At 38.8% G+C, this 72089-nt stretch overlaps 1 protein-coding gene across 1 annotated transcript; it reads right to left on the reverse strand.

Moving 5' to 3' along the window:
- Window positions 1–974: 974 nt before the first annotated feature.
- On the reverse strand, window positions 975–36173 carry LOC121960479 (cadherin-10). The gene is made up of 12 exons (XM_088072031.1): window positions 35892–36173; window positions 28748–29089; window positions 18595–18889; window positions 16106–16225; window positions 12364–12531; window positions 12091–12272; window positions 10395–10648; window positions 9249–9385; window positions 8974–9095; window positions 8047–8155; window positions 6824–7075; window positions 975–2259 (listed from the first exon to the last, which is right to left on the reverse strand). Exons 2-12 carry the CDS (start codon window positions 28955–28957, stop codon window positions 1769–1771), a joined length of 2340 nt encoding a protein of 779 aa, XP_087928157.1. The 5' UTR covers window positions 28958–29089; window positions 35892–36173; the 3' UTR covers window positions 975–1768.
- Between the last annotated feature and the right edge of the window lie 35916 nt (window positions 36174–72089).

The raw sequence follows: 72089 nt of genomic DNA on the forward strand, positions 1-72089 counted from the left end.
AATCACCGATGTACCCCAAAATAACTCTTGCCTTTTCAAGAATCATTTGTGATGTTTAAATAGACATAGTTAACAAGAAATCCTTCTTTTGAAAGTCAGTTTTTTAAAGAGCAAAAAGAGAATCTCCAGTCAAAACTCACCCTGATGTCAAGCCTTACCCTAACCCCTCATCAAATACCCTTCAAGAACAAAGCTCTTTTTTTTTCTTGACTTCATTTAAAGTCAAAATGAGATGTTGGGGATGATGAACCATGTCTTGAGTCCTACAAATTGTTAGAAATATAGTTTAGATTAATCTGAAGCTGCATATAGCACAACTACCTAAAAGTATACCATAATAACCCGTAAATTACTGCATTCCCCCTCCTCCGTATGCAATATCCATCCGTCGACACCCAACTCTTGCATCTCTGCTGAATTCAGGCAGCTTGTCAAGTTCAGCTGAAGCAACATGGTTACACTAACAAGACAGCTAGATTTTGAAATTTATTTCCGAGGTTTTCAGAAGGGAAATTAGTTAGTGCGATGTTGAATATAAAATAGATAAATAAATGAAAAGAAAAGATGACTCACTTTTTAGCCTAGCGTTTTCTCTCTTTTTTTCCTGTGTCTATACATGGTCATTCTTTTGTGCTGCTTTATTCAGGTAAATAAATAAGTCATTGTAACAAAACTACCCAACGCTGAAAAAGAACCAACTAAAAATGTGATGTTGTCATGTACACTGACCTGAGCCTGATACTAATCTCAAAATGGTCTCTATTATCATACTGATTATAAAGACTTCTATGACTGTTTTAATGAAGCACAGCTCTATTCATATTTATAATAGGTGAAACAGTTTTTGCAAAATGCACACTGGGTGACATTTGAATACATTCTTGTCTTCAGGAAAAGTATGCTCTTAATTAACCCTTTCAGTGACCACAAAAGCAGGCAATGGACTGAAACTATAGCTGCCCTTTTTTTTTTTTACATCATTTTATTAAGAAAATAAGTATAAAAATATAAATATAAAACAATATGACTCAGCATTCAAACGGCATGAACTGTCAGTGTATGACACTTTTTCCTACAACATACACTTTCCATTACATATTACACCTATATGATGGAATGAATTCACAGTTTGACAAATCAACTGCACCAACCACTCACATGAACATTGCTTGTCAAACAAAGATAGCAAATAGTATATAGGATGTCCATCATTAAAAACACTTTGTACATATACAGTATTTAATGGAGGTGGCTGGAAAAACCACTCGACTCCTTCCCCTACACCCGCCCGAAACCCGGTCCAGTGCCATTAAACATTGATAGTATACAATACTACTATCGCTCAGGTCGATTACAAAACACATTGTCCACACCATTGTTCACAAAATATCCTAAAATTCAAAGGCATCTTTACTGATTATGACCAAAAACAGTAAGATAATTATACTGTATCTCCATTAATGAGAAAATTCAACTCAGTTCAAGTCTTAATATCCATTTCAGCATCCACGCGTGGACTGTGGGAATTTTCTTGTGTGTTTTTGTGCATGTGTGAATGTGTGTGTGTATGAGAATCAAAAAGACTACTAGTCAACTAGCGAGCTAGCTAGCAAACTAGACAGATAAACAGATAGATAGCTGGATAGATAGGCGACAGACAGTCAACTGGCTGGCTAGCTAACTAGACAAATAGCTGTCTGGCTAGCTAGCTAGATAAACAGACAGAAAAAAAATGGGATTGAAAAACGAGAGACCGTCAAAGCGCTGTCTAGGTCTCTCTATCGGGGCTCTTTCCTATGTACATCTCCGCCAACTTTTTAAATTGCGGCCCCCAGTTGCCGAGGTAATCGTAATCATGGTCCCCCTCAGTGGCCGCAGACTCCAGCGAGCTGAGGGATTCTGCCAGCGACCCGCTGCCTTCGTAAGCATACGTGGCCAGGGAGTCGTAAGGCGGCGCTGTCGGATCTGAATCGTTCTCCTGAAGCCTCCCGTTAATGAAGTCTCTGACATCCGTGTTATCCTTTATAGGTGATGTCCTCCGAAAGGGAAACAGCATTTCGGGTATGATGTCCCTGCGTAGCTTGTTAGCATCCATCACCTCTGGGTTGCGCAGCGTGCCGATATCAAAGGCCTGAGTGTCCTCCTCTCCACCCCCTTCATCGTTGTAGCTGACAACGTTGTCTCTGACATCCTCTTTGGAGATGATCAGAGGCTCCTTCTTCCTCTGTCTCCTCAGGGCAGCAAACAGCACCACGATCACTACACAAAAACAGTGGGAAACACAGAGACAGAAAGCTCAGCATAAGATGTGTGCCTCCTAACATGTGTCATGCATTAAAGAGCACAGGGGAGCAGAAGCGCAGAGGGGAGACACATTTGCTACCAGTGATAAATCCCCAACACTGCCTCAGGCATTCACCTCCTATTATTAAAGATTCAGTGAAAAAGCTTTTTCTTTCTTTTCTCCTTGAACGACACATTCACTGTATAAAATGCACGGTGGTTAGATTTTCTCTCCAGCGCACGGCCTCGTATCTATCATCTCCTTCATTCCTTTTCAGCGGTAAAAGACAATCGGAGATTGCAGAGTGAGCATGTTTCCAGAGAGCGGCACTGTGCGGTAGCAAGTTTTTAAATAAACCCATAATTCTTGAGAAAAAGAGGAGGCAATCTCTCATTTAGGACAAGCATCCTGCTTCACCTGTGCTCCTTTCCATCTCCTTCCTTTCCCTTTTTGTCCTACCAGCAGGTACTCTAGTTGTCTACTTGCCTCCCACCTGGGTGTTAATTACAACGCCTTCGATATGGGTCGTACGTGGGTGGAGGTGGCTGTTTATACGGTTCTTCACGAACATTTGTGACTGACTGGTGCCACAATTTTAGACGGTGCAGAGGGCTGCAAGAGAAGGACCAGATAGGGAGAGCGGTTCCAGCTCAGCGCCTGCCTGTCAGAGTCAAGCAGAGGTGAATGAGACAGTCTGTCAGGGGGGTTCAAGCGCGAAAAGCGTCAGATAATGAGCAGATGTCATGATATTTTGCTCAAGAGGAGAGCATGGAGTTTAACCTTCAGTACGCTCGATATGTGTGAGAAGATCTGCCCACTGCCAGACTCTGAATTTAAAATTTGGAGTAGAAACAAGCAGATGGAAGAGAAGCTGGTCAATTCTAATTTGCTTGTATCGCCGGTTTAGTCAGGGTGCAGATCAAATAGCGCACTCCAAAAAAAGAAATCATGACAGGAGGAAAGGGTGTCCAGATTTAACACATGGAAAAAAAGGTTACAGGCTCATATGCAGAGCAGCACACACACACACACACACACACACACACACACACACACGTGCATGCACACATTCGTGAGGGCAGTTTTGTTGAAACTGTTAATTGCCCTTAACAATGTGCAAGGAATTCTACCGTCACAATGTCTAGTGAGTCATAAACGCTCCTATCAAGCACTGTGCTTGGCCAAGCGAGGTAAAGTTCAATGACAGTTGAAACCCATTATTTATTGATACGCCCTTGACCATAAGCACTCCGCATTTCTGCTTTTTGCTGGGTAAAATGATAGGCACTGTTGCTGCTGTGCCCTGTATGCTGTTACATACTGCATTAGATCACGAGGAGGGCTGAAGTGGTGCTTTAGGATGTCAGGAAGTAGCATGCAACCAACCAGGGAAACACACCGACAGTTTTGTGAAGTGGATTTACTTGCTAATGAATGGAGCTTAGAACCACAGTGCTATTTTCTGAGGATGAACTGCTGTGTTTAACAAAATATGCAAAGTAACCTGTCTTTGATTAGACCTGCTTTAATTACTAATGATTGCCTACATGCTAAAAGGACCTTAACAAAACCTCCTGAAGCTCTTTGCAGCAGGTGACAGAAATTTTAAATATTACTGCAGTGTCCTTGCTACCAGCAGCATCGGTTGTTTGTTGGAATGCCTTTAATGGCTTATTTTAATGTTTTCTTGACAAGTAACCTCCTGTGGTCAAGTGAATAATGACTGTCCTCGCTCAGAAGCAGAGGTGGAGGTACTGTGGCATGACTTCTTGTAGAGCCCTGGGACAAAGCAGTACGTTCCAAAACCCATACTACCGTATTTGTTAGTATGCCAGAAAAAAGATTTAGTATACCAGGAATACTAGGATTTTTTTACTGCATTAGATCGTATTTTACAGTATGCCCCTTGGAGTAGACGTCACAATGTCTATGATCAGTCAATACATAACCACAGTGTATGCAGGTATGACTTAGAAGTTAAAAAGATACGCATTGGAAAGTAACAAGAGCCGAGTTGGCCTCTGGTAAACACAGTGAATGGCATTTTGTTGTATCGCATGAGGTGATAGCGGGAGCATTTCAAATCACATACCTTTTATTTCCAAGTTGGTGCTACGGACTGCAACAGATATACTGACGAGACGGTCAAAGTTCAATGCGCAATGATATAACAAATTGGTACATCCCCATTGTAAACATACTACATGCAAGAGAGGGCATGGACTTTGTAAGTGCAGCTGTAGTATGCACTGAAAGTAAAAAAATAATAGGATGCTATTCAGAACACAGCCATTTGCGTCTACCAAAAGTTAATGCAGTTTTCTTTTAAGGATGACGTAGATCTTTCTCTGAGCTTAACCAGGTATTTTGAGTGCTAAAACACCTTGTATTTTTTATTTCTACAATACCTGGTATTTTGAGTGCTAAAATACCTGGTTATGGTATTGTGAAGTAGTAACCAATATATCACAAAAATCACAAAAATCTTTTTACTTCTTAATTTAAATTTGGCGCCATTGACTGTGATGGATATACGGGCAAAACAGTCAAAGTTCAAGGCCCATTGATATGATGAATTGGTATGTCCCAGCTGGATGCATACTCCATGCAACAGAGCATACTTTGTAAAGGCACTTGTGGTACATATTGAAAGTAAAAATAGTATGCTATTAGAAATGCACTGTTTGGTGTAAAATGTTTGAAGATGGCAACTACCAAAAGTCAATGCAGTTTTCTTTTGATTAAGATCTTTCTCTAAGCTTAACCAGGTATTGTTGAATGTGAGTATGAGTCATATGTCGAACGGCCACATGGGTCTTTTTGGAAGGAACTGACGAATGACTTACTTTGCCATTTGGGTGTTGTGGGTCATTGTGAAGTAGACTGATTCATCCTATTGCATTATTTCTAATACTCTAATTTAGTACCGTTCAAGGGCTCCTTGTCTTTGAATCAACCATTGTTAGCAAGCATTTAATGTCACAAAAATGGTTTTAATACATTAAGATGCTAAGCTGGTGCTGGCCACAGTGCTGGCAGAAATGCATATTTTCCGTAACATTTTATTGATTGCAGTGAGTTGGGACAGCTTTCAATCGATGTCCTGTTTGTAATGATGGACCGTGTTATGGTAGAGATATTAACTATTTATTTTGCCTTCCATGTGGGCACAGGCTGAGCAAAGCAGCTCGCTCTGGGCTGTGTTATTGAATTTAGCATCTTGAAGTAGCAGCAGCATAGAGCAATGAAAGTAATGCCTGTCTGGACTGCTAATTATACATGCTTCCTTTTTCTCATGTGTTCACTCCATGGAAAACAAAAACCTCAACAGCATTAGAAAAAAGAGCATAAAAAAAACGGTGTTTGCTTTGGGAAAGTCATCATTATGATCCTTTGTTTAGGTCTTATCCTTCCAAGATATAGACATGTATGTGTGTGGGATGTACAGATGAATGTTTCTGCAGAGCTTAAGCGCTACATACATTGTTGTCACATCAAGGTCAGGTAGATCCCTGCTTGAAATAATGTTCTGTCACAACAAAAGTGACATGGTTGACATTGCAGTAAAAGTGTCAAAAGAACAGAGACTTTGGTGTCAAGTCAGCAAGTTAACAATTGCTGTAGGATTTTGTTAATATACTGTATGCAACATATTAATATGCTCCCCCACACACAAAATCTCATCTAAGTAATTTTAAGTATTGAGAATCATGGAATTTCACTGGTATTGATATTGACAACTAAATTTAACATACCTACATTACTGGAATTGGCAACATCATCCCGGACAGTAAATTTCCAATCAAGACAATCTAAATGAGACTTAGTACACTTATAATAAAGCTTAAATCTTACATCTTTTTAATAGTAATCTTTCAAACTGGGTTGCATGTTTATTTGTAATGGTGTTACAGTAAATGATTCATTCATATGATTCATTCTCATTAATGTGTCCTCTACATCGGCCATCGACTGGTAAGGATGCTTTCATTTTTTTATTGGCATTAAACATGTAGCTTTAGTTCCAGTCACTGATGGATGCTCGAGACCCTTTTACAGATTCCTTTTTTTTTTTAAAAACACTGAGCCGGAAACTTTAAAAAGTCCATTGGTCGTGGAGTTTTCAACTAAATCAATGTCATTAGAGCCAGCAAAATCAACAGTGGCTGGCTAGAAACGAGATGTCTGCTTTACACATTTCAAAATCTGCCACCGTTATTATTGTAAATTGCATATGTGTTATGCCAAAATGGAAAGCTTAACATGCATAGCAACAGGGTTTGCCAGGCGTCGGGTGTAGCAAAGAGTTATTTGAGAGTCTGAGGATAAAGTTGTTTGTTGTATAGATTTTAAAGCCTGTGAGGCCAATTTGTGATTTTGATTCTGGGCAATATCAATGAAATCGACTTGAATAAAAGAACTGAGTTTGCTGCTACAAGCAGCAGTTGCAGACACAGCGGAACAAAGCAACAAACATCACAAGGGTTCAAATCACACACATGCACACACACACACACATGCATACACGAGGGGACTTACTGAGGAGAATGATGACACACAGCAGTATGGCCACCAGAGCTCCAGTTGTGAGACCATCTGAGAAGGGCAGGACCTCGGGGTTACAGGACTGCATGTTTCCACGGCTGTCACAAGCACACACGCGCACTACCAGTGTGCTGGTGCTGCTTTGTATGGGGTAGTCGTTGTCTGAGATCACTACAGGCAGGAAGTACATGCTCATCTCACGCCGGCTGAAACCTCCCCTCCGTGTCAGGATATTGGCGGTGTTATCTGTGGAAAGATGCAAATGGGTTGTCAGGGATGCGATGTTTCGGTCGTAGAGGAAACAATTGCAATTTTTTTATTTCCTTTTTATCCTATGACAGACACCTCAGAATAACTTTGCAGGACCATTTAGAAATGCAGGTTGCATGAGTAAAGGCGTCTAAATAGTAATTAAAGTTTGCATATTGGTAGCAACCTGTGTTATTCAGCCTTTTTTTAAGAATATACAGTTTGTCAGCAAACATAGCTTAATTAGTAATCATACAGTAGTCTGCATTCTAACAGGACATAAGCGTAGTGTTATGCATGACCACACTTTCTTGCAAAACTAATTAAAGTCCAAAGTTTGTTTGTAAAAATCCACTTAGAGGGGAATTTCCAGTCACTTTGAGAATCTGATGCCATCTTTTCATTTTGCTCGAAATCTATTCTAAAACTATGATAGCCATATTGAAGCTAGATAGAAAGGAAATATACCAATCAAGCATCTGAAGATGCCCAATCTGTTACTGCAAGCTTGCTGATTGACCTCTACGTTTCACTCCCCCCAAGGAGCTCAGAGAGCATTACCGCTTTTTCTCATGAGCATATTGTTATTGTATGAATGAGAAACCAAAATCTGTCTGTAACACAATGCAGGATAAATACGGGATGACTGACTGAAGCCTAATTTCACAATGGCTCTTCAGTTAATCATATTTTGCTTAAGAACCCTGAGCATTAGAGGCTTTTCAGGGAAGGGCATTCGTTTGACAAAGCCAATCAAAAGGCTAGCATCACAAATCACAAATTTCAATTTTAGCATCCTAGTTTTTTAATAGAACTCTTCGTGTCCACTGATATTTTTGGACTATGATTGAGCATAGGAATTAAATATGTGAAAATTTTGAATTTTGTTCCCCTTTTAAAATTGTAACCTTTTGCCTGAACATACAATTGTTTGGTTTATTGGTAAAATGCAAAAATGTATATCTTACCTTCCCTGTCAACAATTGTGAAGTTCGGGTTGGTGGCGCTTATGCTAAAGACAAACTTGTGTCCAACAAGAGGTTCATCTGTGTCCACAGCACTTATTGTTTGAATCAGCTGCAAAGATGAGAAAAAAGAATATGAGAAAACACTTGAGCGCTTCTTCTTCTTAATATAAACTCATGTCATAGAGCAAAGCAATTATCTGTACTTTTTTTAAAAACATTTGAAACATATACATTTTCATGCATTAAACTTTATTGCCAAGACTGTTGTTAAATAACAGCATTCACTGAGCGTTAACGGTGGCCAGTCAGATATATTGTACACTAATCTGCAATTAGCATGGAGCGTTTGGATAATTTAGGGATTTGCTGTCTCTCAAAACTCAATATGTTTCCAGCTTGTAAGAAACCACAAAAAAATCTTGTTTTTATCTAGAAATTGCTAAATTTCTAGCTGGGATAGTGCCACAAAAAGTGGTTGATTTACCTAGAAATTAACATGTATCCAGCCAGAATAGTGCCATGAAAAGTTATTTTTTACCATGATACAACTGCGTTTTATCGACAAGAATATGCGAGGGGAACTTTTTTTCTTTTTTTTACCTGAATATCGACAGCTTCTCTATCTGGGGTTGTGACACCAAAACCGTGTTGTTTATACCCAAACACGATCTTTTCCTAACCACAACTAAATGGTTTTGGTATATCAGTGCATCCCCTTCAAAATAACATAAATTAAACAAATCGGTGGTTTCAGGAACATAGAGCCAATGTTTTGTCTGCAATTAAATTGGAGTAACAGTCTCAGTAGTTATGTATTTAAAAAAACATTGTGTTACTGTGACACAGCTTATAATAAATGTGAACCTTAACTAAAATGATAACATTAGTGAAACATATTTTTCTATCATAATCGTGAATTTTAAGCACCTGTCCTGCTTTGACATTCTCACAGACAAATGTGTCGTAGGACATTGCAAACTCAGGGGCGTTGTCATTGACATCCAACACCTTGATGAACACAGGCACTCGAGTTGTCTGACGTGGGTTATCTGAAAAATATAGATTCAAAATAAAAACCAGCATGTCTTTGTAGAAATGGGAATTAAAGATGGACTTTAGCTGAATTTTTTAAGGTCATATATAAGGAATTGCACCCAAAAAAATATATATATATATATTTTAGAAATCCAAACAGCAATTACTTATTTCAGTGGCCACCACAGAGATGTTGTGCCATTTGGACATTTCTCTGTCCAGAGCTTTCAGTGTTGTGATGGTGCCGTTCACAGAATCAATACTGAACAGCCTCTCGAGATCTGTATGCCGATCAATAGAGTATCTGAAAGAGAAACACACCAACATGTTATTGTTAAGACCAATACAAATAGCATCCATCACCTGTGAAGATAGCACATTGTTTGTCTCCACAGCATTTGAATACCTGTAATATTGCTCATAAAATGCAAGTGCAGTTATGATCTTTTTCTGTGCCTGAACAGATCTTTCTTCACCAAACACACCAAAGTCCCGCTTTACTTCATAAAAAAGGTGTTTTTACACAATACATCACTCGTTATTGCCAAAAGAAAATATATTCCCTGCTCTCCTTTGTCAAAAGATGATACATCCCTCCTCGTGCCTGCTCATTTGTCATAGTCAACTTTCATATTTCACTGAAAATTGAATAATGCAACACAATACACCATGTGGCATGGGCCGAGAATGGCATATCTCTTTGTCAGAGACGGGCAGGCGCCATATGTGTTCAATGGCAGTACTGAGCTGTGTGGAATCGATACAGCAAATTAGGCTCTTTCACTTTGACTTTGTGCGGTGCCACAGAGGGCTTACATAATTCTGGGAAATAAACAGTGTCTGTATTCACTTCACAAGGCCGCCGCCACCTTCCACTGGGAAATAACCAGGGGGGACCTGTGAATAATATCCTTTCCTCCCCCTCCTCTGCACTGACACATGGTTTAGCTGATGGATTAGATTTAGCCAAGTGGACATTTTCATCATCCTGCTAAAAAAAAATAATAATAAGAGGAGACTTTGCGTTTGCACCATGTGTTTGTTTTCTTATTGATTTTATACTAGTATAATTAAAGCTGGAACAATGCGTTTTGATCAAATTATCACAGCAAAGTGTCGAATCCACTTGCTTGTTTGGGGAAATCTTTGCTCTACAGCTCATTGATTCATTTTTTAGTTTACTAAATAGTGAGATCTTAATTCCCAAAGAGAATTAATTTGTTGTGAAAGGGTAGGGAAGGGATTTGGCATACGGTCTTACAGGCTGGCACTGCATTAGGTCTGAGCACTTTTCACTGTGTCGTAGCGCGTACTTGACTGGCTTGTTGTCAGCATCGGGGTCCCTGGCCGACACCACGCCAACGAAGCTGCCAGCAGCCGTGTCCTCATGCACCTCGATGATGTAAGGGTTCCTGGTGAAGACGGGCGGCTCATCCACATCCTCCACGGTTACCTTGACCGTGGCGTAGTCTTTGAATTGCAAACCGTGGATGAACCTTGCGTCTAAGTAGGTGTTTTTCACCTCCACTCTGAACTCATAGTCCCGCTTACTTTCGTAATCCAGCGCCTGGAGATGAAAGAGCATCAGAAGTCAAGCTGTGGACTTTTCCATACAAAACAGTCCGCCTCCAGGATTTTTGATGGGCAATTCATTGCATTTCATTTGTCTGCCTTTATCTTATTCATGCTCCAAATTCTAAGTTACAAATCCAAGTGTGGAATACTGATCTTTAAGATCTCAGGGGATAAACTAAAAAAGAGTTTTGAGCAAAAGACTGCTTTATATTATTCATTTCACAGGCTTAGGGTATCTGATTTTACACTACGGTTCAAAAATAAATTCTGCCATATGTCTCTCTTACATGAATAAATGCTATCACGGGGCTTTTTCTAATCAGAGACTGTCCCACTCTGTCCTTTCATTGAAGTTAAATGCACATACAGACGAGATAAAAAAGACAGCTCAAATTGGGTTCAAATTAAAACATATTCCAAAGCGTTAAGAGAAACTCCTAAAGGTTAATGAATTAAACTAAAGGAAGTAATGATAGCAGGTTTGGAAAACAGGGGCCTGGGCTGGTATTTCATTGAAAAAATAGCATATGTACTTAATTAAAAAGAGTATCTTAATTGTATAAGCATGCCAGTCACCAGAAGAAAATATTGGCATTGTACATTTCTGCAGACCACAGACCACTGCTTTTGTATGTTTCATTTATCAAATCAACATTTCCAAACTGAGCGAGTATATGAGCTGACTTTGTCATTGGCCAACCTGATCTCACTCTTAACTAATCAAATACCGACGCTTGGTCATTGACCCAATATTGTCAGACACCAACACACAGTATGGGACGCTCTGGGCGGCACGTCTTTATTTTTTTCCAGATACTTCCCTGAATTACCAGCTAGGATTGTGCCACCATAAGATGGTAATTTTAGCAAAAAAACATGAACTGTTCCTGAACATAACCAAGTGTGATTTGTGTCAAAACCTAATGGCACGTTAATCGTAGCATTGTTGAAACATAGAAATGATGTTTGAACGTTTGAGCTACATTATAGCGTACACATGTAACCTGTCTAAGATTTGCAGAAAAGAACAATGCCTGCACTTGTTCTGGAGATGGGGTTGTTATAATGGATTGACATCTGAATTGTCTGTATTTTGTCTCAAGTTTTAAAGTCTTTATTATTTTTATTTATTTTTTCACAAACGTGGCATTACATAACGTCTTAATTAAATGTGTTTCATTTCAACGCTTTCCTGGAAACTCTACAGCATTTCTTGAAGGCTATTCATTGCAGCTGTGGGAAAACATGTCACTTGTCAAAAGCGCTTTGTCTGATTGCACAGCAGTTATCGATCAAGCAATAGTTACGTGACTGTTCAGAGTGGCTGTGTTTGAGGCTGTTTGTGGACTTCAAAATCATGAAGCACTGAAGTGCATGAAAGAAGACTGTAAAGCACATGACAGGAAAGGGAAAATAGGGACAAAAATAAGTAACCTCTTTGATTGCGATGACTCCCTCTTGTGTGGTTTGGTCAGTGGTAATTTTGAATATGTCGTGACTCCCGACGATACTGTACTCCATCTCTGCATTGCGTCCAATATCTGGATCATCGGCCTTGATACGTCCAATGGCACCTCCGATCTCTGTAGACTCCACGGCAGTCACACGGAAGGAATCTATACATGACAGGGAATTAAATTTATTAGGCGCCTGTGCATGTTTAAGAAATGTATTTTCTTGGTGACTAAAACAAACAAGGCCTCTTACGGTTAGCAAAGCGTGGCGGACTGTCGTTCACATCCGAGAGTGTGATGCTGACTGTAGTTGTCCCTGAAAGTCCACCCATCTGTCCAGCCATGTCCTTGGCCTGGATCACAACCTGGTAGTTTTCTTTCACTTCTCTGTCCATGCCTGGCAGGGCTGTCTTGATAGTGCCTGGAGAGAGAAATAAAGAAACATTCTTTCCACCACCGTAGCCAATTTAAAGGAAAACTTCATTTTGGAAAATGTATTTGCTGCCTTACTGAAAATGAGCTCAGATTAAGATCAATTCCATCCCTGTGCTCAACCATGTCTCCGAGAAAATTGCATTTATATACTACTAATTTGGTTTGCCAATTACGTTTTGAGGGGAAAATGTAATTGCTGCCTAGATTATGTTCCCTGGCAACGCTTTTCTAGTGTCACAAGTGCTACATTTATGTTCTGCATGCCAGTCGTAGGAGGTGGTCGGGGTGGATGCGCCTACAAAGCACAGGACTTTGAACCCAACCACGCGCAGGACTCAGGGTGTCAAACCACAAAGGCATTTCATTTAAAGATGACTTCTGTGGTGCTGCAAATGGAGCCTGGCTGTTTTCTGGTCACTGCCTACGCTGTGTGTTAAACCACATTGTTCTTTCTCTTTTCTCCATGTTAGAGGAACACATCCAACTTGTAAATAAGACAGTTTGCAGTTCTTAGAATGGGCCTTTGACAGAGCAAGGCTATCTGTTTCCCTCAGCTTCCAGCTAACAATGTCACAGAGCTATGTGCTCTGTACCGAACGCCCCCAGATGACACAGATTATTTCTTGTACCTCTTGGTTGGATGGCAAATAAGGACACTTACTAAAATGTAATTTACTTAAATCTTATTTTCAGCATTCTGCAAATTAATAATGCAAATAATGACTTAAACCAGCTTTGCCTTTTAAGCTTTTATGAGTCACAGATGCAACACATGGTTCATTGATAAGATGTTTGTAATACAGGAAGTACAAAGAAAAAATTTCAATCATAATACCACAGTCTACTTGAAAAGCAATAATGTTGCTGGAGCAAGTTGCACCAGCTTTTTTTAGTTCAAACTTGGTCTTGCAATGACATAAAGGTTCACAAAGCTGAAATTTATTTTACATTTACATGGAATCAGGGAGACGGTTGACGGCAAACTGGATATTGTTTGTGGTTTTTTGTTGTCCTCCACAACAAAATTTACAGCCAGATGTCACGTAACTCCTTCACACATGGTGAAAACACGAGCAATCTGGACAATTATTGGGACAAATTTGTGAATCCTAGTACAGTCTCTTAAAGACGAGAACGTTGGCCAGCGATTAATCCAATTTTAGAAATTAACGTATTAATTACGGACCTTAATTGTCACGATTAATGTGTCAACGCTGACAGCCCTAGTTGTTACTTCATATTTAACCCAGCAACAACTAGATGTAACGACTGCGTAGTAACCAAACCAATTTATCTGCTGCAGTAAATTTTAAAAAATGCACATTCAAGTCTGCAATTCTAAATTAGCTGATGTAGCAACTTAATTTCACTGCTTTTGTGAACAAAATGTAGCAGAAATACAAACATACATAATAAACACACATCCTGCATAAAGCTGCAATAAATCAAACAGATACAGTTGAAGAATTTAGTCTTCATTTAATCAACATTTTCAATAGGCACAAAAATATGTTGCAATTTACTTTCACTGTTTAACACTTTAATGCTTTGGTTCCTCTTGTAGTTTTGTGTTTTCGAGGTTTTTCTCGAGCTCGTTTCTTTCTTTTCCAGCTGGTTATTTCAGAGTCTCCTCTTAACTTTGCTCTGCCTTATAAAGCCGGCACCTCAGGGTCTCAATGTCCTCCATTAAGGCTCCTCTCCTCACAGGATGTGTGACTGCCTGAGGAGCAGCTGATATTTGAGGTCTGTGGAGGTGCTCGTATAAGCCTGCTCACCCACGGAAGGATTATCTTGTGGGCTAGCAATTTGACTATTCATATGACTGGATTACAGACACGATGGCTGATTGACAGACTCGGAGACTGGCTGCAGGGCCGGGTTGCTGGCGGTTGGTTGGGTGAAGGTCTTTAGAGCATGATGACTGGTCTCTCAATCCCCTTACCGCACCAAAGTCGATACCTTTAACCGCAGGTGATATCTCTCCGATCATACTCAGGACCAGTGATGAATACGGGCCCAGCTCTAGTTTGGGACCACCTTTAGTTGTAAAGTGTTTTGATGTGGGGAAGTCATTCGTGGCCTGGCTTTTGGGCTCACTCCTTTTCTTCTCACCACTCGCACTTCCCTTACTTGAATCCTTTGATATTAATGGCTGCAGTTATCATTTGCCATTTCTCAGGCTTGCTTCTGCTGGCGAGTCTGTTATTGAACTTGGACCTGGAGTCGAGTAGATATATATTTTTCCTTCACAATACTTAATAATATCATGACTTCCAACGTGTGTTAATTTTTTTTCCTCTGATGCTTGCAGTTTTTCACCCTTAAATATCAGGGGCCGCCAGCCTTAATGTCACATTAGAGATCACAGCCACAGCATAGCTGCTGAAACCTATACCTCCAACAGTTAACATAACGGATGTGATTTATGCTTCTGTAAGTAACATGATTCTTTCAGTACAATTTTCAAATAAAAAATGTATCCAAATCAGTTAGGGCATTAACATTTTTTTCCCAAGAGGTGTCTATTATGTGGCAGTTTGCTACTTAAGTTGTAGTGGTCTCACTTCCAAAAACCACTTTCAACTATCTTTGAAAGCCAATTGCCAGGTTATACTTGTAAATGTTTGTCAGTTGAAAATGTTATTTGACATTATGATGGATATTTGCTCCAACATGATGATGCAATTGACAACCTTGTTAAGGTTATCAAATATTTTCTGATTGGACAACCCAATGGCAAGAAAATATTTTGGCATTGTATGTCTCTGCAAACCACAGATGCGTTATATTTTTATGTTATTAAGTTGTGGCTACATTGAAAATTTACATTTCAATGCTGTGGTTAACATGTTGATAGGGTTAGGCACCAAAATCACTTGGTTATATTTAGGAGAAGAGCACATTTGGGCTAAAATTTATGGCTTTGGTGGCACAATGCCATCCAAAAGTGTACTGATTTCCTTGTAAAAAACAACCGCTTTTTGTGGCGCTGTCCCCGCAGAATACATAGCCATGTCCTGGGCGAAAATGCTGGCGTGGTATGTTTCGTCTGGGGGTGACTGGGCTGAATTGGATGCTGCCATTTACGTAATTTAGCAGATGATTTAGAAATTAAGAAAACCTTTACAAGCAAAGACGTCACGTTTAACTTGTGCAACCTTATTAAAGACCTTGTTAGTTTGAAACTAGCTCATAGTTACAATGAACTTTGTGCAGAAACGTAGGAAGGATTGATAATCAGCTGGTGCAACCCATTTTAGATTTTCAAATTAAACTGAATAGTTGAAAGATTCAACACAAACACGTATTAGAAATGAACTATTTTTTTTCCAAATTTGACAGTTCAGTCAAAACTAGTCATGCTGTTGTTCCTAAAGAAAATTCACAAGTTAATTGTAGTAAAATCTTGAGTTTTTTAGGATCAGTAGCACTGAAGAGCAGCTGAATTTTTCTTCTGCTACTTTGTTTCTCAGAAACATTTCGCAGTGCGAAAAGATCTGTTTACAGACTTGCATAACATTAGAAACTGCATCCAAGAGCTCCTGCTGGGTTCGGCTTACCGTTCTCAGAATCCACAGAGAAGTACGGTTGTCCCTGTAGAATGCTATATACAAGCTTGGCACTGTTCCCGTATGTTTGATCGTCAGCATCGTTGGCAGTTACGGTGACAACAGATGTACCTGTGAAAAGAACATGCAAAGTCATTTTGAATGCCAAAGCGGTGATACTGCACGGTGTGATCAAGCAACTGTTTCAACATATGTTTTTTATGTTTTCTTTTAATTTTCATTTTAATTTTCATTTTCTTTCTATTTTTCTGGAGAGAATATGCTTCAATGACTACTTTTCAGCTAAGTTTTACTGACTAATCTCTAATTTCCTGTCAAATAACACTTTGGGGACTAAAAGGCGTTGATGTCTGAGTAAAATCAATCATGAACAGTGGTAGTAATTTCTTCCCTTCTTTAAGGGAAAAACAAGGTAGTTGCTCCAGCTGGCAAAAGTGTGGAACAAAAGTGATAGGCTTGCAGACTCTCGCTGGCTCTCTTCTGGCACCACAGTTAAAATTACTGCTCTGATTAAACCCTGATGTCCCAGTAGATGGGTTTCTTAAATGTCAGTGAGACTGAAAGGTTCTACGTCATCAAGACTTGGAAGTAAAGATGTCTCTCTCCTTAGTTGATATATATCACAGAGTCCGATAAATCAAACTTTTAGCTCAGCCTTCGGACAAATAATTACATGTTTCTTGCACCGTCTCCGGGCTAAAGATCTCTAGATGTGTCATTAATTAATGTAATGAAACACTTAGCTTTGCAAGGCCATATTACTGATGCATTTGTGTCTGACCTCGGTTGTCAGTGCCAAAGGTGTGGCGCCATGAGATAAATACTGACAAGCTTCTACTGAGGAGCTGGAATATATTTACTGTGCTCGGGGACACTATTTCTTATTTCCAGCTGGCATTACATCCAGCAACTGGTGTTGAAAGTGTTATTTGGCAATAAAACTGTATCACCTGCAGTATCATATCACTAAAATTCAACCACAGGGACCCTATACACACTTGAGCCTCCGCAACAAGTGATAGGCGCCAGAATATGAGTAAATTATGTGTTAAATAAGTAAACCTGATAGAATTAATACATATTTATGCTTAGAAAGAGCTCAGTTCCTCTCAGATATCTTGTCATTGAGTCACTTCCATATTAAGTCTGGCGTAATCCACCCAAGCGTTTCAATAACGCCACATTGCAAATACTGTCCTTGGCATTCAGGAGACCTCTGCCGTGTCCTCTCTGGGTCTGACTGTCTCCGTGCATACTAATGAACCCTTGAACATCTGTCCCACTTAGTCCCAGCACTGATAGCATAAAAGGGAGCTGCTGATTTTTCATGGCTGGCTGGCTTGATTAACCAGTGTGTTCGGTCTGAACATATAAGGCAGTTTATCAGTCCGCAGACGAGCGGTGGTGACCCTGACCCACCTTTTGTCGCTATCCATGCAGCCGAGAAATCTAAGAACGGTGCATGATGAATTCCAAACAGGGCATTGTTGTTTGTCATATTGGCAATTGGCTTTTGATTTGCCCTTGATTGCTCCTGTGTATTAATTTGTGGTCGCATAATTGAAGATTGATTTCAAGTTGCATGCATTATTTTCATAAGCTTTGTTTATATTCATGCCAATCGGTTTATTTATACGACTTGAATGGAATGAAGTGGAGCGCAATGGAGCAAATCCTTAATTTGAAAGACTGTGACAATCTAAACTTTCAATATTTCCATTGCCTATTAAAAATGGCAAATGGCATTACTTGTTATGAATGCCCAATGAGCCTGACCAAACAAATAAACACAAAACAAGTAAATAACTTTGAAGAACTGAGTACAGCGGCACAATAGGCCAGCCGAGCTGACTGATGAACAACACTGTTAGTGTTCTTTTTTGTGTGTTTGTTTGTTTTTTTCATTGCCTGAAAACACAACATTCAATTCATTATATGGTTCCGCACATTTAAGTAAACTAATGAAGTACGGCTGCAACCAATGATTATTTAACCTGAAGGTTTATCTGCTGGTTATTTTCTTGATTAATTACTTCATCCATTGAAATAACAAGAAAAAGACACAAAAAAAAAATGAATCTCCGATATGATATTTTTAGAGCCAAAGGTGACTTCTTCAAATTGCATATTACTAACATCGTGTACTCACTCTCAACTCAAACACAGCAGCTCGGTCTGTGGCCCTGCGCTTTAATGTATGATGCTCTAAACACCCCTCTGGTGTCAGTTTGGGACTCTCAAGGACAGTGTGTCAGTTTCCGCTCATTACATGCTACATTGTCTTTTCGAAATGAACATATGTGTTCATGGGGAAGGTTCATAGGTATTGTCACCGAAATTACTGTAGGTTTAGGCAACAAGAAAACTACTTGATAAGACATTAAACAGAAAGGCAATGAATCCTAACATTGAAGAAGCTATGGTCAGAAAATGATAGACATATCCATCCATCTCTAAAAGAAAAAAAAAACATAACTTACCCACTTCAGACATCTCAGGGACACTGGCGAAGTAGATTTCCTTTGCAAACTTTGGCTCGTTGTCGTTGATGTCGTGGATTTTTATATTGAACTCAGTGTCAGGCTCCAGCTCTGCGTTGGTGTTCCTGTCCAGGACCTTTGCGTTGAGTGTGTACATAGCTTTCTCTTCCCTGTCCAGCCTCTTGGTGGCATGAATATCCCCAGATTTCTCATCGATCAGGAACAGGGTGCCTGCCCCGTCTCCAGTCAGGATGTACTTCACGTTGCCGTCCCCTTTGTCCATGTTGGAGTGCAGCTGTAAATTAAAAAAACACATTTTATACATAAACAGCCAAATTTGTATAAGTATAGTAATGTTGAATTGGTTGCTTCTACAAATGAATGACAAAAAAATACACCATCAACATTTTGTGTAAACATTGGCAACAGCTCATAGCTGTTAAAAGTCAAATTCCACTGAGAAAAGAGAGTTTTTCAGGATATTCACAAGTCCTAATCAATGCCATTGAACACCTCTGCACATCATACCAAAAGAATTGTCCCCATTGTTGTTAACATCTTACAAGTCTTTTTGTGAAATAAGGTGACAGTTTATTTTATGTTTGCATGGTGACACATTCAGCCAGATAAAATAAAATAAATTTAAGTGTGATACAATGGATCTGAACATGTCAGAGTATACCCATGGATCATTGGTCTTTAGGGGTTACTGAGAGAAATGTGCTTTCTCTGCATATCTCCAATTTTAGCTTTATGCCCTGCTTGCCAGTTCTCTCTTTCTTTCTTTTCTTTTTTTTAAATTGAAAACTATGACAGGCACCAGTGAGAGGTAACTTTTGTGAACTTTTAACTTTTACTGTCGTCATTTGCCTCTAGCATTTTTCCACCAAAATTAGCACTGTTCTTTTTAAATGTGGGAAAACCAGCTAAAAATAGGTAAAGTCCTTTTCCATTGTAGTTAGATGAGTATGCCTTTTTTGTTTGTTTTTTGCTTGATTGTTTGTTTTCTGTTACTGGTGTGTCATGTTCGATGACAATAATGCGCCAGAAAATGGTGAATTATAGTAGATATCAGCATTGAGGTCAGTGAAAATGTTACAGGGGTTACTTTTTCTTCATATCTGTTACTTATTCAGTCTCTCTTTCAAACTTGCTGCTGATTAATTTGGAGCGATGGTGAAAAATACCCATGATAACTGCAAAGTCATTTGTCCTGGCACAGTCTGGTCTATCCTCCAACTTGTTTGATACTGACTTGATCAGTGACCACTCGGTATCAGAGACACACACACACACACACACACACACACACACACACAGAGGCATCATTAAGTGGCGGTATGAGACACCCAAGGGGGCGGATTTTGTTGATGGTTCACTCATCTACCGACGTCTATAGAGCAGAAAGTCAACATTGAGTGGGTGGGAGTGGTGGTGGATGGGTCAAACAGACTCTGGATTTTTAACCGGGAACATGCTGTTTGTGTCCTGTGTGAAACCCAAATCGACTGTTATTTGTAGCGTACTGTGACAGGCCACGAACCGATAGGGGAGGGTGAAATCGATACAGCGTAGTATTATGATATTTTTCTGTGGCGATATGATATCGTTACACGGACGCCAAATATAGATTTATTTCCATTGAATAAATTATCAATATTACAAATACAAGTTAAATTTTTGTCAGCCGACTAGAATAATAAAATCATCTGCTTTATCAGATCACTGTATACATGTAGCTCAAATAAAAATGACTGAAGTAAGATGAACAAACCAAAAACCTTATCTTATTAAATAAAACAGAAGTTTTCCTTTGAGGACATAATTTTCAGTTTAAAAAAGAAGATAAATCACAATATATTTTATCTTAATATTTATCATATTGCAGCACATTTCAAACTGCAATTATGTTATATTGACTTAAGGATTGTAATGATATTTTATGGTGGCGGCTGCGGTGATTTCCACCCCTGGTATTTGACGAGTTAGGAATGAGAATGTGTTGCTCGTATGAATGTAGATTATAACCTTTTCCCACTAAAAACAAAAGCAGATGTTTGTGGGTGTTAGTGTTTTTTAAATTTTGTTTTGTTTTGTTTTTCTTGCCTTCTTTGAATTGTGGTTGTATCTTGACACTTAGGTAAGTTTGTATAAGATTGTATTCTGCATCCTTTAGTTAATTTACCAAACAAGCAATGAATAAACAGTACAACATGTCTTCCTTAGGGATGCTGTGCTATTTTTTTTTCCCTCATAAAGTTTCTTCTTCACTGCACGAGTTGTGGCTGTATCTCAACACATAGGTTAGTTTGTATTTCACATCCTTTGGTTCATTTACAGAGCATGCAGTAAATAAACAGCACACCACAGTCTCCTTGGGAATAAATAAATTGAATATACAGTTTACAGCCAAAGGGACCTCGACTACATTTACACCGTCGTCTAGGTGTATGAAAACTTTGACCCTCTTGTGAACAGTGAAATAACAGCACAAACCCGCAGAGGAATGTAACCGTTTCAGTCTCAGAACAGAACATCGCCTTGGCACCCGCAGTGTCAAGTGTGACACACTCCATTAGTTCACATCAAATTAGTCTTAGATTTTTCTTCCAAATTGTGCCTTTGAAAAATGATGAAAACCTAACCTACAGCAACAATTGCTAAAATTAGTCACCTCTGACCTATCCATCACCTTGAAGCTGCTCCAAGTGTCGTGGAGGAGTAATGGCGGCATACTGTGACAGACACTTGGTTCAAGCTCATTACTGTACTGGAATCTGTCAGCAGATATATTTAGAGCTCTATCTCATGGGTTCGCATTTTAAATGACAAGTAGTTAGGGACACAGAGTGTACGTCACCAACTTATTAATATTAATGTCTGCATGCTGTGAGGAAACTTTTTTTTTTTAATTCACCGCAGATGGGAGAGTGATGTCAACAGTACAGCTTTGAATGGAAATCAGAAACGTATTGCTAGCTATTCTAAGGCAGAAATTATGGGGACGCTTGTTAAAAAAGAAAAAACCCAAGATGCTGTCAAATTCAAATAAACAGTATGTGCGGTATTTGGCGTTACGTTTGAAAATATTCCATGCAGATGAACTCCATTATCCAAAGTCTATTAAAGATGAATACATATCAGCTTGTGTTTTCACATATATCTGTGTACTGGGACTCTTTTCATTGTTTATGAATATGAATTCTCGCCTGAGCTGTACACCAGAGAAGCGAGGATCTATGGCATGTTATAGAGGTGAAGGCTGCCACTGCTACTGACTATGAATGACAGGCTAATTTTGGTGAGAAAGGATCTGTGTGAAAGAATTTTTGCATTCAAAAAGGGATTCATATCTGTGGTATGTGCATTTACTCACAGAGAAAAAACCTTGAATAGTGCCACGGACACCTTTTCTCCCCTTTGAAATGCATTATCCTCGTAACGGTACTGTGCATTGACTTCATGACACATTAGGACACTAAGCAGTGCTGAATATTAGAGCATATATCATTACTGGTTTTCAGCACTGTTACCATTCAAACACACCTCTATGCTTTCATGGTGATAATTAGGCCAATACAATTCCAGTCAAACCACAGGAAATGCATTTTTCTTAGCACATCTTTTGATTGTATTCTTCAGTAGTTTTCATCTGATTATTACCATATTTTCAGTCTTGGTTGTTAATCCTGAAAAAAAAAAGGAACTTGAGAGGCAAGAACAACAAACAATGAGCCATCAAAGGAGCCTGCACCCTATGCAGCCAAGCTGTCTACAGGATAATAGGAATTTTACAGTGTTTGCAGAACCTCGTGGTATGCATTTTACATATTTCCCCTCGTCTACGCGGGGGTATTCAAGCCCTTACCTCATGCACTTTTGCTAATTATTAGATGTCTGCATGATGTCAGCTTCCTAATCATATGGGTAAACAAATCTTCTCCCTATGGCCATATAGTAAGTTTCTTCCTGAGTGGTGGTAGTGCAAATAAGGATGTTTTTTTTTTGCAGAAGTAAGCGATGCTGTGGCGAGTTATAATGAGGTAGCATTCCACCTAAAAATAATAGTGCTCCTGTAAATCTACATCAGCCAGCATCATGGAGATTTAAGCTTTGATTTGTGCAGGGATGCCCCATAAAAGTGATATAATGAATGCAAGCACTTGATGTGTGGAAACCAAGTAAAATTGATTTTTATTGACATACCTAGGGGAGTTCTTCCAGTCAAAGTGCGCTCAACTCTGCATCCACCACGTGTTATAAATCTATTATGTCTTTTACAGCTAAGAAAAAAATGGCATTGATACTGTTGACAAAGTGTGACACAAAGTGTTTTTTTTCCACACAACCTTAACAAAATCAAATGTTAGCACTACCGCACTATATTTGCAGAGATTTAGTGGCTCTCCTTTCAAGGCCTTGTAGCACAAACACGGCGTTTTCAAGGCCTTACAACAGAAGCACAGAAGAGAGCCTTGATGAGTTAAATCGCCTTGCACAAACACTGAGGAATTGTCAGTAAAGCGGCAAAATCATTGGCAATTCTTGTCAGGTCTCTGGTAAGCATGGCTCGTTGCTGCAAAGAGGAGATAGCAAAATAGAGTGCAGGATGGATACAGAATAATTACTCTTCCTCCCTTTTTCCCTCTGTCTCTTAAGACATAGGCGGAAATGATTTACCATTGAAACACTGTACTATAATGTATATTGTGCAGGTTAAAGTTACAGCTTTCAGTATCTCTTGTGTGCCTTGTAGTTTCCAAAGTTCTGCAAAATTCATGCAGAAATGTATTGAACAAGGCCTTGTAAAATCTCAAGGATACTTATTGGTATAATATTACCACAACAAAGTGAGCTACCTTGAATATTTTAATTTAGAGCAGCATTTTTTTTTTCCAAGACAATGCGAGTGTACCAGGAGTTTAATAGGATTTAGTTCACTTCAAACACGCCACTCAAATGCTCCAGAATCCAAAGTTTGTGGTCTTATTGCTCAGCATTGCAAGTGTTCACACTCCACAGCCCTGCTTAAGAAGTAGGGCACCACAGCTGCACACAGTGAGTGCTCACACTCATTAATGGCCCCGTGAAAGTCAGTTAAAATGAGATTTGAGGGTTTTACGCTTGATACGCACGCAGCCACTGCATAGTATTTTTGCAATCATAAAACACACTCCTCTTTTTCAGTGTTGACAATTACCACTGAGTAAGTGTACCAAACCTTACATTAACTAATGCAGTTATTTTCCTTATCATTCTGTGAGGCATCCGTCAGCACCACTCAGTGTGTGAGCTTCAAAGCAGCGTGTCTTTTGAACACCTTGATAAGCCTTATGAGCTGCATTTATTATATGTTGAAGTTGCAGTGTTGCACTGCTTCCTTTTCACTTTAAAAAAAAAAAAAGCTGAGCTATACGAGAGTGTGGCTGTTTCTTTACATCGGATTTGATTGGCGTAATCAAGAAATCAACCTCGAGTGACAGTCACTGAGTGTGTGTGGGTTGATTGGAGAGCTTTGATTGAATGTGAAATAAACAAGGTTTCCCACAGAGCTCTGCAAAGGCCATTAAATGATCTTTATGAGGAGGACCATCGAGGCTCTGATGGCTTTGTGCTGGGCATGAAAGTGATTTTGCATTTGGTCTTGGTTCTTCATCTCTCTCCCTGTTTCATTCTCTCTCTACCTCTTTTATTTGTCTTTCTCTCTGCTATTGCCATTATCCAGCCACTGTTTTGTCCATATTGCTCTGTCTTTTATAGCTGCAACTATCAATTACTTTTCGTTGTGTTCAAGATTTCACAAAAAAGAAAAAAAAAGGTCTTTAATCATTTCCCGGAGCATTTTTTTTTCTGACCAGCAGTCCGCGATAGAGGTGAAACTATAAATGATTCCAGCCTCTTAAATATGATTCCTTTTTTCTTCTGGTTTTGTTACTCCTCCATGACAGTAAAGTGAATATCTTTAGGTTATTCACAAACCGAGGCGTTTTTGGAGGTCATCTTGGACTTTAGGAAACGCTGATCCACATTTTTTTTTTTACTATTTTCTAACATTTTATAGATGAAACAAGTAATCGATTAATAGGGCAGAAAAAGAACAGATTAATTAACAATAGAAATTAAGTTGGCGCTCTAGCCCACAACCCAGAGACCCTAAATTTACAATGATATTCACTGACAGCAGTTAGCATATTTTAACACTTTTAAAAACTGGAGCTAGGCTGAGGAGTATTTGTAGTATTTCATACGTTTTATATCTTCCTGAAATTTACTGGAGTTTATAGTATATAACAATATAATTGTGCGCCCCCACCCTTACTCTGATGGCGAGGGCGCTACTTACTTTTAGCCTTTCAGACTAATGAATACACAGTACAAACCCACAAAATGTTAAGAAATGTAATATTCTCATGCCTGTTTTCTTATTAAACAGAGAAACACAAGGCTCAATTGCCTTGTTAACTCCTTATAAAACACACTTACTCTTACTAGTAATCTAGTTAGTATGTCTACTGTTCCAACAATTACCAGCTCTGGTTTGGTTGAATAATTCCCAAGTTAGATGTTAAAAACATGCTATCATACCCTACAGTGTCTCTTTCTGCCTGCTGGCTGTCGGTTGTTTACAGTCCTGTAACTTCTCCCTCCGCCAGTAGGTGTCACAGTTTCTTTCAGCTCAGTTGCCTGTTCCACCAGCAGAGACTGGAGACTGAGCTCTGGTGGTGCATGCTGTGCACTATATACAATTAGTTTAATAGGAAGAGGAGCATTAGTATTCATGATGGTGTTTAAAAACATAGCTTTGGGGTTTCTAAATACCCCGGTATACGGTAATACTGTGATAAAGCCCAAGCCTAAATGACGCCAGGTAAAACTTGACCTATTAGCTTGAAAAATTCACCAAACAATAATTGAATCATCAAAATAGTGGATTAATTTCCTTTGGATTTACTTACTAAATAATTGAATCGTCACTTCAACTTGAATAGCTATCTATCAACGTGTTTTCCAATTTATCCATCCATCTTTGAACTTGTTTTTCAGGACTGCAAATAAAGATTTTCATTATTGATTAATCCACTCACTCTTTTCTCAGTTTACTGAAATGTTGTAATAAATGTCATTTACAATTTCTCAGAGGCCATGGTAATGTCTTAAATCTTATGACAAATATACACAGCAAATGAGAAGCTGGACCTAGAAAACTTGTGGTACTTTTGCTTGATTAACCAACTGGGTGCTGCAGGGATTATAACCCAGAGGTTAATTTTGCCCTGGTTCCCTTATTAAGGGGATTTTGGGGTTTTTACAGAAAACAAGGCTCAGTGGCAAACAGAAATTTTGTTCAGGAAGGTAGTCTTCACAAATGAGCACCATGTAAATTTTAACAGTAGTGACACTCTGTAGTCTCATCAAGCCAGTTAAGGCAAGTAAAATCTTAACATTTTATGAGTGGGATAATTTCTGACGAATTTTATGACAAAGAAAAAAATATAAAAATCTCTCAAGATTATGTTAACCACAGTCCTTATTTCGGGCAGCTAACCAAAAACTCGTTCAAAAAAGCTAACATAACTCAACTTGAAATGCAGGTCATGTCTGGGTTTTAGGACTCATTACTGCAGCACTCTATTGTCCAAATAGGCACTGAATAATTCATTGTTGATTTAATGTTTTTTGCAGTGCTGCTTATTTTCTATCTACTCCTCCTATAACTTTTTCTCTATCCATGCATCTATCATTTAGCTTGTTCTCTGTATATCTGTCTGTGGCGCCATCACAGTCTGTCTCTCTATCTAAAACTCCAAAGTTAAACTGATTGAATTAGTGATACGGATCGCCGCAGCTCCTTCTGTAAAGCAGAATGGCTGTATGTGTCTGCCCTATTTTTCCCCCTCAGTAATTTATTACAGCCGCGTGTTTTTCTGACAGTTTAATAGTGAATGATATTGGACACAGGCAGAGTGGGGAACTGGTGAATGTGATTTCTGTCATGCCGCAGAAGTTGGGTGCCAGAGAGCATCAAAGAGTCGAGAGCGAACGCCACATCGCACAACTCACTGACATATCAAGGGATGGCCCCATTTATAGTTAGCACTTGCTTTGCTGCTTCATCACATAACACAACAAGGTGAATTTCATTGGCCTTCTTGATTGATATGTTTTCTTCTTCCTCCTCCTTCTCACCATATTCCATTTATTTTTCGCCGATCCTTTCTCTTCACCACATCAGGATGATGGTTTCTGCAAAAGAAGTTGTCATATCTACCCTACTCAACCTTGCACAAGACACTTGTTTACTCCGGAGAATGAGGTGTGTGATGAAAGCCAGCTTCCTCTGAGAAAATTGGCTGTCGACAGTCACCTCATTTCCCTCCCTCGAGTTGATAACTGTAGCGTTCCCCATCACACCTGTCTTTATAGTGCTAGCATGGGTGAGCTGACAAGAACCTCTCTGATCTGGGTGGGTGGAGAGGAGGAGCATTGTCCCGAAACTCTCATTTTTTTGTGATTCATAGGAGAAAAGTGACTTGCAAGAGCTGTAGTTGTTGAATTTGCTCTCAAAGGACTTTTGTGACATCTGAGACTGGTTTTTGTCGCATGCCTATTTTAAGTCTGACTTGACCTGATGCTGATTATTAATTTGTACCTTACTCGTGTTTTTCAGAGGGGACCTCTAATGCTTTGCTTTATTTTCTGCCATATGTATAATATTACAGTACCAGATGTTCTTAAATGTAGCGAAAGTTTTAAATAATCCCTGTCAGTGAATATTTCAGGCTACAGACAGTTCTGAAAGCCGGTTTCATTTTCTTTGTCTACTTTCGAGACAGGTCAGCTGCTCCAGCCAGGATCCTGCCTGTGGTTACATTATGTAGCCTACACTGCTAAATGTAGCTACATGCTAACATCACTGAAACTTAATGTCGGTTGTTGATGTTGTTAATGTCTCACAGATCTTGTTGTTTAGAGTCTGTTATTGGTGATTTTTATCTAAGGAAAGTCCCACTATGTGTGGTTATTTCCCAGCTGCAAGTACATTGCTACATGTAGCCGCATGCAAGGCAAACATGTAGTCCTGGTTGCTGATGTTGTTTACTTTGCCGATTGTATTAAGAAGGCTTTAGTGGTGATTTTTTTCCACACTACAAAGTGTTTCTACTCCGTTATTCTTCAGTTGCAATGATACTGCGGTGCACAGACGCCAAGATACTTGAGACCCAAAAACGACCAATCAGAGCTGAATGGGCTTTTTTGGGAGGGACGCTTAAAGAGGCAGGTGCGAAATGGAAGTGTTTCAGCCAGATGGTGAATACAGGTGTTCTAGCACAGACAGTACGAGGAAAACAAAGTGTTTTTTAAAAATGAATCCTGTAAAAATGTTCTAGTGAAAGCCCCAAATAAAAGTGTGAAGCTAAAAATGAGCACAAAAGGTCCCCTTTAAGTCACCCATACAATTAAAGTCAATATCAAACCTCGTTACATGGTAAGGAGGAGCTCTTGCAAACAGTTTTAAACACATGCTTTGCTCTGACAAAGTAATTAACACATAGTTGTGAGAGTGTATAGACTGTCAAAGTCTGATTTAAATTACTGAGCAGCAGGCATTGTTGTCTACTTATTCTTTTAGTTTGTCATGTGTCACAATAAAGGGGTCATTTAATAAAGAAAAGTCTTTCTTTCAGAGGCCTGGTGCTGAATAGGGCTCGCCAACAGCAAGCCTCAGCTGGATCGGCTCATGACTCACACACCCTTGGCATTATTGACGAATGTGAGCAGTGATTGTGATGCTTGTCTGAATAAAATGACTTCATATTTAATGTTAAAAAAACAAGTCATTGTTTTGGGGGATCTGAGATATTCTTTTAACACTGATGACATCTGCTCAGCAAGGAATCAATCTCGTTTTTACTTTAGAGATAAAAATATGCTTTTTACTCAGCAAAAAAAAACTGTGATGAAAAGCAGAACTGTGGAGGAAAAGAGAGGCGTTTATGTGAGCTCTCTGTGTATCTGATAGCTCCAGTTAACTGCGCTTGTAACAGCCAGATTCCTGGCAGCCCATTCGTCTTCAGCCAATTACATCAAACACCACTTCAACAAGCTAAACCTTCTATAATTAGTCTGCCGACATTGTGTTTGGACACGTTACCTTGCCGACATATTGATGGTCATTTCCTGCGTATTCCTCGAGCAGAAAGAATTGATTCCACATCCATCCACGTTTGGACCGCTGGAGGATCCTCCCATCACTCTCTGGCATCCCAAACAGATTCCCAATATTCCCAGGTGTGAAAGGCAGGGCGGCACTGGGCCACAGGACAGAGAGCATCAGGAGGAGCAGAACCTGATTGGTTTTCATGGTATCCAATCAGCTGTGTAATGTCCTGGATGACTTCTGAATTATGGTAATAGACTTCTGATAGGATGAACACTGGAAGGCAGTGTCAACAGAACAGACATTGTATTCCTCTCTTTGATGTCCTTTAGATCCCTGTGAAAAGAGGAAACTTTAGTTTAAGAAGTACTCTCATGACACTTACGTATCTCCTTTACAATAGTCTCTAAATCCGAGTGGGGTCAAAGAGCCACTGAGTCAGCTCGCGAACTACAATAGGGCACACTTATGTATACAAAAACTCTTTTCTGTATGCCGTGTCTCACTTTCAATTCGTGCTTCACCGGGGCAGCAGCTAATTATACAATCAGTACATGTGCATTGTGCGAGTGTAGGAGACCTTAAAAGTCCTAATTCGGTTATTGGATTCATCTAAGATCAGTAAACTCAAAAAAATACATTTACATTTAGTAGCTGTAGAATGAAAGAGACAAATTAATGAACAGCGTTCTGAAGCGATTCAACCCAAACGTATCTGAGCATATTTTTTTATTCATAAAATTTAAATAGTCTAATAATAAGAAAGTATGCAATGCGGCAGGAGTTGTTAGACAAACTTCTTAGGTAGTGATTCATGACTGAAAGAAATAATAAAAAGCCACTGAGATGTAAATGTATCAACAAAAGACTGCAGTCATCTTAGTGCATTTGTCAAATCCAAATGAAGTTTAATCACTGCAGCTACGACTCCCTGGCATGCCTCCTTGTTTCCTTGTGTTTGAGTAGTAAAAGAGTGAGCAGCACTTCACTAATTATAAGTTGCATTACTGATGATACGTAAACAGTGCTTCACAGCCGGTGAGTATATTTGAATAGCGGAGAAGAGGCATCTCCAGAAGCAGAATGCCCCTGACATGAATAAAAGAGGCACCACAGTAAAAATATTCCACTGAAACTCAGTTTGTATTCTTATGTTCTGCTTAGGGCTGTGATGACAATACACAATAATATTGAATATTGCGATCACTATATCATTGCGATAAATGAATAGTTGAACATTGTGATAACTATATTATTGTGATAAACTGACATTATTCAAGTTGACTCAGTTCTCTCATTCTGCTTCTTTCAATGCACTTCTAAAATGCAACAAATGGCTGTTGAATTGAAAGAAAATGAAAGGAAATTGTTTTCAACATTCTTTGAATGAACAAATTGAACATTAAATTGGAACAAAAAGGGCCAGAGTAAAAGAAAAGAAATGATAGTTCCAGTTAAAGTGCAGTTTTCTCCTGATGCTCTCTTACAACTTAATCAACAAATCCCTGAGTGAAATATTGCAGCCTCTCATGATGTGTTTAGTTATTAAATTGCAACTAGAGCTGCAATGATTAGATGATTAATCGATGAGTCAATTCTAAGGAAATTAATCGCCAGCTATTTTGATAATCGACCAATCGTTTCAGTCGTTTTTTAAGCAAAACTTCAAACATTTGCTGGCCCCAGCTTCTTAATCTGACCGTTTGCTGCCTTCCTCTGTCATTTATTATTGCAGATGAAAGGCATTTGGGGTTTGACTCTTGGTTGGACAAACAGAGCAAGTTCAAGACATCAGTTTTGTCTTTGGGAAATTGTGATGAGCATTCTTTATGTTTTTGGTGACTGACTATAATTAAGTAAATACATAAATATCCCCACAGTGAAGTATCACTAGTATTGTTTTTGCTCAATTAAATCACAACTAGAGCTGTGATGATTACTTGATTAATCGATTAGTCAGTTGAAAGAACATTTTATCAGCAAGTATTTTGACAAACTACAAATTGTCTTTTTCTTTTCAAGCAAAAATATTGACCATTTGCTCGATCCACCTCTCTATATATTATAGTTTGCTGCCTTTCTTTGTCATTTTTTGATAGTTAATGAAGAGTATTTGTGTTGACTGGACAAAATAAATCAAATCGAAGCCGTCACTTTGGGCTCTGTCAAATTGTAATGAGCATTTTTGAAAATTTTTGGCATTTTGGAGACTAAATTGATGAATCCTGAAAGTAATCGACAGATTAATCAAGTATGAACATAATTGTTGGTTGTGGCCCTTATTTCAACACTAAAGAGTGACCTTCATTCCTTCATTACCGTATGTATTGTATGCTAAAAATCTTCTTCATCCCCCTGACCCAATTTCTCCATGATTTTAACTGATTTATTTAACTCTAATTTATCTGTGCATACATTTCTGATGGCTAGCTCCATAGATCTATGTTTCTTAATTTTTTTATGACATTCACTAAAGGATAAAATCTAAACAGATGTGAGGAAATGCCAAAAACACCAAAATATCCCCATGTATGTGAGGGTTTGTGCGTGTGATACGGTATTTTGTGTTATTGGTAGTCCTCCTCTAAAAGTCCCCACCAGGACTCATCCTGATAGGTAATTTGGGTGTGCATGCATAATTTATGCTCTTTTGGAAGTTAATCCTAATAAATCTTGCCTCTCTTTCTAAATGAGCCCATTTAGCAGGGTTCCCGTACGAGGGCGAGAGTGCCAGACTTATCCTGACAAGCGCTGCCTGTGTACCTCGGGGGAAGGCTGCGTAACATGTACATGCTATTTTAGCAATTCCTCTGCTTTTGTCCTGAGCACTTAAATAAGGACTGCACTGTCAGTGGAAGCATTCACACGAACAAAGGGGCCCATTACTGTCTATGAGCGAATTAGCATTATGGTTCCATTGATGAAAGTGAATGTAAATGAATGCAGTCCTTTGAATAGGAAATCAAATGAGTGAGCTAATGAGATCTCAACCTAAACATCGCTCATTCGGCTCTTTCCGAGTCAGACAGTTTTACTCAACGGAATCTGTTTCATCAGCAATAATTTTCAAGTATCCAGAAAAGTTTTTGACGGAGTTCATCAAAGTTTGTTATGGACGAACACTGACATTGGGACTTTAAAAGAGGAAAAACTCAAAAACTGTGAAACCAGCAGTAACCAAATGCAGAGTTGAACAAATGGAATGTAACTAAGTACATTTACTTAAGTCCTGTAATAATGCACAAATATGGGGTACTTGTACTTAGCTCATTCCTTTACATGCCATTTTGTACATTTACTCCACTACACTTCAGAGGGAAATAATGTGTTTTTTTCTTTTTTTAGATTCATTACTTTTATCTGAAACTTTTAGTTAGTACTTTCACTTGTAATGCTTATATATATACATATATATATATATACTTACTTACTTACTTTTCAGTGCAGGACTTTTGCTTGTTAGAAGAGTATTACGATGTGGTATAAGTACTTTTACTAAACAGTCTCTTTCTCTGATGCCAGAGCACAAAGTACTTAGATTTTAATTTTGTCAAAGTACTGCCTCAGTAGGAGCAGAGATAAAATATAGATAATGTTGTAAATTGCTGATCAGTGCTACATATTTTATGTTATTTTCTTGTACGTGTCTATAATGTGGTGTGGTTGCGACACGTGCGTTCCCGAAAATCAGGAAACGCCGCCTTGCAATTAATCTAGTCTGATGCTTGTGATTGCATTTTCTAATTATCATTCCAGCCTGTCCTTGGGTTTTAATAGCATTCTGGATATTAATCTTTGATGTGGTGTGCCTATTAAGCATTAGGGCCAGTGTGTCTTTTTAGAATTCTTCCAAACACTCCATTAATGGATGAGTGAGCATGCTGAATCAGTGCCAGATCCTATAGACTCAAGCTGAATTATCTCAACTCATTCAGCCTATTAAATAGTGGGGTTTATTAGGAAAAAAGTTGTTTATGATTAGATTAAGTTGTAGACAGCTTATATGGCTTGGCATTAAAAACAGAGATGTGAAGGGACCAAATTGTTAAATATGCTTTTAAAGTGCTGTCTAGGGTTGTTATTCTTAATCTTGGCTAAGGCTGGTTCTGGCAAAGAGCTCCGCTGTGCTCCATTTCTGTAATCTGCAAAATTATACATTCTTGTTTTGCTGAATAAGAATATCTTTGATCAGATATAAACTGGCTGTTCATCAGGATATTCTTCCTCGAAAAAGCACAGCCTCGCACATTAGTCTGTATAAATTTGTATGCACATGCATCCCAAAATTGAACGTGCGAGGCTTCCCCACCAAAGAAAAAAAAACATAAAACTGAGCTCTGCAACTAAGCACTTTCATGGCTTCTCTGACTTTAGTAGGACAATAATTATGTGCAGCACAAGTCTGGTTGGCAAGGCTTTTCGGGAGGTCTTGCATGCATAATAAATCGATAATCCTCTATACATGGGAGAATATAAACACCTAAACTGACCATCTGGTCTCCATGTTTCGTCAACCTTTGGCTCTGAGATTGTTGAAAGCGTACCACCCTGTTCGTGTGGTTTAAACGTAACATTGCACTTTCACCTAAAGGCTCCTAAATATTAAGGTTTGCCATTTAAGTCAAAGTTAATATGTCTTTTTCTGCAGTAGCCAGTGGAGTTAAGTCATTAACTCTTGTGGTTAACTGCACATCCTCATGGAAGGACACACCTCTAAAATCAAACTGCACAAACAAATTGACTTTCATTTCTAAAAACACATGGTGAGAAGGCAATGAGCAACTCAACAGCACAAGGCCCAAAAAATACGAAATGAATAAAAAGTTACAAGAAAATGTACCTTTTTTTGTCACATTTTACTTATTTCTTGCAATTTGTGGGACATTTCTCGCCAAGTCGCTCATTGACTTTGTCCCAATCTTTTTGAAAGAAATCAGCTTGCTCAGGTTTCAAAATGCTAAAAAGCTTGTGAGAGGTGTCTAAAGTACCAAAAGAAAATTGATGTCGAACCAGGTTTTATTAAACATCTACCGCACAAAACCTCTAATCCACTGCACAAATATCTATCACATTTGAAACTGCTGGCATTTCAATAATAGATTTGCTGTTGAGGAGTTCAACAAGTGCATATGTATCGTATGAAGACCATAAATAAGCACATACAGATTAATTGGGAGAGGAAAAGACAAAGATGGAGAGAGGGTGAAGGAGGGTTACAAGGTCACAAAACTGCTGCCATGATTAGTCTCCATCATCTGCTCCCACACCGTTCATCCAATGACATGATTCATGAATGAATGCAGCCTCCCTGCAGTGACAACCACGAACCGTACATGTGAGCTGGGTGCAATAAAGCCGTGTTTTTGGGATTGGCAGTTTGAGGAGCTCCAGTGATTGCTTACCGGTGTTGACAGAGCAGCACAGACAAGAGTGTAAATCTAGCATGAGGGGCGTTGATGTGATGGGACCGGAGGATGCGGCACCTGTGCGAGCCTCCACTTGGTGGAGCCCTAGACCTTCCCAAGTCTGCCGCGGCTGGCTGCAGTCTTTGGCAAACCTCAGCAAGCTTTACTCATGTTTTGAAATCCTCTAAGCAATTTTGTGATACAGTGCACACTTCCTCGTTGAAAAGCTACTTTAAAAAGGGAGGGAGGGCCTTCTTTCTTGAAAAGGGAGTGTTGACAGTGAAAACGTTACATAAAAATCCACTCTTAAATGTGCATCCCTTATAGTGGGATTGCTGTAGAGGAGTGTATGCATTTTAACGAGGTAATGATAATCAATCTGTTTTGCCAGCAACTATGTAAAGACTATTATTCCCAGGCTACCATAGCCACACCATAAGAAAAACACTAATATGTCCGTATTAATTCCATTGTTTTGTCAAGAAAATCCCCCAATGGCCTCCCTTCTGCTCTTTACAGTGTTTTCACAAATAAATATTCATGTTTAGTCCTTTAAAACCAGCTGTGTGAATGCTCATGAGAGCCTCTGTGCCTGTGTGGGAGAATGGATTTCCACCTCTTTTCATTTCAACGCTGAAAGGTCACTCCATATCTGACAATAATTCAGGGAGCGTGTTAGTGGCTAATTTACACTAAACAGTAATGGCGTTACATGGATGACCCGGTGCACGCAGCCATACCCTAATATATCACTTTGCCGATTGTAAAGCTGTCTGTGTGTGAGGCAGTGCACCCGAGGACTGGGCGGTTGGAGAGAAGCAGAAGAGTGAGGGGTGGATTAAGTTTTGTGGAGGATATGCACATGTACATACTCAGCACCACTGTTGGCTGCTCTCGCCGCGCCGCTTCGAAAACACCACGATAAACACCTCCGTGCATTTTCAGAGATATGAATGGTACAGTGCCTCTCCATCAAATCTGCCCCGAGCACATCACAAGCATGATTTCGCCCTCGCTGCATCTCAGGAGTCAGACGGGTACACAAAAAGAGCTTAGCATGGCCACTTGAACAGGTGCACACAAAACACAGATGCACACACACACACACTTTGGGACATTCTTATCTATCACATATGTGCATCTACACAACAATTATGTGCATCCAGTGGTGCCAAGGATGGTTATTTGAATGTTAGATTGGGTGACAAAGTTAATTCTAATCTTTAGAAAAGCACAGTGTGACCCCCAACATATCATGGCAACCTCAAAGTTACGTATGTACGGTTACTCACTGTGTGACAGGTGTCATCGGCTGAAATCTATTTTAAAGATATTTATGCATTTTTTAATGTGTTTTTCAGGCATCCTTAATGAGATAAAGTTCCAATTTCTCCAAAAAAAAAACAGACTGTAGAGAATCTACCGTAGCACTACCACGTTCAGTTTCCTTCATTTTCAAGCCCGCCTCGTACATAAATAAATCACAAAGACAAATTCAAGATTAGAGTATTGAACAGCAAATCTAACCATTCCCCCCTGGTTCCCTCAATTTAGCTGTTATCAACCCTCTTTGAAGTTGCAACTCTTCTTCTTTTCCCGAGATATCCACACTGCTGCATTAGTCTGGCTTTGTCACAGTGCAAAAAAAAAAAAAAAGCACATCATCCCCTGGAGTCTGGAGGCACACAAAAATATAAATATATCCTTAAACATTAATCAGAAAAAGCCCTTACCTTTGATTTTCACAGCTTAGCATCCATCTGTGTCACTGAGTGCACGCTACTGTGTTCCTACTCCTTAGCAGTGCTTAGCGGTGGAGAATCTGACTCCTCACGGCAGTGCTTACATTCCAAGACTGACAACAGCTCAGCTGGTGCGAATGTGTATGCGAGTGTGTGTGTTTGTGTGTGTGTATGTGTGTGTGAGAGAAAGAGAGAGAGACTCCAGCCTGCTTCCCTCCCTCGCTCTATGCCTCTCTCTTTCTCTCTGCCCTCCCTCGCTCCATTTCTCCTCCCCGCTCTCTGGCTTCTCTCCCTTTTCCTCCTCTACACTTTCTTTCTATCATCTCTCTCTCTCTCTCTTTCTCTGTCTCTCCCTCCTCCTCCACCTCCCCCCTCCTCCTCCCTCCACCTCCTCCTCCTCTCTATCCCCTCCTCTCTCTTTCTCTAGCAGTGCATCACTTCTGGCGGTGGATGTCACCGAGGCTGAAGCCGAGGCGACTCTGCCCCTGATTGGCTGCCATTCACAAGTTGGCGATAAAGAAAAGGGAGAGAGAAAACGGGAAGAAAAGCAAAGGGAAGGGGGGGGGCAAGGGAGAAAATAGTGCCCTTACATCCCAGTGAGCATCAGTTGACTGTGGAATGGAGAAACGGGGGAGGTTAGAGGCTGAAGAAGAGGGTGGACGCTGGAAAAGGGACAGAGTGTTTTCATTTTTTTCCCTCACACTGCGAATGCATAAGAGGCTGCGCTGAAAGCGGCTGCTATGACGGATCGACCATATGATGTTTGATGTCTAAAGCAATCTGCCCCATCTAATCTTCTTTCAATGACAGTGGAATGAAGGGGAAAAAGGCCATAACTTGTAAATCAGCCTCACGGCAAAGGGGGTGCAGCCTTTTTTTTTTTTTTTTTTTTTCTTTTCATCTTCATCTTCCGTCCTGCTGACTTGGCCGGCAGTATGTGGCAGGTGCACAAGCAGTCCAGGCACTCCGTCATCTCTTCTCATTACATGCTCCATGTTGGATGCATATCAATACATCTCTGTATAGCGTGAGCCTATTGAGAGTGATATAGCAGTTTAATTCAGGGAACAGAGTGGGGGGGTGATATATCACATAAGTGTTTGATGCTGAGAGGGGAGAGGGACAGGGAGCAATCCGTTATTAGATGCCGATACCTCGTCCCCAACATGTACCTTCAGCAGATAAACGGTCGCTTGAAGTGACTTTGAAATGCATGGGACGCCACTCAGAGCGCCGCCGTTGATGAATAATTTAAGAAAAGCAGCATTTTTTTTCTTTTGCCGGCCAACCTCATCCAAGCTCAAGTTTTATCTCCCAATATCAGTGTGAATAGATTATCAGCTCAAACTCTCTGCACCCAGATAAATAAAAATGCAAACAGGCCAAACTAATTAACATCCGAACAAGCGGGCGAGGTAGCCTCCCTCTGATACCAAGCCAAGTCCTCGCACTTCATAATTCACTCCCTCGTTGTGTTTATGGCGCTGGGAGATTTAGAAGTAGGTGTGTGTGTGTGTGTTTGCGTTTCACGTGTTGGCTTGTGTACTGTGTTTGTATGTACCACTGGGGGGGAGGGGAGGTTTGTCATGTTTACTTATACCCACGTGTGTAACTGGATGGATGTGTCTTGTGAGTGTGTGATTATTTGTGTGTGTTGTTCCTCGCTAACAAGCCACTGGGAGAAAAAAAAGCAGGCTAATTTGTACATCTCTGCATAGAATTAGTATTAATTTACCTGCTATCTACACCCCTGGGACGTTAATAACGTTGTTGTTACGCAGCACAAACAACTCTGTGCAAACATCAGAGAACAAGAGCGAGCGTTGTAGCCAACTGTTTTGGGAAATATAGAAATGAAGTTCTCTCCTAGACAAAATTCCAATCTTCTCATCTTAATTCCACAGGCCTTAATTTCCCGAATCCCTTTGTTTTTTTTCCTTCCTCTCTTGATGATGCCTCCATTACATTAAATCAAAGTTTTCCAGGCTGAGGAAACAGCTTCCTTAAGTAAGGGTGTCTCCTGATCCTCTCCCAATTCTCACTGTCAGCTCCCATCAGCGTCACTTTCTTGTTGCACTTGCATTCACCTCCACAGTCCTAGCTGCTGCTGATTAGTTCTCTGATTTCCCTTCCCTTCCCAAAGGAACGCTCAAGTGCGGATGTCTACCCACTGTTTGCTGTGCTGGCATAACAACTGCAGCTGCTGATACGTTATTGATACAGCTCTCTGTGCGGCAATGACAAGACCACATTAGCTGAGCGCCGAGAATTCAAATCGTCTCTTAATGCCGAACTTAGCGGCCGCATGATGATTCCTAAAATATTTGCGAAAAGGTAGAGGCTGAATCACATTTACACATTGCACTACATTTCCAGTCTCACTGCCATAATTTCACAGCTTCAACAGAAATACTATGTTTTTTACATTAGTCCTGACCTTTTTCCGAGGGCATGCATTTACCTCTGAAATCATATTGAATGTTTTTTTTTTTTTCATTTTAAACAACTTTTCGATTCTCGCAGTAATGAGGTAATTTTTTTTTCCCTCCCATAGCTTAAGCTGTTATAAAATCTACCAAATTTAGTGAGTTTGTTTTCCATAACTTATTATCTTCACGGTTCTAATGCCCCCATTTTTGAAATCAATAAACATGAATTTATATTTTGCATGCATTTCCCAAGACAGACATACAGCAAGCAGTGTGTGATATGTAAGATGTATAGTGATGCTTGATTTAAGAAATCCTCAATTCAGTAGTGTTGTATTGTTTTTTTTTCTTAATATACCGAGGTGTCAGGAGTCATTTAGTCTCTACAGTTATTTTCACTCCTAAAACATGTATTTGCACCCTCTTTAATTTGACCAATCATTCTTGTTTTTTGTGAATTTGTTACACAATAACCAACCTTTTAAGTTTAGTAATGCAAATGAAAAGAGGAAAACTGCCTTTTACGTAGCTCAGTCCCTGCTGGAAATGTAATAATGTCTTGCTAGAAAACGCTTTTGGGGGCACAATTCTAGCTGGAAACGCAGCGATGTCCCATTGAAAAAACTACTGGCACTCATTTGCTAATCTTAGCTGATTCAGCTATGTCTCACACCATCCACCATCCCTTACATTTTGGATTAAATCAGATAAATCAATGAAAGTATATAGGTTAGTTAAAAAGGTATCCGGTGCTCAAGTTGTTATTGCAGCAACAGGCATGTTAGAAAATGGGTCCAATCCATTTGTTAGATGGAGGCACCTTTAAAACATACACCTGCCTTTTGACTGACTGAGCCAAGCTGCTTTGGGTTCATCGGGGATATTTCACACTGTGAAAAGACGTCAATCTTTCATAGGTCAGCCATTCACTTTGCAAAGTAACCCAAACTGTAAAGAAAATCTGTACAGTTTGAATCAGTATTCCTTTACAGAGAAGACTTAGCTGCCAGGTGTGCAGCTGTGCATTGAGGTTTTGGGGTCGGTTTCATCTCTGGAAGGATTGTTTACAGTAAAAACTGTGTACTGCTGGAAAAGCTGAAACAAACACACGATTGACTTTCGGCAAAACAATGATTTTGTCAAGGCCAGAACTAAGCCGACAAATGATAATTGCTTCCTAAAATACAGGTAACATTGGTATAACATCTGCAAAAAAAAAGCAGTTAAGTATTATGACGCGACATTTGCCTTTTTGTGGATGATTCTGATTGTTGTCAAGCGCAGTGGGTCGCTCAATTTCACCCATTTAATACCTGCTGGATTAGAATACTTTAACACAACTGTTGCTTTAATAGAAAGCACCACAAGTGTTTTATAGTGCTCCATCATTTTCAGAAGTTTGGTAATGGTGCAGTGCCGAGTTATTATATTGTGAATGTCAGACCCATTATCTCTGATTACAATCTGCAGAGCATGTAAAAACCATACCTTATACCGTCATTAGATATTGCACACACAGTGAAGTGGTTCCTCATCAGAGTTGATTTCTCAGCAGTTTTCCCAATAAAGGTGAAAAATTGCGATGCAAAACAGGAAAACGAAAATGCACAACATTCGAGCGGCGCTTATGTCACATCTGAGCCAAGAATGAAGCATATCGTATCATGAGCTGAAATATAAGTAGTCATTCAATAGGTCTCTGTCGACGTCAAAGCTATAAAGCCAGCACCTGTAGCCTTCTCTTCATAACACCTCCTTCAAATTGCTCTATAATTAAACTCACAAGGTTGGCAGAATTGGAGCGTCGAGTCTGATCCATAATGACTTACTTTCATTTACATACATTTCACAGATTTACTGCAGCTGAAGCTCTTACCCAGACCAACTAAGACTGGGTGAGAGGGTACGGGGTAAGGTTCGGGTCCTCGCTCAAGGACACTTTCACAGTTTACACGTATATTAATGGACATATGCTGGCTGTTAAAGGGACTGAACCTTTCTTGGTTCTATGACCACCAGCTGTGCCTGGAGCTTGAGAAATACTTTTTTATTTTAAATCAAAGGTTATAGAGAAGTCATCTTAGCTTTTTTCCTTGATTAGTATTCCATTTGCACCTAGGCTCTTAAAAAGGGGGGGAAGTTGAATTTGGGCCAATTCGATAAATTGCAAGTCCTCTTTAGCGTAACTTCACTCCGTCTTCACTAACTTCACAGACACTGCAGTATTTTTCCTTTTTTAAGCATTAACATTTCCTGGGGTGCTTGTAGGCTTCCATAGTAATAATGGATAGTCAGTTGCATAGATTAATTTTGAACCCTATAGTTGCTTGCTACTATGCTCTCCAATTAGTGACTATACCTCTATTGCATTCAATAAAACCCTTTTTCTGAAGGTGAACCTCAAAGGCATATCACTCTTTACTTCTTTCTACTATCTGTATTGTCAGAGCAGAGGCCTCTGGCTAGAGATGGCATGAATAAGGACTGCTGTGACAGTGGGAATGTGAGGTACTGTCCTGCTCATTACTTTATGCCATTCAGAAGAGGTCGTTTTGTTGAGCATGTGATATGTGAACGGTTCTATCATTCCGTTACCGAAAACCACAGATTACCAGAACCATCTGTGTTCAAGTGACCAAGTTAATGGAGACGTTTAAGAGTCAATGCGGGATCCATGTCTCTACCCTGAGTGTTTTTGCTTTTGTAATTGAATAAAACTGACAAATGTTGTGCAGAGATACTGTATTGTGTAACTTGCAACTCCCAGGAATTGATTTTAGTTCTCAAAATGTGTTGTATGTTACTTTTGGAAGAAAACTTCCATCACTGGTGGGCACAAATCCCCACTAATGTACAGTGACATTCGTGTGGAGCGAGGTGGTGTGTAGGAGGAAGTGCTGGATGATGGCTTCACAAGAAAAGCCCCGAGGATGCTCCTGTCCCAGCCAAAGTGATGACACTTCACTCAGTCTGTGAACACTTACTTATGGAAGTGCTCAGCAGGCGATACATCTGCTTTTATTGACTAAATTGCCACTATCATAAAAATTTCACAGTCCACTCCCCCCTCGTAGGCAATTACCAGAGTTTGTAGTGCAGCGTTCAGCTGGGGAAAATAATTCATTTATTACTCAAGAAATAATTATGCTGAGTCTCAATTTGCGTAATATCTCTTTATTTTAATGCATTTTCTGCCACATGTTTCTCTGAAAAGTAGGCGCCAATAGAATTGAGGGGCTTGCAAGAGAATGATTGATGAAAGGATTGGCAAACTCAAAGCATCAAATGGTAAGACATCCTGAATTTCAGTTCCTAGGATCGTCAAAGCCCCCAAACCCCTGGATCCAACCTTTACCAAACATGTTAAGATCTTCCAATTGATCCCCTATGCCTCGTTAAAGGTTCACTTTTTTCAAACCCCTCACCTCCAGTTTGTAATTAAGGAAGGTCTTGACATCAAGCCAAGATATCGATTAAAAATGTATAAAGAGCCAAAGTCATGTGGCATCACGTCTGCGTTAACCTCTGTTTGAGCTTCTGTAACTCGGTGCAATCTCTTTATTCAGTGTTGCTTTTGTCTGTCTTTATGAAAAAATGAAGCATGTTTCAAAGGTAAACTCCATATTGTAAGATAAATCGATGTCCATTACAGCAGCAACTGTAAGAAACTGAAACACTTGTGACTTTAATAATCAAACAATGGTCCATATGATAACTTATCACAACCCCATCCATATCCATAGAACTCACCAACCCTTCCTTCTTAAGTATTTTTTCTTCCTTCGAGTGTGACGTCTAACATTTACTGAGATATTTGTAGGTGTAGGAAAACAATGACAGAGCAGAGTCTTCAGTGTGTGTGTGTGTGTGTGTGTGTGTGTGTGTGCAGGATTAATTATGGTGTTGCAGTGTGAGTTGTTTGTGTGCGTCATGCTAGTGTGAACTGTGGAGGCGGCTGTATCCTAAATAGATGTGATGGACTGGTGACGAATGCTGGCAGACGCCCGTCTTCCTCCAGTGGAACTGTCCGTGGAGTCCTCTGTTAGTTCTTTATTGGCTCTTTGCCCTATTTCATAATGGAGTTATACTCTGCGTTGGGCAGTGGATCTCCTGGGACCCAGGGTAAACAAATGTGTCCAACAAAATTTTATTTGATGTGCTTTGTAATCGTTCTTGTGATTTTTACACCTCCCACCACAGACTTAGTTTTCGTCTTGGAAGACACCTTTGTGGCAGATCTCCAGACAATTCTCTCCACTAAGATTGAGTCAGATTGTTGGAGCCTTAAGTACTGCTTTTAAAGGCAGGGGGAAGAGGTGATTTGATTGGTCATGGCTGATATTAGCCTCTACAACACCCACTAGTTACGTAGTCTATTTTTCCTCAGTGTTTCCAACTGTGCTGCTGTTACACCACACATCCTGATTGTGCTCTACACTGCTGATTTTAAAAAATACAGCCTAAAGAGACTAATGCTCCATTACACATGTAAAAAGGACTCAATTATCAACCCGGTCCTACTCCCACTTGTCAAATACCAACGCCTGGTTGGTGTCTGTTATGCCAGATACCGAAGCACCCTTTTGTGGCGAGATGAAGTGCATGGTGGTGCAACATCTTTTAAAGTTTCAAGAAATTGTCACAGTAAAAATAAATGAGAAAGTCTGCATTGGGCAAGCTGAAGGGGAGGTGGATTAGTTAAACAAACTTGGGACTTGAACCCAGGCGACTGGTGTTTATGTCCCATGTAAAAAAAATAAAAAGTTCTCTTCAGCAGCCACATAATATGCTCAGTGGGGCAACATTTGTGACATTTCAGGCAACTGTCTATACTGGTATACGGAGCGAGAGAGTTCGCATAGGGCAGGCGGAAGGGGAGGTGGATTCGTCAGACAAACTCAGGACTTTCACTCAGGAGACCTCTGTTTGTGTCTCGTGTAAAACAAAAAAGAGCATTCCGCGCAAGTGACGTTTGTCACCTGATGAATGTGGTATGACAAATGTGATGCATCTCGTGTGATGATGCAGTACGTTACTAACAAGCATACTTTCTTTAAGCAAAACCATGATGTCCCTGATCACCCAAAACTGCCGCTGTAGGGGTACCTGGAGCATCATAGTGTGCGCAGGGCTACTGATCAAGCGTCGGCATTTAATGAGTTGGGAGTATGAATGAGTGGCAAATATGATAATAATGTTTCACTGATCTGTTAGAGCGTTTGCCTGTTGCTACTGAAATCTGCATATAGACAGGTTTTCTTTGCCGATCACAACAACATAACCCAATACAAAACTTGATTTGATTGATGGCAATGAGTAGTTCTTATATAGGTAATTCATATGCGGTTCTCCCATGATTAGTTCTTATATAAGTAATTCATATGCGGTTCTCCCATGATTATATCTTATATAAGTAATTCATATGCGGTTCTTGCATGATGCTGTTGTATTAGTAGAAAATCTTTAGAATGGAAAAAGCACAACAGTTGAACCTAATGCTGACTATATCTCAATGCAGCCAAAGTCTGATGCATGAAAGTGGTTCAATCAAGTGGCAAAAGCCAATATTATTCTGTTCTTTCCTGCATCATTGTCAGATTATAGTCTTGTCAGTTACCAGAGAGACAGCCTTCCAAATAACATACAAGTTGCAAATTACACTTGAACATGTCGGCCTTAAGGGTAAACTCAGAAAGAAATACAGCCTCAACTATCCCAGTGGAGTGCCCTGAGTGCCCCTAAAGGTTTTTATCACCAATCAGTCGGCTGTAGAAAGGATGAGTTACATTACAGTGTATTTTCTGAGCATCTGTACATGGTGCATTTGAGTCGCTGTTACAAACTGACACCTTAATGTTCCTGGAGGTCTGGCTGTTGTTGCCATCCTCTCTCCCTCATATTCACCATGAAAAGAGTGCAAAGTGCTGCAACACAGATAGTAAACTTCAACATGATATATAGATAGTCCCCCCTTTGCATGCTGTATTGTTTGCTATACACCAGTTGCAGTGAGGGACTGCCAATAAATGTCAAATCCCTGATGAGTGTAAATGTTTTCCACAGGACTGGAGGCATTGGGTTTATTTCCACAAATTTCAAATTCCAGTTTCTATTTGAAGTCTCCAACCTTAACCTTACATTTTAACCAAATTGTTTTGGCTTTTACATGCCTTTTTTTTCTTTTGCTTCGTAAATGAAGGTTTATAAAAAGAATAGTTGAGCATTATTACATAATATCATGATTAGTTGTCATGGAAAACAAGATCAGTAAGGGGCTCAGGGTAAACCTGCCACTCCTGTGCTTTTATGGAACTGGCTGAAATGGTTCTCAGGCATCTATCCTCTACTGGAAGGTATCCTGGGTGTCCAAATGGGAAGAGAGGCTATAAAAAGCCCAGAACACATTGAATGGATTATATTGTAAATCCTATCTAGCCCAGGAATACACCAGGATCTCCAAGAGGGGATACAGGATGTAGCAAGGGAGATGGCAAGGCACAGTCCTGGATAAGTGCTGGAAAGTAGATGGATGGATAGGATCAATAGCTCCCTGACACATTTCACGAAAAATTGGACATCATATGTTTTGCAGTACTTGTCAAATTATACTTTTGTTGTTGCCATTAGGGCACACATTGTAACTCTACACTCAAGACTCAGCCCAACATCCTATCAATATTTTTTGAGATGTTTTATATATGAATAACATGTATATTGGATGATTCTGCACCTTGTGATTTACATTCACCGACAGCGTCAATAGGCATTGCCGAGAGTTATGTGTTTGTCATGCAGCAGGGCAGATTGAGGGTGTGGAGAAAGATGTTTGATTGGCATGAAACAAATCAGTTTTAATGCAGGAGACCACAGTTTGTTTTCCATCACACTCCTGCAATTGTTGTTTGCGACATACTCTACACACAAGCTTTACCTAAACATAACCATACCTTACATTTAGTTTATTTACCACAATCTTTGCCATTAAATTTCAGTGAAGGGAGGAAAAAAAGTGAGAATTCTGAATACTTACCATTCAACAATGAGGCGACACAGAGTCAATGTTAACACTCTTCTCTGGCACTACAGCTGCAAGACTTTTTAAAATCCTCCTGTCAGTCCATTCTTCATTGTCTTAAAAAAATAATACTTGGCTACTATTAAGTGTGAAAGGTAATATCACCCTGTCCGTGCAAGTGAATGATAGCCCTTTCTTCTAAGAAAATACAAAGTCCAAATGGCAACCCCCAGAACCGAAAAATGAAGGTAAGTGCCAAAAACTGCAGTTCCTCTTACACTCACTCTTGGAGGCTGACTCCAAGAGTGAGTCAACCTCGAAGTTGAAATGGCAACTTTTAGAGATAAATAATAAATAAATAATAAAAATAAATAAGCAGAAATAAACATGTTAACAAAAAAAACTTTTTTGTTCTCAACAGCTAATTTCCCCATTCATGAAAACAACTGTTGCTATTTTAAGTATTTTAAGTTCTTGCAGTTGACAATAGACTTGAAATGCACATTGTTAACCAATAAAGCAGCTGGTGTGAAAGTTAGCTCTACCCTCTTGTCCAAAAATGGTCTCCTCTGGCTGCAAAATCACAAGATGGAAATGGCCCAAATATCGAATTCGAGGCTCAGAGTCCTCGGAGTCGGTGTCCACAAACCAATGGGTGACATCATGGTGGCTACGTCCATTATTTTTATCGTCTGTGCTCTTTTCTTAGAGTCAGTGACTCTGGAATGATATTTGTATTCCTATTAAAGAAGCTTAAGAATCGTTTTGATTTTATCCAGACAGAGATCTAACCTTAAATGTCAGCATATGTACCGAACTGATAAACCAAGGTGTCGTGTAGAGTTCAACGGGCTCACGAAGTTTAGTTCAGTTCATCTTTATTGCAACTAAATGCAGAAAAGACTTTTTTCTCTGTTGCTCAAGGCTTGTCTAATAATGAAAGAAATGGTTATCCAATTTATATGTCAGGAAAGAGAATGCTTATGACTACCCATGTGTGTACGTCTGCTTTGTGCCCGAGCTTGTCCATGAGCGAATACATAATATAGAGGACACTGGAGTTCTCCCCTTTCCTCCCTGTCTACATTTGGTGACCCACATATCGCTTTATTTGTCATTACTCATTGAGTGGATTTTACATTATGTAATTCCTTTTTGTTAAAATCTGTACAGTATACACGGACAAGCTGCATGCAGCATAAGTGGTGGGAGGCTGTTATAAATAAAACCATTCTTTTTTTTTTATTCAGCAAACAATAATTTGTTGTATAGAAGTCGAATCACTCCTCGGTTTTGACATCATCCATGTGGCTGTTTCCTTTTGTTTGCCCACCGTTCTCTGAATATAAGACCTCGACTTTGACACTGACAAGCGACAGACATTTCTTCCTCTCCAGGTTATTAATTTTCTAATTAATTCTGTAATTCTCCACAACCATTGTGCTGATTAACCAACAATCAGCGCGCACACACACATGGTGATATGATGGGCTCATTCATTCAGTTACTAAACATCCAAAATGACAATATGACAAGAACCAGCAGTCTGAAATTGTGGTCCATCCAACCTGTTTTGATTCATTTTTTATGCTTCATGTTTTCCCTTGGGGATTACATGGAAACTGTTGTCATGGCACAGGTTGGAGAGGTTACAGTACATGAAATGAAATGATTATGGATTCTGAGGCCTATTCCTGTGGTATTTTGTGGAAAACAAAGGCATGCATGCCGTTAAAAGAAGCAGTAGCATATCCCACTTTACCACCTGGCGTTCAGCAACAAAGCAATTCTGTAAAGAGATGAACTTCTCAAAGAAATGTTGACATGTAGATTTGTTTTTGTTTTTTGAATGCATGGTGTGCATAGGTGGAAAACCTATTTTGAACTGTGCAAATTGTCAATTTTGTATTTGGCCTTGCTCACATCTGTCTGTCCTAATTTATGAGTAATTATTTGCAAAATAAACTCAATGTGCAGATATGCACACACAAACAGATTTTGCCTGAAGGACATAAGCATTTTAATCAAAGAAAAGAGCATGATAACCTATCATTACTTAAGGGCACAAGAGTATTAGCTGAAGGCATTTCAATGATGATGACCTTCAGTCCAGCCTCTCAAAATCTCCCTTTTTTCTTCCTTGGCAACCTTGCCCTCTGCCAGGACAAGCACGATGAAACTGATAATTGTATCATCACCACAATTGCTGATTAATGACTGCAGCATGGCAGAGTAATGGAAGTCTCTAAAAAGCAAGGCTGTGTTGTTTTGCTGTTACATATCACTAGATACAAAGCGCTGTGCTGTTAACCAATGTCATAAGTGCTTACAACTTGAAAATGAAAATAATTTATTTGATCATTTTAAGGCCAAAGGCAGTCTTTTTAGAAGCCACTGTTTCCTCATCTGAGCTGTACTCTCCCTATGTAAGACCAGCCAACACTAAACATGATTTGTGAAAATATTGTAAAATACCAGGGTGATGTCTTTACACTAACAGGACACATTTATATAGTACCTCTAGAAGCTAAAAAGAGAATAAAGCTTCCTTCTGGTCCAACAATTTCTCTTGGGGATGTGGCACAAGAACAAATTCATTATTCAGCATGTGTGCATGCAGTAGGGCTTGTATACAGTAAGTGCTATATCTGGACATAATGCAAAAGGGAAATGCAAAAGGAAACCTAGCAACAGACACAATTGTAATGTTAGAATTTTAAACAGATGTTTGTGCAGTGATTTTTTTTTTTCACTATTGTTATTGAGCCTTTGCACAATGCACACACATCCCCTAGCAACCATAGTTGCTGTCATCATAGAAGTCCAGTCAAACATAAAACAGTTCAATTTGAAAAAAATTGCAGAAAAGAGCTCACAGCAACAACAATAACAGCTACAAAACGATAAAAGTATGAATAGTAATAGCAGTTATATGTACATCATAATATGATAGCATAAATGTTAAATAATACTATGTGTATAGTAATAGTAGAAATTTAACGAATGATATTTGCAGTAGTCGCAGGCATTAGACATGAACACAGCAGTAGGCGCAACCATGGCCCACCGTCCAAGCACAGCTCTACCCATGGCAAAATGTGAGACGAGAAAGCACAAGAAATCCTAAAAGTCTAAGTTAGTAAGATGCACTAATGGGACACAATTGCTTGCAAATGGAGAGAGAGAGAAAGAGAGATGCTCAGTATATAGAAGACGTCCAGCTGACTCAGCCTATTTCAGACGCACTAGCTGCTGGTCCAATGCAAACCTAAGCCAGCCCTGACTGTACTCTTTATCAAAGAGAAAAGTCTTAAGTCCACTCTGAAATGTAGAGAAATGCAGAGTGTCTGCCTCTTGGACTAAAACTGAACGAAGGATCCAAACAAGATTAGATTGATAGCTGAAGGCTGTGGCTACTGTTCTACTTTTGGAGACTCGGGGAGCCACAAGTAACCCTGCACATTCTTGGAGCGCAACTGATATTTTATACATTGAGTCTAAATTCTGGTTTTGGCTTGTTTCTCAAACAGATGCTCTTACTCTGTCTTGTAGGTTACGAGATAGCTGAGGGTGTTGAGAGATCATGTTTGGTTGATTTGTTCTATGCCTGAGCATGATGTCCTGAGCCAGCCCTAACAATAGGTTTTATCAAAGAGGGAAGTCTAAATTCTCTTCTTAAATGTGGAGATGGTGTCTGTCTCTCAGACCAAGATTGGAAGGTGGTTCTCGAAGAGAGGCGGTTGCTCTGGCTCCCGTTATACTTTTGGAGACTCGACAAGTAACCTTGCATTCTTGGAATGGAGTATCCTAGTTACTGTCTTGACTGCTTAGGCCGTTTTTATATCAGTTATGTTTGATTTGTACCGTGCTCAAGTATGATTGCCCCTTCTGCTCAGCTCAAGTTTCAAGTTGAAGTTTCAAGTTTATTTGTAACATACACAATCATACAATTACAAATCGCAATCAAATGCTTACGTACCAATTTCAGGTAAACTGTTCTGTACCTGTGTGCACTTGTATTGTCATCTATTTGAAATTTTTGTTGTGATACTGTGTAAAAAATGGTCCCTCGGACAAACACTGCTGCTCTGAGGAGTGACAGCTGAGGGGACCGTTGGTCGTACGTGGCAGCAGAGATGGATCTTGTTTTGTCTGTGGAAAGCTGCACTGCTGTCTGATATGGAGGTATTGCTATTAAAGTGTGGTTTTTTGGTAACTGGTTGAAAACTCCTTGTAGTCGTGTTAAAAGGCAATCCACTTTGATTTGGTGCTGTTGGTCTTCACACCTGATGCATACTGTACTCGATTACAAATTAACCATACTCATGACCACCTTTTCAAGTGGACTTTGGCACAGATCGGCGTACCATGCCAGGGTATGGTACTCAGTTTCCGCATCAAACAAATGTCTTGGACTTTGGGGTCAAATGCACTCAGATCTGAGCTCAGGTCCCTGATGTGAAAGCCTCCTAATTCACTAAAATACCTAAGCAGGATTATGGACCATGTGTGATTGTCTGTATCAGTTATCACCTAACAAAAGTATGTAATCCAAGCTTGGTCCATTGTCTGTCTGTAGGTTAAAAAAAGTCCTGCTGAGAAATAATTTATTTTGGTCTTACACCCCACCTCAGCTCAGTTTTCTCACTTTATCAGTAGCTGTGGCCAACAGTCTACATCCTTTTATTGAACTCCCGCTTTCCCCAAGCATTCTTCCGACAGCAAGCAGAAGGTACCATGTAAAACTACTTTCAGTACAACTCAAGCTCCACACTATACCTCTACTCCTCTTTCTGACAAGTGGTGACACAGTAACTGTCGATCTTTCCTCCCCCATTAAGGAGGAGGTTTCACATTTCTCGGCTTCAGGCTGCCAACATTCTTTTCTGTCTTAGTATTTCTCTTTGAAACTTGCCATACTCAGAGAAATCAAATCATGACGTATCGAACAGCACTGTTCTCAAATAGTGGCTTCTCTGACAACGTTGGAGACAACTTTGGATGTCTGGTATGGTGTATTGTTACTTGTGGTAGCTGGCTGTTATCTGGCAAAGAGGAAAAAAATCCTCATGACTGCTCAGGTGTAAAAATATATTCAATCTTCGACACCGCTTTTAGATGTATGGCCATTGCTGTAACGTTTTAAACAAATGCTGACAAAGAAAAAAGGAATCTGTCTGGTTTATTTGTTCCAGTATTTCCAAATAGATTCAAGCCAGCAGAAGCTGCACTTCAAATGCAGAAATTTGAATAAAACAGGTAGATAATAAAATGTATCCTCTGATGGCAAGACTGACAATAACAAGCTTCGTGGTACAATGATTATGCTCTTCTATGATTGTGTTTTGTAAGTGTCTTCACTTAATTAAGAAAGATGCATTTTAATTGGTTACTGAATGTAAAATTATGACTTACAGTTTAAAACAATAGTGCGGACAACACAATCTTTTATAACCCATTGATTCAGCAGGAGCGTGAATCAGCAGGAGCATTTTTTTTTTTTTTTTGCAATTTTAAAACATCTGCTGGTGCTAATATCATTTCATGAGCACACCATATTAGCTAAAATCACAGAATCCAGTTTTGTTTGTGAAATTCTGCTCACCGAATTGTTACTAATTTCAGGGGAGAAAACAGTTTTTGTGATTGTGTGTGAATTTGTGTAGTACCCAGGTGTTTTAAAGAGGTGGATGTCTATCGCTGGCTCCTACACGGCCCAGCGGGACCTGCAGTGGCTGTGGCTGCTGGATGGATTTAACTCCTCCACCAGATGCCTTTTTGGCTCAGGGGTATTCCTAGGGTAGACACTCTCGAGGCGACGAGTTTAAGCCTATGTTACATGACTTTTTTTTTTCCCACATTTTAGGATATATTACAGAACAGCTAATTCTCAGGGGCAATTCGGTAGTGATATTGTACCTGGTGTGTTAGCACAGTTCATCATAATGATGCACTGCCTGGGAAAGTTATTCTCAAATACATTCATTTCATTATCATGTAGAGTTAAAAAAGGAACCCTTGAGAACTTGATGATTAAAAAGGGAGAAATGTAACAGGCATCAGACAAAAAAAGAAGAAAAAAAGACGTTTATTCACATTTGGTGCAACAGCGACAAAAAAGAACTATCGCTGCTAAAAAGAGCCACAGACAGAAGACTTATCATTAGACAGGTGATGCGAAGAAGTTGTGCTGAATAGTAATTTAAGATGAGAACTGGGGTGTCAGCATTTCAGGTTCAGGTTGCACTACAAGTCAGAGATCTGTATGAACTATAATCAGCTAAAGATACAAAGTATTACCATGCACTTTACAGTACACTGTCATGGTTGAGCTGTAAAAAAAAGAACCAAAAAATCAGTTAGGCGACAGACTATTTCAAAATTTTTCCCAACACTGAAACAGACAAATCCGTATTGATCCATAATTATCTAACAAATCATGTCAAGTAATCAGTGTATAGGCTTGGGATGAGGATGCATTCTTCCAACAGGTGTAACATTGACTGAAATGCATAGAAATCCATGAAGTCGAGTGGAGCAGTGGCTCAGGGCAGTGTTAATTATAATCATATTCCACACCATTTGCAGACTGATGGTGGTTCTGCAGCTGCTAATAGGAATCAGTGTGGATAATGCTGTTAAAACTGAGATAACCACATTCTGGAAAGAAAAAGAAGGACGCTACATATTTCATATTGCTGTAAGGCACCACTGGGCAGGTGAAAATATCCTTACACACAAAGGGTAAACTGGCTTTAGCTAATTTCCCCACAAGCTGGTACTACAGCTTTAAAATGTTGTTAGGCAGCTAATAATATTTGGCTGTTTGCACATTTATCTGAGTTCCTTAAAGGGTAACTTGTGTATTTTTTCAATTTGCAGCCTATTTTCCCATGTTTTTGTGTCTGTGCAACAAATGGGAACAATATGTGTTAAAATTGGTCCAGTATTGAGTAACAGGAATGAGGCAGCCGACATCAGACTGTAATGTACCCAATCTGGGCAATTATACACCATCAATTTATGTCCACGAAAAGTGCTTGTTTTTGCCACTTACAGACTCAGATTGTTAAAAGTACCCAACAACATAATAGGAAGGATTCTTACAGATTTTGATGTTTTTGTGAAAGAGTAAAAACTTTTTTACAGCCTCAAAATCGCTATTGCGTCGACACCAGACTCCATTTAAATAAACAACAATTTTGTAATTGAAAAACATGCTTCATTCAAAGTCGACAGAAATAAAATAAGTTGCAAAAGCTGTCTTTGTTTGCCTTTCTACTGTTCCAGAAAATTCAAATTCCAGTTTGGTTCGACTCTGCCAATACTTGTTAAATATGCTGGGTCTGTACTCACTAAAATTACTGTTTATTTAAACGGACTGTGGTAGGTGTGACAATGGATGATTTTTGTTTAACCAAAAGTAGCCCCAGAATTGCTGACTCTTGTGGTCAGCAATGGTCTGTTTGTTTAGGGATCCTCTCAATAATGCTGTCAGACTCATGCTCAATCTGAGCATGTTAATGGTTAAGAAAAAGAAAGAAGAGCTTTAGTTTTCCCTGGAGATTATACCCATTGGCAAAAAGAAGGGCAAAGTGAAAGTGAGGCTTAACCAATCTTAAATCTGATGTTGTCATTAATCTGTTGCCATTACAGTGTGCTATCAAAATTTGCTAAATGACAATCATTTAGAGCCTGTTGTTTTTCTGTGCATCATAAGCCTTGTGTTTGGTGTATTAGCCATGTGATGTGTACAGTATGTGGGAATAGTGGTGTATGAGAGTGTGATGCAGTGCTGGTATATAAACATTTGCATATAGCTCATACAGAAACAGTCATACCTTATGGCCGCCATTGACTTGGCCAACTTGCCACTACATTTTTCCCAAAGGCAGTTCATGAACTTTCGCTGCACAAATACCACCACAGATGCTCATGAAAACTTTCTGTGTACGATCCTATGTGTGTTTTGGTCCCTTGGGATAAACTAAGTCGTGTCTGTAAAGAAAACCTATGAATGCTGCAAAGACATGAGCAACATTAGCCACAACAGACCTCAGGAAAATTGAATTGTTCACACTAAAGTCAAAGATTTACTGCGTTGGACTGAGATTTATGAGCAACAACAGCTGGATGAAGTTCATGAATTAGTGATTCATGTTTCAACAATTGATTTTGAAGAGCAACCTGGGTCTTAAAAAAACAAAAAAAGCCATCATGTATGCAAGGCAAGGGGCAAGATCTATCTAAACTTGCTGCGTCGGTCGGTTAAGGAATGCAGAACTTGCGGATCCAATTCATAAGAGCTACAGGACAGGTTGTTCCACAGCGTTCAGTGAAGCCTCCAGCTCGGCAGAAAAAGAAAGTCAGATTGACACCTCCACACTTCGAGTTATGTGCGAACATGCAGTGCGCTGGCTGGTAAATATGTTTTCAAATGGTGTGAATTGCCCTCAAGTGGTGATGCAAATATGAGATATTGGCTTGAGCGGTAAAACCCATTGTCTAGTATCTATTACTACCTTGGCATCACATTCAGCCGGCTGAAATCAGAGTTAGCAAGCAGAAACATAAAAACACAAAAGCAGGTCTGGCCAAAACAGACCACAGGAATTGCAGTCCAATGTTATTAATGCCTCTACATGAGAAATGCTGGAAATTGAGCGAGTAAAAGAAAACGCATGCCAGTTCACACCAAGACTGTGCCACCAACTGTGCCATCATTTTATCAGATCTATTTTTGACTCCGTAGTTTACTAGAAAGTCAACTTTTCACTTAACTTTAAAAAAAGGACCCAATTAACTGTAGGTCACACAAAGTTTTAGCTGCTGACAAATTGCTGGCGAGTCACATCTGAACAAATATGTCCAATGTAAAATTCATCTAACTAATATTCACAGTTGTTAATCTCAACCTTAACTGTTGAGCTTCTGTTGACGTTTGATCACATTGCAGACCAACAAAACATGTTTCTGCTCGGGGTTAAGTGCTTCAGGGGTCCTGATTCAGAATATATTGCGCAACCAGGGATGATGCATAAATACACTTCCATATTTAACTTGGAAACCTGAACAAATTGGCTTAATTTCTTTCAAAAACATGGGAAGAAGACAATGAACAATGAGGAAGGAATTACCCAAAAATTAACAAGAAATTAGTACATGGAAATAACCTGGAAACGGGGATTAAAACTGCAATAAATCTATATCAGTCTTAAAAATGTAATTATATATATTTTTATATTGATTTTCCCTAGCTTTTTCTTTTTTCTCTAGACATTTTTCCCCCTAGCTTTTAAAAAATAATAATTTTCTTAATCTACTAATATTTTGCAGTTTGTGGAACATTGCTCATTGCCTTTTCCCTATGTTTTTGCACAGGATTCAAAGGTTTTAAAAACTTGTGAAAGGCATCTGAAAGCAACACAAGTAAATTAATGTAGTCTCTGGTTTCGAAGGAAGTTATGCAGACTTGCTAACTAAAGTCGCACACATTTTGGCCTTATCATATCATCCAAATTGCAGCTGGTAATTGATGAGCTTCTTGCTTTCTAATTCTGTTTCCAGGCAAGTGAGAACAAAAGATGGTTTCCAAAAGAGCTGCCAAAAAGCAAGGTGACAGCTCTGTGCAACACTGGTCTATTTTATATTTGCTTTCACTTTGATAAACACAAGACTAGTTTATGTTTGTTCTTAAGTAAATTCCAAAAGTCTAATTTGACTGTAGCTGGTGCAGGACCTTGGTAGTTATGGGGTTGCTTGTGCATGTTTTCAGGGGCTATAGAGTCACAATGGAGTCGACTAAGAAATCTTTGTTGCTCCAACTCCTCTAGTATAGTTTTTTTTCCCTTCCTCTGTCAGCGTTCTGACAGCAGCTGTATTTGAAGACATTTCATGATTTTCAGTGAGCTCAAGTCACAGTTCAGGTTGTTCTTTTGAGCGATATGTACAGTACAAGTGCAGACCAGAATGAACAGACTGGATATCAAAAGCTTACAATACAACAGACACACTTTGCACTACTGTGGACTCTTTTTCCTGCTTCACCTCCCTTTGTGTTTACATTCATCTCTGTATATCATTCTTTTATTTGTGTCAGCCAAATGTTTGCACTGAGCAGATCATTCAGTGGAAATCCACCACATTGCTAGAAAGCAGCATATGCAATAGATATAATGTATTTGACCACAGCCGCATCTGTGTTTGTCACTAGAATTATAGAGCATCATGACACTGGGTGTGAAATACAGGGGGTATCAGGGGTCTCAGGGGCCTTAACTGCAACATTTTGTGGGGGGGGTTGAAAAATCTTTGAAACATTATTTTTTCACTTGCTAATCACGTGAAATATCCCAGGAATTTCCTGTATTGTTCTATTCATGTGTTTATAAATATAGTAAAATTTATACCTGATTTAAAGATATTTCAGTTATTTCAAATACATAATACAGAGTGCGCTACCTGTCTAATCCAGGCAATTCTGTGCGTTTTCTAAAATTTCTTAACTGAATGAAAATTAATAAAAAATCAGCCCAACTGCACTTAAAATTTGCAGACGTCTGGTTTAAAACATACATTTAGAAAATATCATGAATGGATTCAGCATCCTCAATAACCTCCAAATTGGCCAGGCAATTGCTGACTGTCAATATAATTAATATAATAATAGAATAATGATAGTAATGATATTATATTTATTGTTCATATATATATATATATATATATATATATATATATTTATTTATTTATTTATTTATTTATTTATTTTTAACTTTCTTTGTTTTCCCTGGGACGAGCTCTCTTAGCATGGACACTGATTGTGTAGTTGTGTGAGTGGCCTTATTGTTAATGGTACTAGCTATGGTGATGTGTGTGCAAAGCGTGTATATATAGTGGTTACAATCTTGTATAATGCATATTGTATCTGTGTACAGCGTAACACTGGAGCACTATATAGGGGGGACTGGGTATTTTACACACTGATCATGACCAGCAGCATTTATACTTGACTATTCTGGTCAGTTTCTCTATCGCCTAAAAAGAAATAAATCTTCCTTAATTTTTTTTTTTTTTGACACCATTCCCCAGCAACTGAAACCAATTGTGACACATTTATAATTAAACAATTGCCATTTTGTGGTGTAAAAAGTTTGTAGTATGATTACATTGATAGATTTTAGATTGGGATGACAGGCTTGTAATTCAAAGCGGTATCTGAATTATCCAACTTTTTGCATCTGCATGCACTCAAGACATTCCAGTCACCGTCTTTTGTCAAAGTTTAAATTGATGCTGCAGAGTGTAGGCGATAGCTGTTGCTTAAGTGAAACACAGCTATAATAACCAGATGCTAGATAGAATACAAAGCATATATATATAACAAAGGCAGAGACAGTTCACCCTATGTGGTTCCCAAAGTATATGAATTTCTCATCACCTCTTCTGGGGTTTTAAATTGTTTGTCTTCTTTGTTTTATGCTTCTTGAGACAAATAATAAAACTTTAAAAGACTTAATTAGCTATTTTCATTCATTCAAGTTCTTTAAACAGACTATTTATGTATGAACCATGATTTATTTATCTAATGTGCCATTTATTATTTATTATTTATCTGATGTGCTTTTTAATATTATTATTATTATTATTATTATTTATTATTTATCAGTATTTATGACAAGAGTGACAAGATATGATAAGATAAGTCTAATATGACATTCTGTACCTTTCTATACATCAGACAAGCCATCTGTAAGAGAGATTTCATCCAGCTGCAGCTGCTTTCAAAAAAGCTGTAAGGTCTGTTTTCAAGACAATATTGACCCACTTATTTCCATTGTGGTTTTATTTTCCACCTCGGGTTGCTCACGGGCTTCTGGATAACACGCCTACGATTGACTGGAAACTTCACTGGTGTTAAGTAATGTTCAGTTGTGAAAAAGGTTAAAGACGATCAATAGATCAGCAGTCAATAGCGGCCTCCTTTTTACAGGTGGATCATAACCGCTGTCCAGGGTGCTGAACCCGAGATGCCGCGAATTGCAGGTCACTCTGGTCAACAAGGTTACTGTTATGAGGGGATGCAGTTTTGATAGCTGATGATATTTGTTGTGCAAGAAAAATCTCTATTTTAGTTGAAAGTTTTGTGATAGGTTCCTTAAGTATTGTGCTAGTAACCCTGGTCATCTCTGTGCTGATATCCGACTGTGAGATCTTGCTTTTGTTATGTTAAATAAGCAGTCCAGATGTCGGTGCCTATTTTGCTCATGCAGTTACAGTGACGGCTGTTCATGTGTGTATAAAAGCCGACTCAGCTGTGCGTAAAAGAGTTTAGCGGTCAATAGAATTAGGGAGCATGGTGCACAGAGCTTTCCCTCTTCATATCAGTAAACACTGAACTTTAATATAGTGCATTATCATACATTTTGATATTTAACTGTATTCTCGACTGGAACAGCTGTCTCCAACAGGACTGGGCATGCAGCCTGGCATCACAGAATTGCTTTTAATTTAAGGGACAGTCAGATATCTGATGTCATATCAGGTTACAACATCTTCTGATCTAATATCTTGTTATTTTCAGGCTATTATTTGTAACTTTGGGGTGCATTATAAAATATTGCAACGCTGAAACCCTTCAGCAGCCACAGAGCTGGAGCCTGTGCCCTGCTCACTCATTCAATAGCTGTAATAACTGTTTATTTAGAAGCTACACGAAGGTGCTTTGTAATTTGGAGAGGTCGCAGTGTGTGCGCGCCCAGCCAACTAAAGCCATACAAATTGTAGCTTTGTCTCGGAGCTTGAGTGTGGGGGAAAAAAAGCCTGATGTTCAGACGTTGTCCAGTGTGCGGGGGCAGGCTTGTTAGCGATGTAGCTGCTGTATATAAGGGGCTGGCTCTGTGGCTTTGTTTGGACAGCGAAAGACAGAGCTCAAAAGCGGCTGTCTCACACCAAAAACAATATGCCATTAAATCAAGAGCATGAGATAGTAAATCAAGACCATGGATTACTAATTCAAGAGCACAAATTTGTATTTCGAGAGCACTAATTATTTTTTTCTTCTCCTCCTGGGCTCTGTACCAAACCAAATGGACATGCAAAAGAACTCTTTGAATAATTCAGTGTAGACCTTTGTGGACCTTTGGGAAAGAGAGCAAAGACAATCCATGTGACTGTCGAGTGACCTGCCAGCAATCCCATCCTTCTTTTTATTTCTGATATTTTAGTGCACACATGAATAAGGGAGCAGACTTCAATATGTATATGTGAGTACACTAATGAATAAATCAACAACTGGTCTACTCAAGCTAATCAACCCCTAAGGAATCATATATTACATAATGTAATCAGATGCTTCCAATAAATCTCCATCGTCATGTTACATAATACACCATCAAAAATCTATAATTACAAAATAAGTGAGCCAAAATTGACATGGACATGGAATCACCTAAATCAGGAGAAACTCTGTGATATCCCATTGAGGCTTATGAATAATACACAGACTTTAATCCCAGCTGAACAACAGGGGATTCCACTATTTAGTCAGAGAGGCTTAACTAATGACAAGCAGGTTGTTGTAGTGTTTTGGTGAAATTAAAAAAGTAATTGTTGGTCTCATTGGCATATATTGAGTACCACTGACATGCATTAGACATGTTGTCAGTGATATGTGAATGCATCACTTTGCAGACAGTATTTTTTGGTTGATATCTACTATTTCGTGGTGTGTCACTGGTAACCATTATCTTCAGGGATTCACCAATGTTCAGTGTGAGGAAAACCCTCAGTAGCGCCCCCTACAAAATTTCCACAAAGTAGCCCTTGCAGCTGATTTCACCTACATGAACGAAAAATGGTAGGCACATGTAACATGCCACGACGTTCAAAAAAGTCTCTTGGAGCCATACCATAAACAGTAAATTACTGGGGTAATACTATTTCAAACTCCTAGAAATTCTATCAGATTGACTTCAAATTTCGTGTGTAGCGTCTAAAGATCTCTGACATCAAGCTTTAGTTTTCGTGAAACTGCATGATTGTGGTGAGGCATCAAGCATCCATGTTTCACCATGAAATGTAAAGTAATTAATAACTCTAAGGTACATTGTCTAATCTGCCCCAAACTTCATATATTTGATTACAGTCCAACTCTAAACACATCTACATGACAATAATTACTTGTAGTTACAATACCACCTACTGGCAACAGGAAATCACATTCTCTTAATTGTTTTATTCTTTGATGTACTCCTGGTAGAGATTTAACTTGGTTGACTTGAGATTTTGTTTGTACCATGCAAAGACCTTTGTAATTTGATGTTTCTAAGAGCTTGAGGCGTCACACTTCTATGTTTCGCCATGAAACGGTATGTGTGTCCATATGGCACATATACGTAGCATTCTCTTGAACAGGATATCTCAAGAATGTCTTGAGGATTTGATTTTTTTCCCCTCACCTTGGTCTAAGGCAGGCATGTCAAACTGGTCCACAGGGGGGCCGGTGTGGCTGCAGGTTTTTGTGCCAACCAACCAAGAGCACACAGTTTGACCAATCAACTGTCTGAAGACGGAGATCAGTTGATTAAATGAGTCAAGTCTGGTGTGCTGCTACTTGGTTGGAAACAAAACCTGCAGCCACACCGGCCCCCCTGTGGACCGGTTTGACATGCCTGGTCTAAGGTCACTGTGACCTGTCACTGATCGTATTCTTGTGAACACGATATTTCAAGAATGCCTAACTGATTTTTTCTTTTTGTCTCAAATTTGGCACAAATTGTTTCATTGGACTCCAGGATAAACTGATTAGATTTTGGTGGTCAAAGGTCAAGGTCGCTTTGAACTTGTCTGTCTCATTCTCATAAACGTGATTTGGCAAGAACATCTTAAGGGAATTTCTTCAAATTTGGCACAAACATCCACTTGGAATTGACATAAAATTTTCTGCACTGAGTACTTTTAGTTGAAATATTTAAATACATGATTTGGTACTACTGGCATACTTTTACTTTAGTATAATTCCCAGTGCAAGACATTTAATAGTAACACAGTAAGTATCTGAATACTGTCACTACGGCTGCTGATGTTGTATTGACGGCATCACAAATGTTTTGCCATTGCAGTTATTTGATTTAACTGTAATGCCAGTACTGACACTCACATATCTCAGGTTTACTTAAAGTTTATTCAACTGTGCATTGATTTCATTAGTGCAGAATTTCTTCTTTTAGTCTTTTTTGGTGGCATCTCACCAATTATTGTGCATGTTCCAGATTATTTCCACATGGGGCAACACCTGCCCTATCATATTTAAGGGCTGTTACCTATGCTAATAGATTACTCATGATCAGATGAGAGCATATATGGATGGTTAAGAACGTCCAATGACTCTGAAACTGAGTCTTTTTTTTTCCCCTAATAGACAATTAACTGAAAATATGAGGAAAAAAAATAGAAAATGCATGGGGTCCATTTCTGCCTAAAATGACTGACTTTTATGTTGATTTTTTTTTTTAATTCAACTTTCAATCTAATAATTGAAGCTCTGCCTTTAGAACTCCATTTCTGGGTATTAATGTGAAATTGTTGCCAGTCCTGCTGATCTGGCTGACACTTACAACTCCATTTACCATTCGGTTCATTGTTTAGTTAAACAATTGCCAAACTTGGCATTGTGTATCAAGTCAACTGCACAAGATCAGTGCTGCAGTTCATGTTGAAAAATGAGAAATGGAATAAATGCTTTTGTGTCTTTGTGCTCACTTTTTCTTTGTAACTTTCTATTTTTTATTACATATAAACTCAGTGCCATTTCATGGAACTGAAGGTGATATTCTGTTAAAAAAAAAAATGACACAGTTAAACTGCTCCGAAATGTCTTGCTTTGCATTCACATTGTTCACCATCCAAATATGTTTGTCTCTCACTGGCCAGCAACCTACAATTATCAGGCTGTCACAAGCAACACTGCACACAATAAGTCTTTTTTTCCCCTTATAATTTTCTACAAACTAAACAAATCAGTGCTTTGTTTCGGGGCACAGAGTGACAGGGGCCATATTGTTTCAAACAGCATGACAGTTTATTTCCTTGTCATTGCAGTTGTTGTCAGGGGTCACAGGAAGTCGCGTTGAAAGAATACGACACAAATGAAATCTTTTTTTTTTTCCACCGCTCTTTTACATAAATGTTTGAATTTTAGACCTCCTGTCAGTGTGATCGCATGAAAAGCGGTCAAAATATTTGAGTGAAAAGAAAGATGAAAAAAAAAAAAAAACTATTTGAAGGCATTGTCTCGGAACTTAAAACCCACTCACTCCTTAATCCACATTTGCAGTGGCAGCTCCCAACAATGTTTTAACAAGCGCAGTGGGATATTAAAAGTATCTGTTGGTTGTTTCTGATTAGCTGCCACTGAACTCTGACTGTAATCCCATAAGCTCAGCCTCACAGCATACAGACTCTGAACAAGCCTACTGATGGGAGGAATTGCAGAGGAGTTGTTCTTCTAACTAGTTCTTCTAATCCATCATATACGGTTTATCACACATAACCTTGGATTGGAAAAAAAAAAAAAATCCTTGGAATGGCTCGGTTGTCCAGATGGTCATGCCGTAACCAAAAGTTGTCGTTCTCTGCAACTGACAACGTTTCCATCAACCACCATGCAGACAGCATCGATACATCTGAATGACCAGTTCTGAGTGCATTCATTAACCCTATGCAGTGACAGAAAACTGCTTAACAGAGGGTGCTCAAAGAATAAAAACCTCTTGAATTATATAGAAATCCCATCGTTTTGCTGACATTGAGCTTTAATGTATTTGAAGTGGCGCTAATGCATCTACATGCGTTAAAATATCCATTGCTCTATCGACCTCTATGCGCAAATGCATTGAATCCAGGTTGCCACCAGTGGCAGATGGATATTACCCCTTTGGCCTCATTAATATGTATTTTGGGAATTGGCACTTTTAAGGTGCGAAAATGGGGGATGGGATTATTCAAATGTCATACTTTGACCTATTTTCTAAGATGTACAGCACATTTGTACCATGCATTTTTGCACAGTATTTATTGGCAATGTAAGGCAGGTGGCCATAGATGTCATTATTCCATCTGGGCTTTTTTTTTTTGTTTTTAAGATCCCAAAAAATTTGTGATGTAAAAATTAGATTGATTTATTTCACATTGTTAATATATAAAAAGGCAAAAGATAAAATAGGACCACAAAGCACACTTTTGTCTCCTCCAGTAGTGGACAAAATAGACTCAAGGGGACTTATTAAGTCAAATGTATTTTATTTATTTATTTATTTTTTATTGGAAAAAAGGCACCAAATTTGTGCAAGGAATTAAACTGCTAAAACTCCAAAAACTATTAAAGTTTTATATAAACCCTGATTAGCAAACAAGGCAAACACAAAACAACTTATAATGGTAATTATTGTGCAGACCCTCAGGCTAAAACCAAAATTGGAGTAACAAGCAATTTTAAATAAATCATTATACATTTGAGCTGTGATAAATTGTGGGGTATAGTCTTTTGCGCCTGTTTGTTTTTGTATATTTAGTCATTATAAATTAAAATCATAACCTTTAAGTCACATTTTTTCCCCCAGTGTATTAGAAACAAAACAAACTTCCACTTGTATGAATTAGTATGATTCCAACAGAAAATATCTAAATATCACTATTTTTATTGTTAAAGTAAAAGCAGTGCTGTAGATTTAAGCATTTTATGGTATGCAGCTGCAACGACTGGTTTGACCCTCAGGTAGATTTCCCCACGAGGAAAGAAAAATGACAGTCATCAATCATTCTGAGTCGGTCTGTGTTGATTGGCATATCTATCCTCATTCAAGCTGTCTGTACCCATTAGTGAGCAGAATTATATGGGGGCCCTAATGTGTTTACAGGTGATTATTCTATTTTCTCTGCTATTAAGCTGCTTATGGGTTAAACTTGACTTTTTTTTCCCTCAGCTTTCAATATGGCTTAACAGCAAAGGCCATTAAGTGTTATATTTAATACAGGACCTATTAATTAAGGAATGGTATGCTGAGTCTCCATTTATCAGTCTTCACTAATGGTTATTGAAGAAAAGTGCCATTGTCACGGAGGTGAGCTGTAAGTAGTTCCTAAACTTACCTGCCACTGATATCATCAGCGAGGATATGAAACTAATGGAAACTAAAGCACTTCTTTTCCTGGGTTCTTGGCGCGGCCTCCAGGGGCAGTGAAGAAGATGCAGTGGGAGGGAGTTCAATTTCAAGCAGGGAGAAATGCTGCAAAGTCTCTTCTTATGTTACTGACAATTTCAGGGAGCTGAGCTGGAGCAAATGCATCATTGCATGTAACATTACAAAACGCAATAATGGATCACTTGCCTTTTTCTGTAGAACATAAAGTAGACTCTACATCCTAAGCAGCTCAGCTTTAGTTATTCACAAAACAGTTAAAATACTAGTTGAATCATTAGACATAATGGAGATATGTGAAATAGTACACAGTGATAAGCTATCAGAAGCTTTAGAATACGTTCCCAGGAACTAAGCAGGTATTATATAACACATAGACCGAATCACTATGATGTCACACTAACAACAAAAGTCACTCCCGGGTAGAAAACTTGCTACTGTTTTGAATTGTGGAGATATGTAAATTTGGCAAACTTGTTTATCTCTGTAGTCATTTTCAGTCATAACTGCAACATATATAGATGTGAGTTAAACACAGTAGTCCAACCTATCTGCCGTTTCTGTTGTGCTTATTTTATGAACTGCAGCCATGTCTTTGTTAAACCAAATCTACCGGCAGGGGAGCTGAGCGATGTACTGCTGTGGATGGAGCTGTGGCAAAACGTACTTTAGCCACCTAAAAATATATCAGTATCAGTTTCAGTGTACTCTATATTTGAATATTTGCATTACTTTACCTGACATAGCTGATTGAGGCGGCGGTAGAACAGCAACTCCACTGTTTAGTTCAGTAAAGTCAAATCATTTTTTTAAAGCCCATTATCATAAATCACAGTTTGCCTCAGGGGGCTTCACAGCATGTACATCCCTCTGTCCTTAGACTCCCACAGCGGAAAAGATAAAACTCCCCCAAAAAACCTTTAATGGAGAAAAAAATGGTAGAGACATATGCCAGGTGAAAATAACAGTAAGTATTTAAAAAGTCTACAGCCATTAAGGGCTCTGACAAACTGTATTTGTAAGTGCTGCCTTAAGTTCTTTTTGAAAACAGACACAGATAATGACATTTTTACACTGTTTTCAGTCTTATTCCATACCTTTGCACCTCTTCCAATCATACTGAAGCTTGCGCATTTATGTTTGTTTGTTTTTTTGACTATTTGTAATTGACTTTTCCTAGTCTTATAGCATTGCGAGAAAAGGTCAAATGGAATAAGTTCAAAAAGTCTACTGTTGAGCTTATATACACTATACAAGCATTGTGAAAGATACTACATTTAGTCAGCTAAGGGTCAATAGAAGCATTTACCTTCGACCATGATATGGCATAGTGAACTTTGTTCTGCAAAATCTAATTGCAAAAAAAAAATCAGGGAATATTGAAGTGTTTAACATTACAGTCATATAAACAAGGCAGAAATAAAGACTTGTATAAGGTTAGAAGTGCTTTAAGTGAAAAAAAAACTTGAAAAATAAGCCAACATACACTATTTGAAGAGTTTTTTTTTTTGCAAGTTTGTCAATATGACCCTGAAAGTTTAAAAATGTATCAATATGTACCCCCAGGAATTTAGTCAACTTCACTCTCTAGATAACCCAGCTGTTTATTTTGGTGCAAATATGAGAGACATTATTTAGATTTCTTTTTCTTGTAAAAAAGAAAAACAGGTTTTTGAATAATAAAAAATAATAAAGTGTATCTTGCTTATATCTTTGCATAATTAATTGTATTTCCATGTATGAATGTGATGCTGAGGAAAGAGAAAAAAGTTAATATGTAATGTTTAGTCACATGAATGTTTTAACACCCTCAATGTACGATAACATAACAAACATAAAGTTAGTGTGGTTAGGTCAAGGAAAAGAACCATAGTAAGGACGTACTTTAAAGGGTTTATGAGAACATTTGGAAAACAAATTGGTTGTATTTAGACATAACTCATATGAGACATGAAATCCTGGTAGTAGAATTTGCATCTGGCAAGAAGCTAAACTTAACTGAACTCTGAAGTTAACATTCACATGCAAAAATACACGTTGATGTTACTGCACTCCTTTTTTTCTATTTGGCATGTGGTCGTACATGAACACGTCCATGTTTACAAGTTAGGGGTGTGTAGCTGGGTTCATGGCATTGGGAGTTATATATATTTCAGTATGTAGCTTTCACAGTAAAAACTGAATAATCTTTAAAATGTTTTACACAAGGTCATTCATGGCTGGTGTGTTCTGAATTATATTGCATTAATTCCTACAAGGCAGCATTCAACAGGAGTATCCATAATGGAAAAGGGTGAATGGGTGGCTTTGGGTTCAGATGGGTTTGTGGCAATATTGTATATATTTAAGTGAAAGTTGTTCTGGATCACCCTGTCTTAAATACATGCCCACACATTAGCACACAACATGACTTTATTGCTGATTTAATTGTCAGTCTCTGATCTGCGGGCCCTTGACTTCTGATGCGCTCTCATTATCATCAACATAGATTTACAACCATGGGCATCAAGAGGTCAGCGAAGACAGAGGTTCAATGCCTTTCAGTGATTGGATGATGGATGATTTATAAGGCGCTGTTGGAGAATGTTTTGAACCTCTGTCCCTCAGTATTCCAATGCGCAGCACAATGGACACCTTCACAGATGGTCACGACTAACCTCTTTAAAAATACTGTCAGGCATGGAAGCATAGATGTAACTTTCATTGTTTTTGCTGTAAACTTTTCAGAGTGTCAAATTTTTTACCCCTTTAAAACCTGGGCGAATAGGCTCAAATTTTAAGAGAAGAGAAGAATAAGCAACTCAAAAAGAAATGACCCAGAAATTTGCAAGAAATTAATAAATCACATGAAAATTACCTTAAAAATGTCAAAGAAAGTAAAACAAGAAAAAAAATGAAAAATGGCCTGAAAAAGTAAAGATAATTCTGTAACATAATTTTAAATGTATTATATTAATACAAGACAAGATAGCATTTGTTGATGCTGAATTTACCTACTACAGCAGTTCAGTCCAACATTAAACATAGAATAAAAAAATTAAAAGGAGAATATGAAATACAAAATATAGAAACAGAGAATATAGAAAAAAATCTAAATTGACAATTTTTATTTAATTTGATTTTATTTATTTATTTTTTTGCATCTTGCATTTTGCACTTGCAAGCAGCTCCTGTCGTTTTTCCATGTTTTCCAAGAATTCAAACAAATTTGCTCAAAATTCAAAGGTATGAATACTTGTGAAAGGCAACACAAGAAAAGTGGTGTCGATCCAGTTTTCAAAGGGTTAAGCTGCATACACAGACAGAATTTCCATTATTTTTGAGTTATTTCTCTACCACACAATGGAATCTATTGATCCATGATGGTAAACTAAATCATTGCAATAACATAATTGCAGAAAATACAGACATACAACAATAGCATGAAAATTGCAGCGAATATAATGTTTTTGTTTGTTTCATTGAAACACACATTTTTTATTGTGGATACATGTTCAAAACAACATTTGTTTATTTCATTTTACATATTGAACCATGTTGATACATTGCAGTTTCATTATAATTAATTATTAATATGTCAACCCACTGACAAATAAATGCACATGTGTTTAGAGGCCCGCTTGTCAAGTCCTCGTGGGTGTAATGGATATCGTGGGGGGCTCACTGTTTGCTTGGCGCTCTAAAAAGGTCTCATTTCAGAGATTTCAGGAGTATCTAAAAATAAAATATCTTATCAAGGTTGATGTATAATTAATGATTGGTCATTTTACATAAGGAGCGGGAGTTATCTTTCTCTGCCCTTGTCAATCACCTCGTGTCGCTACAGAAGGTTTGGGATCAGCCCATCTTGTGCATCTTTTATATCTGCATGCTGTATAACTATACTTAACTGAAAATTGTGTATATTCATTGTTTTTTATTCTTTAACTGATTAAATTTTGTAACTAGGTTTTTATTTTTATTTTTTAGCTGAATTCCTTAAAGAGCGAGGTTGGTGTCAGATGAACAGAAGGGCAAACAATGTTAAATCACCAACATTTCTTATTTTAGTGGAAAAAAAATCTAATTGATGAAAATATGACCTAGAAAAGAAAGGTATCAGTGAAAATGTAGTTTGTGAAGGACATGTAGGTTTTTATCATTTTTGAGTTACTGTGTCACATTGATCTTTACTAACTTTTGCTTCAGTAGCCACTCCAAATCAGTCAAGGACAAGCGGTGCCAACAAAAACTACAATGCCAATAAAAAGAATATGAATATAAAATACTAGTAATACAGCACGTAAGAATTTGCTCTCATTTTTTTAATCAACAAAAAAGGTCTAACATTTTTGTTTAACAGCAAGAACAAGATTATTAACATGGTAATGACGCATAGGGATGGCCTCGTCAGGGCATCCATCTCATTTTGCGTTGATCTGCATTCTGTCAGAGTATTGAATTCAGATGGGAAATTGGGCCAAGAATGAGGTAGTGATTGCTGACCACCCCATATGTTTCCTGTCATAGAAAACTTCAATAATCTAAAGAGCATCTGTCAAAAAATAATGCAGTCAGCAGGAGCTGTCCATTTCCATTTGTGAGCAACATAATACAACTATCTGAGAGCTGGCAGGAAGCAAATAGTATGACTCCTGGTTATTTTGAATTTATGAATCTTTAAGTGATACTCTGGGTCACGTCAGCCATACTAATTGTGAAATGTTTTCATAAGACAAGTGTGGTAAGTGTCTGATTTCCTCCAAATTTGCAGTGTTACATCAGCATGGTGGTAAACTTCAACAAATGCAATTATAGATAAATATGCCTGAGCCAAAATGTCACTTTAGTTATGTCCACAAAATTATAGTTGGAAAATAAAACAATATATGCAAGTGCACAAAACTCTTTGACACTTGACACTGTGAGCACAATTATTGCTACTTGCTTTTATTCCCTCGTTCAACCCAGTTACCTGAATAAATGTTGGCGTTTGTTTCTGCAAAGAACCGACATATAACATAAATGTTGTGCAGCAAATATGTTGAAATTTGGACAACACTGTGGTTAGTTTGTGGTCATGTTTAGACACAAAAATCACATTTATGATTCAGAAAAATAAATATTTGGCTTAGAATACCAAGTTTTTTCCAGCACAATGGATTGTTCAGGAAAAAAAAAGCCCGCATGTGATGGCACAGCTTCAGACTGAAAAGTGACAGCGTCATGCTGAAAGATGCCTGCTTTGCCTGTTACCAGCCCATTCTCATTATGAAGTTGCCAAATACCGCTGCTTTTGCTTTGACTTCGGCGTAAAATTACAGACGCCAAAAGATACCTTTTGTGTCTTCATGATATGCTGCTGGATGGCATCAGCTGACAGGACGGCCGGACAGAATCATTCGCGGTGTGGGCGCCGGTCCTCACGTGTTGAGGTTAGAGTCCCAAACTCTACCTGTGCAGTCTTTACCTGCAGCGCTGAGTCCCGAGCACCACCTCACGAGTGACCGTGCCGACAAGTTTGTTCTGGAAAGTTGTTAAGGACAACACTGAGCCTACAGTTGTCTGTCTATTAGTTTAATTCAGGCGTTTGCAAACGGACTCCTGCTATCTCCAGCATGAGATGACGTAAAAGGATGAGCCCAGAGCAGAGGAGATGCAGAAATAAAATACAGTGCATTATCTTGACCTGGTTACACTTTGTTTTTCAAACAGGACAAAGACAAACAATGAATGGCATGGTTTATCACACAGTCTACGTCATCATGCACAGTACAGAGAGAGCAGGGATTTACACCAAAAGATCAACACACAGTGATTCGTCACAAGACACCGACAATGTGATCAGAGAGTGCTACTCATGATGATATGATCAAGAGAGAGAGAAATGGGAATTCCCATTACATTATACACTGACTAACGACATAATATAAGGATCATAAAGGTCCCTTTTGAGCGTGTGGGGCAGGATTTGGATGAATCCAACAAAACCCGGACTTCCATGTGGGATTCTGATGTTCGCTTCCTGTCTGAATAGGATGTGGTTTTTTTTTTTTGACACCTTACAATGTGACTCTTTCACTTAAACCTAAACATCCGTGGCAGCATATGCATTTCGATGCCACGGCGTTGGCTGCCATGTGCTTTAGCTGTCGAAACATAACCTGTGTAGCATCTTTCCACCATGTGCATCAGGTTAGCACCATCCTCGAATGTCAACAGTATACCATCAGTGTAATATGTAGACACAAAAGTCCACTGCAAAGCGGCAATATGTGACAACTTGAGATGAGAACGTGTCGGTTTGTTCATCTCTAACGGTGCTCTGCAGTCGTCTGCAGCTTGGCTTGTCCTGCCATCAAAAGTACTTCTAAGTAGAATAACAACTATGTCACTTAAAAACCTTGATACGTTACATATAACCATCTATGGCTTGCATTAATGTACAATGCCAATATTTTCCTCTCGGTGACTTTGCTGACCTTTTTTGTCTTTTTTTTTACTCAGAAGGACTTGGCTTGTCTTTCTCAGTGAACGAGTTTTTAGATGTTCACTCCTGGGAGCTATCAAGTACAACTAGCCTTGAACTGTTAGCCTGTTGAGAATTTCTTGTGCACAATGGAGTAACTTCCTTATCTAACAGCACGTTAACAATCAACACTAGACAAGAATAAAATACCTTCCCCCTCACTTTTCTGCCAAATATGCTGCTGCTTCCCCTATACAGCGGTGATTCATGCTGATATTTTGCTTTATTCTTTCTAACCTTGCAAAGAATGTCAAGTGGCATTGAATTGTGCAGGAAAGGTGTCAAAAAGTAACAGCTTCAGAAGTTATATGAGGGTATTTAGTTGTACTTGATTGTCAAAAGCACAGATTGGGGAAAAAAAAGTGTTCTGCTGTTTATTTACATGTTTCTATACTTCTGTGTATCACAATGCTTTATATGCAATCCTGTTAATATAGAGTAACTGGCACTATCACAGTATCTGAATTAACAAGTCATTGCCTCAGGCAAGTACTGCTTTTAAGTTGTGTCGACACAAATGTTGCCCAAAACCATAAGACCCATCTTATCTCACGATAAGTAAATTACAATGCATTTCTCTGGCTTATGTTACAGTTGATCTTGTGTTAATTGGTGTCAGCATTTAGACACGGCATCAAATGAATAATCTAGCATGTACTTTAGTTATTTTTAATGAGCAAAACCACACTTGCACGCTCCCTTTTAGTTTAATTTTCTCGCAGTGTGATGTGTTTCACAACATAAAACATTTACAGAAAAATGTCTGTAATGATATCGTAATGTCTGAGTACATCCAATACAGTGGGGAAAGTTTCAAACGATGTGGGGCAATTATCCATTATAGATTAATTAAACTTGCAAGCCCTTTTGTAATCTAAATCTAATTGACTCATTAGAAAATAAATTGTGTAAATTAATGGTCTGTAGAGTCCACGGACAAAAATAAAACATTCTTTTATGCTGTTCACTGATTTTAGTGAACAGAGTTTTTGTCGAACATAAGGCACATTGCAAACAAATATTGAAAAAATAGGATAATAAAACCACTCTGGAGCTGAGGCATGCCAGCTTTTTGTTATTTTTTTTTTTTTCCTGTAGCCAATTACTAAACAAACCAGCCTTGTTAAACTTCCAGAAAAGCCTTTAAGTATATAATATTTACATATTATTTGTTGACCCTTCCTAAGATGTCAATTTTTCTTTCCATTTTAACTTGATTGTATTTATTAAAACGCAGCTTATGTTTCAGCCTGCCACTGCAGCCAGGCCAGTATTAGGCGTGTATGATTAAAATAGAAGTAATTGATTTTGTTAGACTCCCTGTTAATGAAAGTCAGCAGAAGAATTGACAATGCGCTCTCAGCATCCCAGCATCTTCCACTTATGTATCCCCTGGTTGAAAGATCCTCAATATTTAAATAAACATAAATGAGGTGCTGCTAACAGGAAATCGACGGCAACCATCTTGAAATACAGTGATGTATTAAACTACTTGCTGAAATGAATGGACACGTTAAAGAAAGCCATTATATGGCCACCATTAACAGTGCATCATTTTAGAAATAAGCTGATCAGCACTTTTGGAGATGTAACTGCTGTTCCTGGAGGACATGGATGGCCCTCTCTATTCATTATCATTTGGATATGTGTCAAGTTGCTTGGGTCCATGACACAGTAAAGTACAGGGAGGTGTTGTTTTAATGACTTAAAGGGAAACTGGTATTTTTCAAGCTGGAACCTATTTTCTCATGTTTTTGTGTCTAAGTGACTAATGGGAACAACAATTTTTGAAATTGGTCCAGTATTGAGCGAGAGCTCTGCAGCCAGCAGGTGCAAATTCAGTTCCAGTGAAATTGTTTGGGGCAATAGCGCTCTGTCAATTATGACAACTAAAAGTGCCTGTTTTTACTCCCGACAGGTTCAGAAGTGCCTGACAACAATATGGAAAGGATACTACAGAGAAGTTAAATATGTTTTACTGTGTCTATTCCTTTTGCTTGATCTGATCTGTTCGTTGTTGTGTCTAACCAAGTCTTGCTC

Source organism: Plectropomus leopardus, chromosome 21 (assembly GCF_026936395.1).
Source record: "Plectropomus leopardus strain MGB_pleo_1.0 chromosome 21, ASM2693639v1, whole genome shotgun sequence".
In the NCBI taxonomy this organism is placed as follows: Eukaryota; Metazoa; Chordata; class Actinopteri; order Perciformes; family Serranidae; genus Plectropomus; species Plectropomus leopardus.

What these genes read in the sequence shown, in the direction of transcription:
- LOC121960479 (XM_088072031.1), bottom strand. Translation starts at nt 28,957, where the DNA reads ATGAAAACCAATCAGGTTCTGCTCCTCCTGATGCTCTCTGTCCTGTGG. An exon ending in CTCTGTGGATTCTGAGAACG is followed by an intron (nt 12,532 to 16,105) that starts GTAAGCCGAACC and finishes TTCTCTCTCCAG; the next exon opens with GCACTATCAAGACAGCCCTG. An exon ending in CACAATTGTTGACAGGGAAG is followed by an intron (nt 7,076 to 8,046) that starts GTAAGATATACA and finishes ATCTTTCCACAG; the next exon opens with ATAACACCGCCAATATCCTG.